The sequence below is a fragment of the Girardinichthys multiradiatus genome, chromosome 20 (assembly GCF_021462225.1).
Source record: "Girardinichthys multiradiatus isolate DD_20200921_A chromosome 20, DD_fGirMul_XY1, whole genome shotgun sequence".
NCBI lineage: Eukaryota > Metazoa > Chordata > Actinopteri > Cyprinodontiformes > Goodeidae > Girardinichthys > Girardinichthys multiradiatus.
Window position 1 is genome coordinate 12,291,245 of NC_061812.1, and position 60,948 is coordinate 12,352,192.

Sequence of the window (60,948 nt, forward strand, 5' to 3'; positions counted from 1 at the left end):
GACATAGTTGGGATTTATCAATCATCCTAATAATAGATCATAGGGTTTTATACAACTTGACTGGAAATGAAATGAAGAAACTGAAAATCTTTGGTTATGAAATCTATTGATTCCAATCTTCCCTCTTCTTCACAAACAAATTCCATGAATTTTATGTGGCCAATTTTTTCTAGTTTTCAATATGCCTCAAATGTTTTGCTGCAACAGAATCAAACTTAAAAGCTTTGAAGGAGTTTGACTAAACGATGTAGATTAGGAGGGGAAACAAATAAGAAAAACACAACCGGACATATATTCAAAATAACTCTGATCTGTTGCCCTAAATCTTATGTGATGACACTAGAGGCACGTGTGCTTGAAAACGTTAACCGACTTAGCATAAACACCTACGTAGTAGCTTTAAACGTCAACAAAATGCTCTGTGGAAACAGTTCAAGATAAGAGGTGGCCAATATAATTGGGGAAGAAACATCTATATCAATACAGTCAATGTTTAGTGAAAAACAGCAAAAGTATCATCTAACACACTGCTGACCAAATTTCTTGCCAAGCAGTAAAAACCTCAAGCTAAAATTTCTCGTAGGGCAAAAAAAAGTAATACATTTTTTATATGATCAAAAATAAACATTTTGTGAAATATCTATAGGTCCTTCTCAAAATATTAGCATATTGTGATAAAGTTCATTATTTTCCATAATGTAATGATGAAAATTTAACATTCATATATTTTAGATTCATTGCACACTAACTGAAATATTTCAGGTCTTTTATTGTCTTAATACGGATGATTTTGGCATACAGCTCATGAAAACCCAAAATTCCTATCTCACAAAATTAGCATATTTCATCCGACCAATGAAAGAAAAGTGTTTTTAATACAAAAAACATCAACTTTCAAATAATCATGTACAGTCATGCACTCAATACTTGGTCGGGAATCCTTTGGCAGAAATGACTGCTTCAATGCGGCGTGGCATGGAGGCAATCAGCCTGTGGCACTGCTGAGGTCTCTGTAGCCTAGGTCAGGCGCTTCTGCTGCTGTTTCTGGTTCAAAAGTGGCTTGACCTGGGGAATGCGGCACCTGTAGCCCATTTCCTGCACACGCCTGTGCACGGTGGCTCTGGATGTTTCTACTCCAGACTCAGTCCACTGCTTCCGCAGGTCCCCCAAGGTCTGGAATCGGCCCTTCTCCACAATCTTCCTCAGGGTCCGGTCACCTCTTCTCGTTGTGCAGCGTTTTCTGCCACACGTTTTCCTTCCCACAGACTTCCCACTGAGGTGCCTTGATACAGCACTCTGGGAACAGCCTATTCGTTCAGAAATTTCTTTCTGTGTCTTACCCTCTTGCTTGAGGGTGTCAATAGTGGCCTTCTGGACAGCAGTCAGGTCGGCAGTCTTACCCATGATTGGGGTTTTGAGTGATGAACCAGGCTGGGAGTTTTAAAGGCCTCAGGAATCTTTTGCAGGTGTTTAGAGTTAACTCGTTGATTCAGATGATTAGGTTCATAGCTCGTTTAGAGACCCTTTTAATGATATGCTAATTTTGTGAGATAGGAATTTTGGGTTTTCATGAGCTGTATGCCAAAATCATCCGTATTAAGACAATAAAAGACCTGAAATATTTCAGTTGGTGTGCAATGAATCTAAAATATATGAATGTTAAATTTTCATCATGACATTATGGAAAATAATGAACTTTATCACAATATGCTAATATTTTGAGAAGGACCTGTATTTTCATCAACTCAACAATAATCCAAACGTGTTGATTTAATGAAACAAAGTAAGAAGACTTTAGAAGAAAAGGAATCTGTAAATACTTTAGATTTTAAACGTAAAATGGGGCGCGCCTGTTCGGCTTCTTAAAAGAAAGACATACAATGTCCTAATTTTCTTGGTGTGGAATTTTGTCTGCTCTAAGCAACAAGAACAGGATATGGGTCACTCTTTCTTTGAGTGAATCATCCATCGTTCTTGAAATGCGGTCAGGGGCAAAATCATCCCTGGGATGATTTTGCCCACTGGGCATGCTTTGGATACCCCTGACCTGACAAAAACAAATTCAAGTGACAAAGTTATTAATCTGTTAAAAGTCTATTTGTGAATAAATTCCTAATTCCCATGAAAAAGCAAAAAATTAAACATTACTTATAAATAATCTAATTGTTTCTAACTTGAATGATGAACCACATTAGCCTCCTGAATCTGAAACAAATGTTCTTTTGTATGTTTTAAGCTGCTCACTTGCACCATGTCTTGAAAGATTTGCAACATTAATTACATTGGGATATAACAGAACAGTGTAGAGTTGATGTCTTGGCTTTTTTAGAGTCATCAGATGTCTTTTCCTTGGAGATCTATATACAAATGCACTGATTCAGGGCAGAACTGTTTATGTCCAAATTAATCTAAAATATACAAGTAATGTAACAGTGAGATCTTAACAAGGGCAGACAGTCTGTAAGCAGATGTCACAAAAAAACAATTGGGCATATCTAGGTACTGGTGCAGTGCATTCTGGTAGTCAGAAAGATAAGTGTAAGGAGAAGAAGGAGGACCCCCTGCTGAGCCCGCTCATGCAGTATCAGCTCAGAGCTCCGCAGCAGGCGCCAAGCATCCCATACCACGGTGTCGAGCTTTGATTCTGCCAGGGGCACGTTCGCTTTTTAATAAGGGGGCAGCTCTTCCCATTTCTCTGCACAGCAGAAAACTCCCCAGACAAATCCACAAATAGACACACAGGAACATGGAAAAAAAAAAAACCTGCAAAAATAAAGGTTTTCACAATTTATTTAAAACAGATTGTCAGAAGAATAATACACAAAATCTGTGCTTTGTGTGGCTAAGTGAAAAGATGCAGTTGAATTTTATATAATATGGATATATTTACACACACGCACTTGTATATCACATATGTACAAAAGTAACGCATCGAAACATGACTCCAAATGTCCAGGAGCGGTTTCGTGGAGATATTTCAACACCAAGGCTTTTCTAATCTATTTACACCCTCAATCAGATATTTTTAAATGAAGTTGTGCAAAGACTAACTTTAATATGACAATATCGACCAAGTGCTGCTGTATTATTGCTTAAAACACTGTTTATTTTTTTCTGAAGAATGGAATACAGTGTGCATTTGAGCATGCCAGTGACCTGCTGTAAATAATTGGCCTTATCTCACCATTGTAATGCTCACAGGACGTTTGACCTGAATTATGTAGTGTTAATTCTGACACCAAGCAGCGTGGGAAGGATTTGATCAAGTTAAATAAAATCTACACAGTAGAATACTGCCACCCAGTGGAGGAAAATCTACTCACACTTTTAAATACTGTGATAAAGTGCTGTTTCCCAGCCTCTGATCAAACTTCTTCCCTTACTATACTGCTAGTGACAGAGACAAAACTCAAACTTCTATTTATTTGCCGGCAGTCGTGAAATAGTGATTTTTTTTTTTTATGTGCAACAAAGGTGAGGTGGAACAAAGCAGATGAGCTTGCAATGAAAAAGCAGCCCGGGTAAAAGATGCTTGTATACCGTCAAGCTTAAGGCACGTCAAATACACTAATTGGTATCAGTTAAGTGTGCTATATGTATAAGCAATGTTAATGATCCACCTGCAACTTTCCATAGCAATTCACACAACCAGAGGCTTCTACGTTTTTAAAACAGAAGTTTCAGAATGAATTTTTTACTTCTGCGACAGTTTTCTAAACACAGGCAGTGTTCACTTGTCAGGTGATGAATGAGATCCAACGTCATTGATGACCGAACACGTAGCTAGGCAGAAACATGGGGAAAAAATGGCCCTTGGAGTTTATTATATAGTAAAATCAGTAATGTGGAAAAAAGAAAAACAATGTAAAATTCTTCTATAAGTTATCACCCATAAAAACAGTCATACATTCACCCAATTACAATTTACAATCCCAGTCATTACATTCAGAGCTCCACTCAAGCTGTTCTAGTTGATCAACTACTGTTTTTGTTTGAGACTTCTTCCTTTATGATGTCAAAGCTGCAGCGTCCTAATGGGGTTTTCCAGCCGGAACCTCGTACTTAAAGACCACGCTGAAGAGCTTTCCTCCCAGTCGGTCTGCCAACCATGAGTTCTTGATGACAGCCATCTTGAGACTCTCGCAGCTGAGCATGGCATAGTAGTTGGTGTGGATAGCCCGGCCCATTCCCTCAATGATCACCAGGTCGGTCTGCCGCTCCCTCACCACCATCGCCAGCACCTTGTCCAGGCGGCTGAACAACCACAGCGAAACACATTTTGCATTTCTATTTTTATGATTGACCTGAATTTGGGCAGCATAAATACCAACCACCCACCTCAGGTCCAAACAGGGAGAACTGGAACCACTCTGGATTAATGTCAGACTGTCCTCCCTCAGGGCAGACCTACACAGCAACAACCAAACCATAACTCATTGTTTTTTAGCAGTGTTTTGAATAAACACATTTAAAAACCCTAAAACGGAATACATTTAATTTTCTATACAATTAAGCGGAGAATAATTACTGCTGTGAAATTTAGACGGGTTAAATCCTGAAATCAAACTTACTCAATCACAGGATCCATAGCTGCGATTCTTTCTGTCAGAATCTGGAGTTCACTGTTTGTTACGTCATTTAAAGCTGGACCGGAATTGCTGGCTAACACAATCTGTATTATTACCAAACACATTCAAGTTTTAAGACATGTTTTAAAAAAAAAATGTAACATTTCTGTCATTACATCTACAGTTCCTCACCTCTGTTCCTCGAGACAGAAGCTCTCTAACAAAGGGCATCACCCCTAAAATGATGTCCACTCCACTATTATCTACAAAAAACAAGGCACACCTATGTGGAGGACCCTGCAACAGAGAACCAGGATGAACTGCATTAAAGCACTAATTATTAGGGCACGAAACACAAAAGCAACATTTGTCAAGCAGGAGTGTGGTAACATTTGCTGGGTTTCCAGGAGGGGAAGTTCAAATGAAGTTTATTATAACTAGTAGGCAGTAAAAAAAGTCTAACCTTTAATCTCTCAAGCCACTGATCAAAAGAATCAATGAGCCATGGCCGCTCTGAGGAGAAAATCAGAATAAAAGTCAGAGCACAAAAACATTTTTGATTAGGCATTTCTCCCTGCAGTTTATTCAATAAAAGAAACATAATAGTCTGATCTAAATGACAAAGGTAGTGGATAAAAAACACAAATTTAGAAGGATACAAGAATTATTTTGAAAGCTCGTTGCATCAGATAAATATAGTCTTTTATTTTAGGTTTACGTAGGTTAGAAGGCCTTAGTTTGGATATTTGTGTGAGGTAGGAAACGCTAAACAAATTCATACTTTGCATTATTAGTACCACTTGAACCTGTTTACATTTTGTCAACAATAAAGTATATTTTAATGGGATTTTTTTGTGATTGACCATGTTTTTTTTTCAACCACTTCAACCAGTTACTTTCAGAAGTCACATAATTAGTAAACAGTCCACCTGAGTGCAATTTAATCTCAGTTTAAACGCTGATGTTCTTTGAAGACCTCCAAGGTTTGTTAGAGAACAAACAGCATCGTGAAAATCAAGTAACACGCCAAAGAGGTGAGAGGTAAAGTTGAGAGGCTTAATACAGAGACATGGCTGTAAAGCTGCACCAACAGGCCAGGCTGGGGGAACGATATTTAGAGAAGCGGACAATAGGTTCACTCTGGAGGAGCTGCAGAGATTCACAGATCATATAGAAGGATCTATCGATAGGACGACTGCACGACACAAATCTGGCAAGATTGTAGGAGACACTTCATGCACATATGTTTGTGGTTGTTTAGTGACAAAAGGTTAAAAAGTTAAAGAGGTGTTCATAATTTTGAGAGGTGCTGTAGCAAACCGAACACTAAGTGATGTATTTTTCCCTTCTGCTTGTTCAACTTAGAAGCACACCAAGTAATGTCTACTCCAGAGAAGAAACTATCACACAGACTGCATTCACACTGAACAGAGAAATGCAAGCTCAAGGACAAATTTTATGCATGTTAAATATCTTTTCGATTCAGACATGAACGGTGCAACTGTGGCTCTGGTAACATTTTGCTTACTTTGTCTCTGCTGAGCAGACACCGTTAAAAAGAAACATTTGGATACCTTCTAACCGCCGTTTAGCTTCTTCAAATCCAAACTCAGGGTTAGATTCCAGGACCCTGCAGGGAGACAAAGAAGGAACAAAACAAGTTTAATATGAGCAATGGTGTTCTTCTAGTGGGTCACAGTGTGCCAATGAAAAAAATGCAAAGTTCCTAACAAAATAAAAAAGATCACGACTAAAACAGTGTTCTGAGTCTTAACAGTGTCGATTGCAACACCAATTGTTGTTTCCTTCATGGTCATAGAGTAACACTAATTCTCTAGGTTCAATCCATATTTCAAAATACTTGGAGGTTCACAACGACAGAATAGATTGAAGCTACACGATTTTCTGCACAATTTGTAAACATAATTTTGCTAGGACAAAAATCGGTTACTGTGAGAGGACGCAAAGAATGAATGCTGCAAGCGTGTGAGGGGAACTGACCCAACCCAATCTCGGTCACAGTCAATCAAACGTTTCCATTTCTTGAGTAGCATCTGGATGCAGTCAGGTAGTGTGAACTGATTCCCAACCCAACTTCTTAAATCTCTTAAATCAAAAATGTTTTAGCCATTTATAAAATGGTAACAGATAATTTTGCCTGTTCTTTCGACTGGGTTTAGCTGTAAAAGAATAAGCATTTATTTTTAAATAACTGCGTAGATTTATGTTTATGTAATCCCGTCCAAATAATGTTGCCTGTTAAGACGGATATATTTTAACACTGAAAAGTCATTTAATCTGATATGAGATATTCACCTACTGAATAACTTATTTTACAATTTTTAAACCCCAGCGTTTTCAGCATAGTTCAATGTATTCAGTTTAGTCGCTTTGACAGATCATGTAATCTGTGATCCCTCAGCTGGTGCAGTTATGTATGTGATCCTCAATCTTTCAGTAGCGAAACAAAAATCTGTCAGAATGAACTCCTCTTTTCAAAATCGTTGTGCTAAATGTCTCCAGATCCCACAAATCTGTTGCATGAAATGAATGGATTAAAAAGAGCAACAGTGTCAGTATCTGTACAGGTTTTAGAGGCCTACGCACTCTGATACGGCCTTGGCTCCCCAGTCAAAAACATTTCCAGCCAAGACGCCCCTAACCAGTGCAAACTGTCTGTCCTCCCAGGTCAGCTCCTCCAAGGACTTCACTGCTTTCTGGTAGTACTTGAGAGCGATGTCGTTCTCCCTCTCTTTAATCTGAAACAGAATAAAACATGATATCACAAATGGCGCAAACTAAAACGAACAGCGGCCTTAGTAAGTCACAACAGTGTTCTGTTTAATTTTAACATATGGAAATCGTTTGTGTCACTGTGAGACTATGGGAGACAAAATGAGTGACAGGATGGACCACTGAGGGCCAAACTAGTGTAGAGCACAAACATAACAAGGAGAACAACAGATTTGACAGATTTCACTCAGACCTTAGAGTAGGGATCAGGAAAGTTGAACTCGTTTAAACAGTGTTCCCTCGTGTCTAACAGACTTCTGACAGTGAGGGATCCATAAGCACTAGGTGAGAAGAGAAGCACTCTAAATTAGCCAAAGAAAAACATAAGAAGACAACAGCGCTGGGATGGGAGCAATTTTTCTCACAAATTGATATTGTTCGCGACAAACTCAGAGTTTGATATCTAAGATTTTTTCCCCCAATCATATACCCAGATATTACATATAAAAGAACTGGATCACAAATAACACACATTTACTTACACACCCTACTCCTAAAACTGTAACAGTAAATAGAATCAGCATTAACATTTCCTTTGAAATGAGGAGGCATACAGGCAGGTCCCAGCAAGTATAAAGACATGAAGCTAATGCAGACAATGAAGATAGGGCTTTTAGTTGGATAAAAAAGCAGCATCTGGGTTAAACCAAAGCTGACACGACAAACAAGAATCCTTACAATGGCTGATGGCGGAGGGTTTGAAGCTTGTGTCTGTACTTCTGGCGAAACTTCTCGGCTCGCTCGGCTGCTTCCGGGATGTCCGGCTGGCTCGCTACAGCTCTCTTTACCACCTGCTCCAAGACAGAAGAGCAGCCGTCAGCCCTGCTCACAACCTGCCTTATTTGGAAAACTGTTGTCACATCATCATCCCTCCACCACCATGCTTAACAGTTGGCATGCAGTGTTTGTGTTATTGTGGTTAGTTTGGTAGCGTGCAAAACGGTCAAACGTCACTGCTTTGGTCTCACCTAAACAACTCGTTTATGTTCAGTCTTTTTCTATAATCCCTGTTATGAACGTTACCCTTTAACACATGCACTGAGGTCTGTAGAGTCTGACATGTTGTTCTTGATCTACTGACAACTTATTTGATCATTGGAGTTTGGCCTTGGGGTAAATTTGCTGAACTTGAATTCCTGGGAAGATATACAGACATGCTGCAGCATGTTTGCTGCATTCACGCCTAAAATCAGTTAATGATCAATGACTCCTCTCTTTTTCTTGTTACTGTGAACACATACGAAGTGCCAGTTATCGCTTCATTTAATTGTATATTTCCACTTGGCTGATTTCTTTAGTGTATTTAAATGCCAACGTCAGGATGGGTGGCTGGGTTAAATGTTGTGATGCAAACAAAAATACAAAATTTCTGTGTCTGAGTTTCTGAGGTCTTTCCTTCTTGACATTGTGTTATCACACAAGACCTGCTCTAGGACTGAAAAAAGCCCAAACTCCCGCTTTTAAACACATGGACACTTTTATGAACAGTTAATCAATGCTTTTGTTTGGTAAAACATGGTTGCTGCTTGCTCTCTTCAAACCTATGAAAATAGCAGGGGAGTAATTAGTTTTTTCCCCAAACACAAACCAACCGACTTTTGTTCTGAAAAGTATGACCCTAAAATTAAAAAAGTTGCACTTTTTTACCTGAACTGTAAATGCAAAATGTTTAATTAGACTCCAGTGCCTCAGAAAAGATGCAGCAAATAAAAAAAATCTAGCTGGGCATCTTTAGCAGATAAGATGTGATTATGACTGCGACAGTTCCTCGTGTATTTTTTATTTATTTGATTTTACAAGTACTTTATTTACAGTAACAGTTTACAACTTTGTCTGAATTAACATTAGTCTCCTTACCCCATCTAAGGCTTCTTCAAAGCAGTATAGCCAATATTCCCGGGCCTGAGCGTCCTCTATGAGGTCAACTGTGTCAGGGATGTAAGAAGAAGGATCTTGGAGTAGAGGCAGATTCACCAGCTGCCGCTCCAGACGATCCATCTCCAACATGTCAAACTGGAAACAACAGAGTGACAGAAATGAACAGTGTTTGGACAAGTTCTGTTCATAAAAAAACTAAAAAGTTTAGATACCATTTACAGCTCTTTTAGAAACAACTTCCTAGTACTTCTTGCTGTCTTTGCAACACTAGCAGCTTTTACTTATTTTTGTAACTTTACTCAAATTTGACACAAATAAAGTTGGGAACAACAAGTAAAGATGCAGGACAGAAAGTTACAGCAGGATTTAAACCTAAAAGCCACCAACAAGACAATAATTTGTTATTGGACAACAGCTCCTACAACAGAACATGACCTCGTCTGAACACGACCATGTGCCTTGCAAAAATATTCAAGAGAACATTTTCACATTTTGTTACATACCAATAACGATTGGAATTTTACTTGACTGACAAAGAGTACAGCACAATTTCAAAGAGGCAGCAAAAAATATACTTTTTCTCCTTTTGAAGAATATGCTTTGCTAATATGCTTAGATATTTTTTTCTGGATTGGCCTGTAATTAGCTCCATTCAGCTTAGTCAACTCTGATCAGCTGCCCTGCCCCTGCTTAAAAAACAGTATTAATACTGCTGCCACTATCTTTCACAGTGGGGATGGTGTTTTCAGTTCAGTCACACTTTCTTCCATCTTTACTGCATCCCCTGTATGACTTGTGGTAAACTGCAAATGGGACTTTGTCTGACTTTCTGTCAACAATAGATTGTTTTTATTTATTTATTAAAAGGCCAGATTTGTGGGGTTAACAACAGTCATCCTGTGGACAGATTCTCCCACCTGAGCCGTGGATCTCTGAGCCTCTTTAATTATTAATGCTCTCCTTGCAGGCCAGTCAGGCTAAGGAAAATGCCAAGTCTGTGGGTTTACAGTAGTGCAGTACTCCTTATATTTTCAGATGATTGACAGAACAGTGCTCTGTGAGATGTTCAAAGCTTAGGATATTTTTTCCAAGCTCAACTCTGCTTTAAAATTTGGGGGCTAAATACAAATGCAAGCCACACACTGAGCTCCACTCCACAATTATTACTTTGTGTTGCTCTATCACGTAAAATCTCAATAAAACACATTGAAGTTTGGGGTTATAAAGTGGCAAAATGTGAAAAGGTTCAAGACGTATGAATACTTTTGCAAGGTTCTGTATACAAGATTTCTTGGACAGCAAGAAAAACAAATGATCTAGTATATCATCTGTGATTGAATTATCTAGTGCTGCTTATTGCCAATAAATTAATGCAGAACCACTCCTGGGGGCAGCGAAGAACAAGTTTCTAATTTCTACAGAAGCCTACAGATTCGAAGCATCACATCAGGAGATAAAATGCACAGTACACACATTTATTGACCACTGAAAACAACAAACAGAAGTCATTTTAAATAATTTAATAAGTGAATAATTTGGTTAGAAGCAAGTCAGAAGCAGGTAATTAAGAGCTAAGTTGCCTTAGGTCCAACAGAGCAAACAAGGGTTTTGTCATGGCTTCAGGTTTCAGTTTCGAGATGTGCAACAAGGTGCTGTGAGCAGAGGCGGTGTGTCATTAAAGGAAGGAACACACGCGAAACAAGTGGAGATACTTACAGGAAACTGAAGGAGAGTTAGGTGGACAGAAGAACGTGTGGAAAGGAAATGAATCATCGTCAGACGACAAACATGGCTTTGTATGATTACGATGATTTTGATTTTAAATAAAGAATTTAAAAAATTGTCAAAATAATATTAAAACAAATAAGAATGAACCTTCTGCAGAAAGAAAACAGGCCATGATAAATCAGATGCCTTTGTGTGCTATATAGGCCAGCATCAGGTCCAAATATCACAGAACTTACTGTTCCACTGCGAGCACGCTGCATTGGATTCATGTCAGGAGAGACACTCATCAGACCTGAGCTTCCTGCATAATTTTCACCCCAACTGTACTGGTTTGGATCTAAAGAGGAGAAACGAACTTAAAACTATTTTCTGGTAGAATGACATTTGCTATGCTTAATTTTATAATGACATGTATATTGTCACTGTATTTCAGACATAATCATGTCTGTAACATTGTAATAACATAATTATGCATCATGTTACATTTCTTTTTAATCTGACACAACAAAAACGGTTGAAAACATTAGTATTCAGCCGTTTCAGTGGTGAGGCCTTCTCTCCTCAGATTTTGATGCATTCATTTAAACTGGAATTTAAGACTGCTTGCAGCAGCACTAGCAGGACTTGTAAAAACATGTTATTTTATTATTTTCTACATTGTGTATTGCTACTTATGTTGGCTAAACTAAGCAAGCTACAAAGTAGCAGGATTCAGTGCAGTTTTGCTCATTACCTGCAGCCCCACGATCCTGTACAGAGATCCTGTTAGCTTTTTTTTTTGTGTCACGCCCTAAAAGAATATAAACCAGATTAATTTATCCTTACTGTCTTCCTCTGCTCCTTTGAGGAAAGCTCCAATGGCTCCAAGATAGCCTTCATGTCTCAGAAACAAAGCCTGAACTTCACCCTGAAACAACAGAATGAAGGGCCAACATATTGTATAAGCGACACAGAGCAAAGCAAATGACAGAAGTTCTTTATCATATAAGTGAAAAAAGGAAACCAATATATACAGACTTCTTTATGCAGACGGTAAGGGCTTACCTTGGTAAAGAAATTGATGCTGTAAGTTATTGTGTGCATGGTGACAGGGTGCCCTCTGATAAAGAAGCCTCCGAAGTATACTCGGGACAGGTTGTGGAGTTTGGCGTACAGACAGGCTAGCTGTCCGATGTCGTTGCTGATCATATGGAGTAAACTCTTGGCCATGTCTTCTTTCGAGAACTCTGAAATTCAAAAGCAAATTTATATGAGAATAACAGTCTTCAACAAGTCTTCATCATATTGAAAATCCCTTGAATGTTTTCACGTTGTTGTGTTACAACCACAAGGTTTTGATGCAGTGTGCTCCATGAGATGTTCAAAGCTTGAGATATTGTTGAATAACCCAACCCTGTTTTAAACTTCTCCACAACTTTATCCCTGATCTGTTTGATGTGTTCCTTCATCTTCATGATGCTGATTGTTTGTTGTTGTTCGCTAACAAATCGCTGAGGCCTTCAAGGAAAAGCTGTATTTATACTGAGATTAAACTAACCACAGGTCGACTGTATTCACAAACTAGTTGACTTCGGATTTTATTTAGGGGTATCAGACTAAAGTGGGCTGAACACAAATGGATACCACATTTGTGGTGCGCATAAATGTGTTTCCTAAATGTTATTCAGGAAACACATTTAAAACCATGTATAATTTCCTTTCCACTATACAATTATGTATTACTCTGTGTTGATTAATTACAATACTGGGGAAAAAGCAGCATCTTTAAAGATTATTTTTTATTTGGTCAGAGGTAAATGTTTTAGATCAAACAAATTGTAAAATTAGACAAAGACAACCTCAGGCTATCCAAACCAACTTGCCCATATCTGAATAAGCAACCCTCCCACCCCCTGTTAAATGATAATAATGTAATGTAATCAATCTCAATTGCTTAACTTTTTAACATAAACCCCAGCAAAAAAACTAAATTCATCAAGTTTGTCATTGTAGCCAAAATGTGATAAAAATGTGATAAAGTTAACAAAGACTTTTAAAAGAGGTTTGTATGTAGAATTATTTTGGGTTTTTCAGACTAAAAGATGAATAAACTACACCAGCAGTTGCTCAACAGTAGCAATGAGTCAGGCTTCACTCCCTTACTCTGTTCTGTGAAGCAGAGACACGCCTTCATTTCCTAACATCTGCAATGTCAGCACTGGGCAAACCTTTTTTTTTCTGCCTCAATAAATCCTCCCTTAATAAAATAAAATAAAATAATGTATTTACATTACATGATTTGGTGTATTGTAACAGCAGTAGACATCAATGTGTTTGACAAGGATGTAGCTACTTACTTTCCCTAATGGTGGTTAAAATTGAGTTTGGTTGGCCATGTACTGAAATCTAATATCCATGGATGGTGGAAACCAAACAGAAACCAAAGTCTAGCTTTTCACAAAAACATTTTTATATTAACATTTTTTAAATGGCTACTACACAAAAACATTAACTGCTCTTTCTAGTCAAAGCTATCTCCAGCCGGTGTTAATTAGGATTTACACCAGTTTGCAAAGTATATGGCTTTGTAATATCAATAAGCTGCATATCCCAGACAAAACATTCTTGCAGTAATCAGGGAAACGACCTTTGCTCAAAACATAACTCAACATGAAATCCATTTGTCTGTGCATCACCTTTGTCAGCTGTTGCAGACTTTCCAAAACTACTTGCAATAAGATCTCCAGTCAAACCCAAATATCCGTAAGATCCTCCATAAATGTCTTTGACGAGCATATCGACACTTGAATGCTGCCCTTTAGAGGCCAGCTGTAGTAACTCATCAAATCTCTGCAAAAGAGAAAAAGAAATGTAGTTTAGAAGGCTCAAGGAAACTATGGGATGGCAGCACAATTAATGAATTAAATTTGTAACAAAAGAAGAGGTACCTTTGTTTTAGTGAGCAATGCTCCAAGGCCCCAGAATGTCCCTCCGCCTATCGAGCTTCCACCTATACGCTCAAATTTGTCTTCTGATTCAACCTGCAAAACATTTAAAAAAAAATGGGATAAAGGGTTCAATATACGAATATGAGCGACATTTCAGATTTCCGTGTAGTTTTAAGCACCTGAAATCTCAGGGAGGAAACAAAACTTTTAATTATAATAATATATTTTTATTTGTTAATGTCATTTAAAACTATTAAATCATGGGGATTAATTAAATATTGATTGGTGACAAGAACTGGAACATATATTAGGTGAAGTAGATGTTTTTTCAAGGCTGTGATCTGTGAGCAGCGTGGACTCTGTACACACTCACCGCGGACGTTTGAGATTTCATAGTCGAGCGTACCAATTTCCTATACTTGTCAAGACAGATTCCTACACTTCATACACCTTCTGCCATGGCGTCTGCATTTTAGCCAAAGATGGAGGAAATATCCCAGACTGCAGCTGGAGATGTGGGTATGTTGCAGGAAACCCATAGGAATGCAGGCACAAGAGGCGATTGGGTCATTGATTCTGTTATCCCCAGAGGAACGTAAAAGTCTCAATGATTATGGCAATGAGCAATGTGAAGCCAGGATTCAGGAGTTGCTCCAAGTCATTAAGAACCCACTATAAGACAGACAGGTGGCTGATGTGTTAGGACAGCTCACTCTTTTTTATCAGCGAAGTGTACTTTTGGAAAGAGACCAGTGTGTCAATCTGCAGTCTATGCTGAATAATACTTTGCAGACAGCAAAGGCAACTAGGTGTGAACTGTTAGAAGTGGAAGAGAAGTTGAGAGCCAGAAGGTTGGAGGTAGCTGAGCGTAGCCACGACACACCCCCATCCCCAGAGAACTGGGGGGTGGAGATAAATCCTGTCTCACAGGTTGAAACCTCTGAAGTTGAGTCACACGTGCAAAACCCTGAGAGAACCTGCCACTCAGAGCTGGAAAACGTAGAAGCTGCTCTCCAGAGATTTCCTTCCCAAGCTTGTAGTTTTCCCCACACAACCAGAGTCCAGAACAGGTATGAGTAGGCAGATTAGATTCAGTAATGCGGTGTCCCACCCCAATGTAGAAGACAGCCATGAACAATACCTGGCGGTGGACTCAATAGGAGTAAATGGTTCAAGTTGTAGGGGCGAGCAGCCTTCACACCTGACTTGCAGTACCCTGCTGTACAATGCCTCACCTCCGCCAAGGCGACAGGAGAGCCGTCTCAGGGACTCAGGTGGTTCATACCGCCCTTAACCGCTGCCCATAACCTGATTCCATGGAGCACAGGGCCATCCGTTGTACCATGAGCAGCCTCCAGTGCCTTCCCCAAGGATAAAGCGTAATGCCCTGACGCACGAGGGATTCAGCAGGAGTGAACCTTCAGATGATGACTCAGATGGGCCAGCACCAATCCCTGAGAGTGGATCGTGCTCACGCCAACTTGAGTCTCTTGCCCAAGGCATAGAACGTTTTGACCCTAATAATGAGGAATCAAACATTGATGATTATCTTAGGGAAGTTGAACGGTGCCTTCCCTCTAGAGTCCGAGACCCTTATTATTATTCAACCCTCTGCGAAGCTTTAAGGGAAAAATATTCTGTCTACACGGACCGGGCCTCCGCTACACTTGGTGCTTTCGCAATCCAGCAAAATAAAAGCGAAGCACACAGAGAGTATGACCAGAGCCTGAGGGCTGCTTACTTCCAAGGACGTAATGCTCCTAGCATAGAGGAGGAACATGCTTTTAAATCTCTGTTCCTCCACAACCTTCATGAAAGTGTGCGATACGACGTTACTATGTACAGTAAAACAAAAACCCTTACCATGCAAGAGATCCGTAAATACGCCCAGATGGCGTGGGAAACAGGTGCAAGCCCTACTAATGGATCAGAAGGTGAGGCTAGAGTTTTACAGGTGCACACAGAGGAAGACAGTCTTGTGTTAAAAGGCAGAGAAATGCCTTCAAACAAAACCCATGTTGAGAACAATTTAAGGGAACAACGTATGTCAGCTGGACCGGGGGGGGTGGTACTGAGCACCAACCACAGTCAAAGTTGCCGGACCACTTCCGTGAGGCCCAAAGGTAAGCCTGATGGTAAAGGGTGGAAGAATGATGGAGGATGCCTTCCCCAAGTTTCTGACAGAAGCAGTGCCCCAAGTATGTGCCCAACCTCACCATCAGAGGCAGCTGACTATTTGGTGAAACCGGACCCAAAACCCCCGCCAGCACGACTAGGCGTGGACCCAGTCTGCACAGCCATCGGAGTCTACCTGATCAGATCGGGAGACAAACCTGGGAAACTCCAAGTACCCCTTGGGAAATCTCCAGGAGAAACACCACAAACCATCTTTCCAAGGTTCTCACTGAACCAAAATAGACGTACATGTTGTCTATACTGTCTGATCATGATAGGAGGACGTTTCCAACTGAGTTTCTATTTTAAAAAGGGATCAGAGATCAGCCTGATGTGCTCAATCATGTTTGAGGAGGTGAGTAGAGCCATGCTCTCCCTCAATGAACCATCTCAGGCCGAAGCTTGTGATGTAAGCATCATCAGCCGCACCCAAAACCGATCATGCATCATTAGTTGGGTGGAGCTGGACATCACACTCGAAGACATGACTCTGGTGCACCCCATCTATATGTGCACATTAAACAAAGAGCTCTTCCTTGGTGGCCAGGACCTGCTGGACAGGCTGGCCCCACTCATTGTCTGCCACCAGGACCAACTCTGGGTCAAGGTGGAGGTGCCAAACCCACTGGGTGCAAGCAGCGAACAATCCGTTGTGACCAACCAGGTCACCAGCTTAGAGGAGCCCAAAGAGCCTCTCAGGCCCTCGTCAGAGCCGGTCATGGGCACCTCTGGGACACAGCTGCACCCAGCAACCCAGAAAACTCCTCCCAGATGCAGTCATGCATCATTTCTTTGCTCTTTAAAGAACCCAGGTGTGAAAACTTACAACCCCAAAGTGTTGGAAGGTGTACACCTGGAAACCATGTTCATACCAGAAATGCTTCTAGCATTCTGGCTGGAAAATTCATCAACCAGTAGAGAGCTGTATGACCACTTGCACCAAAAAGATCCCCTCTTAACTGAGGCACAACACAGCCACACACTCCCTTTAGCAGCTCCGTCCTCTCCTTAAGATAGCCAGAGTGTGCACCTCCAGTGTGCAGATTGGCATCAAACAGCTCTCCCATGCTTTGAACATTGTTCAGACAGACCAAAGGGGGGTCACATTAACCTACGCCCATTACTCTCCTGTAGGAGGCCATAGGAGCTATAAAACACCCTCCCTGTAGAGGGCGCCGCTCACAGAACCAGAACCCTTTGTAACTCTGAAAATAAAAGAAATCATCCACACCCTCCAACAGATGGCGTACTGGGCTCCAACGTCTCACGACACTCAGGTCTACATCCAAGGATGCTTAACTGGCTGCCAGTTTCAGCCATCCCAGCCAATCAGTCAACCTCCGCTTCAGCGAAGGGGGGTTACATTACTTTGGTTCCACCTTCAGACCAACTGGGTCGAACCAGCTCCAAAATTAGCAGGAGGTAACAAATTCCTCCTAACTGTGACATGCAGCTTCATTAAGTGGGTCGGATGCATGTCAGAAAAGATTGACACCATCATCCCAGCTGCTGCTCTTTTCCTGAACCAGATGAAGTTCTACATCGAAGTCTCCTCCCCAAGAACAGAGCTTGTCTCCATGTCCAGGAAAGGAGAGACGAGTGCGTAGGACTAGGTTAAACAGGTGCATGTTTCATGAACTCACACTAACATGCACTAATCACTAACAACTTTCTTCAACAGAAACAGTTAAAAATATAACTACCTTCTAGGACACAGTATTAAACAGTAAGTTGGCACGATAATTTTCCATAACACTCTGCATGCACAGCAGACTTCACAAAAGTGATTAAGAATGATGTAATGGACACACACATTGCCAGAGATTTCATGCAAAATCTTATTAAAAGACGTCGGTTCATCTGTAGACTGCCCACCAAGGCACAAATACCTACTGGCCTAGTTCTGCTGAACATAGTAGAGAAAATTCTAAGTCCACCACAGCAGACACCTTGCAACCTCCACAAACACACCTGGCTTATAGCCTAGGTACTGCAATTCAATTATTCTTTTTGCTCTCTTTTCGTGTCTAGATAGTTTAAAGACAGGAGTTATATTAAACCCCATCATCATTTGGAAGAGCTAATGGTTTAACCCTTAACCGGTGTAAACGTTGGTTTTGTTAAAGATAACACACCGCATACAGGCAGGTTAAGCGTTTACAGGCCAGGATTGATTCCCTCACATTCATTCCCCCACGGTTCATAGCAAGCTGATGACCAAAAGAATGTAATGATAATATGAATGTACTGTTTTTGTATTTTCTCATTGAACAACATAGAAAGGTATGAGTTAGTCAGAGTTTAGCCCTGCCCAGGCTAACCTCTATCCTGCCCAATCATAGGCTTTTGAGGAACGAACTGAATGGTGAACCTCCGTTCCTGCCAACAGGAACACAGAGACAGTTTCCTGTTGTTTTGCTTCGCCACGGATCACTTCAGCTAAAAACAGAATGGTCCCAGTAGCTTCAAAGATTGCGATTCATCTCACCCTTTGAACATAGGGGGAATGTTGGACCACTTGTTTGCTGAAGATTGGAACATTTGCACGTTGCTGGACGCCACTATGCCTTTCCAACGTCATCGGCCATTTTGTACCGCAGGATAGTCTGTTCCTACGAATCCCAGCGGGCACCACGGCTGATAGGACGGGGGTGTCGCAGCCCTGAGGCCACCGTCAACTATATAACAGAGTATGAGACGGTCCACCATGCTTTCAGCTTGGGACCAAAACGCGGTTACCACGCAACTGAAGCAGCATTCTGGAGAAGAGGTCCCAAGTGGATTTCATCCATTCTCCTTCATTGGCCAACGAGAAAACTAAGCGAATTAAGCTTACAGGAATAAGAAGGCTTGTAAGTTTTCAACTTTACCGATCGAAGACGTGAGTTTAACACGTAACCAAAAAAAAAACACGGAGTTTTCAAGGAGACGCAATTCTTCCTCCTTGTTTTTGTACCAGTTGACTAGTGACGGTCCGTCATAATTTTTCTACCTTTCTGCCACGGAGGCCACCAAGGAAGAAAACAGACAGCTTTGCTGAGTATCCGCGGACGGGTGGAACTCGTCACCCCCCTCTCTCCCTCTGCTCAGAGGAAACAACAAGAAGTAAAATCCACCTTTTATTTTTATTTCTTTATTAGGAATAGCGTGGGCAGGGTAGAGGAGGTTTTAGTGCGATGTAGAATCGCCACTTATAGTCTAATGTGTTCTGGATTGTATGTGCATGCAACCTTTTATTGAAACTTTGATGTGCTGTGTTGGATATCTGGAAGTCGCTGTGCTACCCAGCTGTGTGTGTTTTGCCGTATTGTTGTAACACCTGAGAGCAAGCTCAGGGCACATTTAAAACTGAACTGTATAATAACCTTATGGTGAAAATCAACCATTTTCTTTGTCTTCAACTTAGGGTTTTATTAGTTGCCACCAAAAGCTTTACAACCCTTTGTGTTCTCGAACATCCCCAGCGGTGGGGGAAGTTTTATGGCTCAATGCAACTAAGCTACACTTTCTGGCGGGCCGCTTCCCAAAACTCCGTTCAACACCATATTCCTTTGTCATATTATCACCTTTGCCATAATTGCTGGTTTGATTCCATACACACCCACTGCTGTTTTGTTTTATTTTGTTTAGTTAGATATTTTTTTTACCCTTCTGTGTAGAACTTTGCATGTTTGATTAGGTGAAGATTATTGAATCGGAATAGCGGATTGTATCAGGCTGTTGATTTAATAAATATTCACGTAGATAAAGACAAGTCGTTTGTGTTTATTTTGTGCAAGATTGATTTGTCAGTCAAAATAAGGTTAAAGTTCCCCACGTTTCGGCAGAAACGGTTGATTAAACAGTGACATCTAGTAATAGTTATTAATTATTACTGAGTATTTAACGGTTGTAATTATCAAAAGGCGTGGAGCCACAATTACAACACTAGAAGACATCTCCGGTTTCGATTCATAAATGAGGATTTTTGGTTAAGAAATTGATTTTCTCAAATTATGATTTTTAATTATAATTCTTGATGAATATTAATTAATCAATAATCATAATCCTAACACGTCATCAGAAGACGAGGAAGACCTAATCTGAAGAGTGATTTCCTCCCATGTAGTTTTCGTCCTCATATTCTCTCAATGGCTTATCATAAAAGCGTATTTTCTAATCTCTTCCCTCACACACTCTTCAAAACTTGACTTTATATTGACCACAAGATAGTAAAAGTATGCCCGATTCTGTGGGAGTCTTCACACTATCAACGCATATCTTTATATAAATTCATTTCAGCGCAATAAGCACACAGTTGTGATAGTTGTGATGTAGAAATAGTTATATTGGATAGAAGCAGCTCCAAGTGAAAGCTGCAGTGCTATTAAAAACTAGGAAAGTTCTTTATTTCCAATAGTCAATCAAAAAACTAATTACATTGTAATAAAACAAAACATTGATGAAAGGAAACAATAAAAAATCTTGAAACCCCAAAAAATAATGAAAAATCTGCCAATTCGGGGGCTTTATGTCAAAGTTTTCTCTATTTAGTTCAGATGCTCAAGATACAGTATTTACAGGGCTTCAGCAGAAACAGGGAAACATTTGGACAGCAGTATTATTTATTTAGGATGGAAGCTGTACATGTCCACTGTCTGACAGGGTTTTACCAACTACAACATGTCCTAGTCTGATTTTATTTTGTGCCAGAGTAATTTGTCTACTGCTTCTTAACAACCGAGATAAATCATCCACAATATACTGCTTTACAACAAGATGTGAACACACTGGTTTGTTTATAATGTATAACTGAATAACAACATATGGATCACAGGACACCACTGAACTTTAAACCAATAAATTTGTGCCACTATTTAGTTTTTTTAACATCACTACTATTTTCAAGTCTTAATTTTCAAATTTCATTCCCTAATTTTACTGTTTGTTTTTGTATATTTAATACTGTGCATACTGTTTATAACTTTTCCTTTTAAACTGAATTGCCGTTTCTTGCTGTATGCTGCCGGGAGAAAATCATTTCTTCATACTATGAAAGTATCAACCCCTGATTAAAAAGCTTTAGGAAATATTGTTTTCCCAGGACAGCAGCTGACAGGTTAGCATTTACCCATCCATAATAAATTCAATACATGTTGCAGATTCAATTTTTCCCTGTAGATTTAAGTTTTCATTTGTAATAAAGACCTAATCTACAGTTTGCATAACAAAATAATCTCATGTTTTTATAATTTTTGTAACAGAACCTGGTTGAGAAAATCTGAAAAGTCCATAAAAGAGGACATAAGGAACATTGAATTTTACTCTCAGGCAGATGGTCTTTACAAATATAGAATCAAACAGTCCACAAAGTCACATGGAGAGTCATGGATGGAAGAGTATTCATAACCTTTGAAACGTGTTTTTTTTTTTTTTTTGGGGGGGGGGGGGGTTATTGTGAAAGAACACAAAGTATTGTCTAATTTTAAAATTAGGGGAAAATTACATATAGTTGTTTATTTTTTGTTGTTTTTGTGAAGCACATTTCTGTTCCTCTTCCTTTAGTTGTATACCCCTAAATAAAATCCAGTGCAGCCAACTGCCTTCAGAAATCATCTAATTAATAAAGAAATTTGAGTGTAATTCAATCTCAGTATAGATAAAACTGTTCTTTAACATTAAAGATGAGAGCATAAAGAGCATCATGAAGACCATGGGACACAGCAGCAAGTTGCAAAGTTGTTACAGCGTAGGTAGATTACTAAACAATATCCCAAGCTTTGAACATCTCATGGAGCACAATTTAATCCGTCATGGGAAAACGTAGAGTATGGAACAACTCCAAACCTACCAAATCATGGACATCCACACACTGGGCAAGGACAGCATTAATCACAGAAGCTATTGAGACACCTATGTTACTCTGGATGAGGTGTAGGAATCCACAGTTTAAGTGGTGGAATATATCAACTGGACAACTAGTCCATGAATGTGGGCTTAATGGAGGAATGGCTAGAAGAAAGGAAGCCATAAGTCTGTTTAAAGTCAAGTCATATCGGGGTACAGAGGAAACGTGGAAAACGTGGGCTGGTCTGATGGGACCAACATTGAACTTTTTGAGCTTCATGCAGCATACTATGCGTAAAAAAAATAACAAACAACAAAAAACAACACTGCAAAACACCTTGAAAACACCATCCCTATAGGTAAACATGGTGGCAGCAGTATCATGCTGTTAGAAAATATTTTTATTCTTTTTCCAGGAGGGACAGGGAGGCTTGGAAGATGGATAAAGCTAAATCAATTCACCTTGCAGCAGCACCACAACCCTAAAAATACAGCCAAGGCTACAGCGAAATGGATGAGATCAAACCGTACTAATGTAACAGGACCAGGCAAGGTCAAGACCAAAATATAAATGAGAAGCACTAAAAATCAATGTTCACAGACTCTTCCCAACCAGTCTGAATATGTGTAAGCAATTTAAAAAAACTGGCAAACCTCCAGTCTCTCGATGTCCAAAGCTGGAAGACATACAAACAAAGACTTGCACCTTTAACTGCAGCAAAAGGTGGTTCTGCAAATTATTAACTTAGAGGGCTGAATACAAATGAATGCCACACTTTTCAGCTTTTTATTTGTAAAAACCCTGAACAACATTTATCATTTCTCCCACTTCACAATTCTGCACTACTTAGTGTTGGTCAAGTAAATAAAATCTACTGACGTTAATGGTTGGAAGGGAATGGGAAAAAGTTTAAAAGGTGAAAAAATGTTTGCATGTCGCTTTATTATCAGAGGTAAATATCTTGACCTCATAAAATAAGTCATTATTTGTACTATTCTATTAACACTTTGGATTACAAATTGTTCAAAAACAACAATAAAAGTAAGGCCAAAGGCAGAGTATGCTGCAAATTAAATTACCTCATAAATTATGTTTTACAAAGTTTTATAACGAAAGTTAGACTTTCTTTAACATAAAACTGTAAGCGACATCTTGCAATACAATATCTACTAAACTTCCAATCATTTCAAGGCTTATATTTGTGTTTACACAGAAACATGTGAAACAGCCAATCAATGTATAGCTTCTGTAAATATCAGTGAATTAGAAAGAATCTCAGTTGTGTTTTCAAAAATAAACCCAAACAAATTATTATAAAAATGAGAAAAAATATATATAGATATATATCTCAATGTCGTTGATAGGGGCCAGCAATTAAACAAGTAAGACAAAAAGACAAAACTTTGATTCTCTATGATTACCTTAACTATGGAGACCCCTGAGCCGATGTTTACAAGCAGGTAGGGGAAGATGTCAGGATTAGTGGTCTGAAAGCGGAACTCTGAGTCAGCATGTTTGGCATACACAAAAGCTTCATGGGGGATGTTCTTCAGCACAAAATTACAACCCTTGATGAGACAGGTCATTTCATCCTCTTTGTCCACTCTGCCACGATAAAACACAGAAACAGAATAGCCGTGTGTGAATTTCACCTGTACAGGTGATAAAGTGAAACTAAGATGTATTATCTCATTGCTCTGTTAATTATCACCATAAATCTACAGATTTGTTTTTACAATGCTGCTAAAATGACAAACATTTCAAATGATAAGCAGTTTTACTTTAGGGTTATACAGGCAGATTACAACAACAAATATCATCTGAATGTTTAAACCAGTTCCACTTTTTTGACCTGGCATCCTACAAACTCTTTGAGGAAACTGAAACTTCTGTATAAGCTGTTTCCAGAACAGTCAGGCTTTTCTATTTCATTTGCTTTGTTAGTCAGCAAGTATCAACCTTTCATAACAGGAAATGCTGAAGAGTAGAAAACCCTTCAGAAACTCTCAAACCCCATTTCCTTAAAAAGAAAAACAAAAGACCCATTCCACAGCAGAAGCACATATTACCTGGTCTGCATCAGTTACTGTGAGGACTGTTGTTCATTACAATGTTGTCTTCTGAAATGTGCTTGGAATTAGTTTCTCTTTTACTTTGTACATGTAGACTTTACAGTTCAGCGTTGCACAGATTTAGACCAACAAATCACTGACTAAGAATGCTTATTTGTAGTAGTATTACTATCAGCAAGTCTGCAGATGCCATTTGTTCTCCAATCACTTGATGATTTCACTCTATTTGCACTACTAGCTTATCCATCTTGTCAGAATGAGCTTTTTATTTGGTATTTTAGACACTGGTGAGTTGGAGTGTCTAAAATAGTCATTGATACCATAAAATAAACATATGCCAAATAATATCCAATGTCTATTTTTTTTCCATTCTTGTTAACAATATGGTCAGGGTTTATTGCTAAAGATTCAATTTGACAAAACCATGATTTATTTACTTGAAGATGAGCAGATTATTTTGAATCAACGAGTCTAAACGTTTATGCTTTTAAGGATGTATTTTCCACAAATCTACTGATTTGATCAGGAGCAACTCGTAATTAGCACACACTAGGTCAGAACTCCATCAAAAAAAACTGGAAATGATTTTAATTTCAATTTAGCTCCACTCAGCTTTGCTCTCCTCGCTACGGTACCAGTTGTGTTTCCACTGACAGCTGGAGCAATGGCGGCTGAAGCCCCGACTCCAACAATCAGTGTAGTGCACTGTGGCGATAATAACATTACTATTAAGTTACTAGTTTGGGAGCTTATGGTTGCTCACCGTACAATGACTTGGTGAGTAAAGGAAGATGGCTTTGTCAAAACTACATAAAGTGGACTATGAAAATCGCACATTTAAAGATGAGTGGACAGAAGCATATGCTTTACTTTAACTTTCATAGGGTGTAAGACCAGTCTGCCTTAAATGTTCTGAAACATTTGGACTTATCAACAGCGGGCACCACGGATGATAAGACGGGGGTATCCCAGTTCCGATGTCACAGTAACTATATAACGGACTATGAGACTCCCCACCCTTGCTTTTCAGTTTGGGACCTACACACGGTTACCGGCATCTGAAGCAGCATTCTGGAGAAGAAGACCCACGTGGATTTTCATTCATTCTCCTCGTTGGCCAACGAGAAAACTAAGCGAATTAAGCTTACAGGAATAAGAAGTCATGTAAGTTTTCCCCTTTATCGATTGAAGACTTGGGTTTAACAGGTAACCAAAAAACCACGGAGTTTCAAGGAGACGGATTGCCACCCTTGTTTTTGCTCCAGTCGACTGCTGACGGTCAGATCTTATTTTTGGCTTTTGCCAAGGAGGCCAGAGGACGAAGATTGACCGCTCTTCTTGGAGTTAACTACGGATGCGCAGCAACTCCCCCTTCCTCTCTCCCTCTGCTCAGAGAACACTTCAACAAGTAAAATCCACCCTTTTATTTTTTATTTCTATATTAGGAATAGCGTGGGCAGGGTAGAGGAGGTTTTAGTGCGATTTAGAATCGACACTTATAGTCTAATGTGTTCTAAACTGTATGTGCAAGCAACCTTTTATTGAAACTTTGATTTTCTGTGAACATCTGAAAGCCGCTGTGCTCCCCAGCTGTGTGTTTTGCTGTGTTGTTGTAATACCTGAGAGCATGCGCAGGTGCGCTGTTAAACTGGACTGTTATAATAACATCATGGTGAAATTCACCATTTTCTTTGTCTTCAACTTTACTGGTTTCATTAGTTGCCGCCAAAAGCTTTACAACCCTTTGTGTGCTCGGACCCTCCAGCTGTGGGGGATGTTTTATGGCTTACAGTAACTAAGATACACTCTCTGGCGGGCCGCTCCCCAAACTCCACTCAGCGTCAAATTATCATTTGTTTGCCATAACTGCTGGTTTGATCCCATACACACCCACTGCTGTTTTGTTTTATTCGTTTTGTTAGATATTTTACCCCCTTTTGTGTAGAACTTTGCATGTTTGATTAGGTGAAGTTTATTGAATCGGAGAGCAGATTGTATCAGGGCTGTGATTTAATAAATATTCACGTGGATAAAGAGAAGGCGTTTGTGTTTATTTTGTGTAAGAGTGATTTGTCAGTCAAAATAAGGTTAAAGTTCCAAGGTTTGGCAGAAACGGTTGATTAAACAGTGACCTAGTATTAGTTATCAATTATTACTTTGTATTTAATGGTTATAATTATCAAGGGCTTTAGGCTACAATTACAACACCAGAGGACATCTCTGGCTTCGATTCATAAATAAGGATTTTTGGTTAAGAAATTAATTTTGTCAAGTTATGGTTTTCAATTATAATTATTGATAAATATTAATTAATCAATAATCATAATCCCAAGGAAAACACAAAAAGCACTTTCTCTGACTGGGAAATGAGAGAAGAGTCCATGGAAGCTGTGGCAGAAACACGTTTAAATGGAAAAGAGGGACAACAACTAAAGGAAAAAGTTAAGGAAATTGCCAAGCCTGCCACCAGCACAACAAGGACAGCAGAATTGTTACACCAAGATGTACAGACCCAGCTCGACTGTATCATTCAAAGTGCATTTAATATTGGTACTTAAATTGGGTTGCACTTTTCTGTTCAGCAGTTGATTTCATGGGTCTATGAATAGTTAATCAGTAGTTAAAAAAACCCCAACTAGTGTTAATTAAATGTTGAATAAAAATGAAAGAAATATTTTAGTCAGTTGATGTAAAATGTTCAGACCACAAAGTGTTCGAATGTTGGAGGCGGTTAATGTCAATTAACTGAAATCTATTCAAACGACTGAAAAAGGCAGAAAATTCACTGAAGACCAATTATTAAATGTTTCGTGGCAATGTGTGAAAAAAAAAGTAAAATATTTGGTCATTTGGAGTCGCAACTTTTCACAGGTTTCAATTTATATTAAAGACAAAAATAAATGAATCCAGACTTTCAGCTTTTAAAATACATTAGCTGTCATTACGTCTAACCTTCACGTATGATCTTGGCGTCATGTATGTGGTGTGAAAATCTACCCACACTTCAAGGCATGTTCGTATACTCACTTGAGTCCCAGTTTCCTTTCTATCAGCTCTTTAAACTTGTGCGCCCCTCCACCTGTGGCTTTAATGACTTTGGTCTCGGTGTTGACCAGGTGGTCTTTAATAAAATCCAAGCACGTCTCGATGTAGGCGTTTTCAAACTTGATGAAGTGCAGGCGAGCTGTGACCTCTTCCTGAACTGCTATCTCATACAGCTTGTCACTGGCTGCTTCCTGCGATCAGAGAAAGGGAGATAAATATTGAGAACATGAAACAACCCAGGGGCCCCAAACAGAAATGAGTTGACTTATTTACAGCTGTACCTTTGTGCTGTGGTCGAAGGATCGTACTTTGGCCACTTTGTGTTGAACGGTTGAGTAGTAAGCAAGCTTAGTCAGAGATCCACCTGTTAAAATAAAAACAAAAGCAGTAAAACAGCAAAAGCTGGCGCTAACGTGAAACTGACCAAACTAGTAACAGTTCGCCAAGTTGTGGTGGATTAACATCCGTTTCGCAAAAAAGCATCATCTAAAAAGCCCTCCAACACCTTCTTCTCCAGAGAAATCACGTATACCGAGACAAATAAACATTAAAGCGTCTTTCAAGAAGCTGAAAATCTACTTGTTTTGTTTACTTTCATCTAAAAGTCATGTGTTGCAGCAGCGTTGCCCTACAAATGTGAGGATTAGCAACATCCCTGCAAAAGTTCTTTATGTCTCCAGAATGTCTCCAAAATGTCCGGTTACCTATGTCTATAGCGAAGCGCTTTGCGTTCTCCAGGTTGCGGAATATTTCATCCGGTGGAAGAATAATGCTTTTATCCATGGTGTGACTACTTGTGCTCCTGACAACTCGACCACATTCCGCCATGGTCGGCTATGGTATGACGCTGCGTGCGTAACGTACGCACACGCCTCACAGCAACCAATCAGATTGTACGCAAAGTGAAAAAGGCGTGCGCGTAGTGGGTTTACGTTACATTAAGACCCTGAAAAGTGTGCTTGCAGTTATTTATTTATTTTTTTTACAAAACATAGTTAACATAGACTAGACTGGCATATTTGTATCTTTTGATATTTTTGATATTGCAACATTATATTTTATGTCTTCACTTGTTATTCAGTGAGCACCTTTTTGATTAGTTTCCAGAGCTAGTTTTTTTTTCCAAAATAAAAAAACAATTAAATTCTTCCCTGCTTACCATTCTAAGTTTGAAAGTATTACTTTGATTCTTTTGGACAAATTCTTCATACCCAAATAATACATAAAAACAACATAAAATATTTATGTATCATAAAACTAAATAATGCTTAAAAATGTAGTAATCAAGAGCAAAGCTTGTATACGATTATATCAAAAACCAATTGCTTGCCTCTTTTGCTTTTATTTATTATTGTTTTTTTATTTTGTTCTATGACATTTTACACTTTTGTTTGGCATTGTGTTTCCTTTCTAAGTTTATTACCTCCACTGTTTCATACCTCAAATAGTTACTGCACAGTTGTACAAAAATCTATGTATATTGATGTTTTATAACATTTTCCCATTTGGATTTAAAACAGACTTTTTCATCAAAAAGATGGAAATGATCTGTTTGTTATTATTTCTGTGCTTTGTCTCTTTGTCCAGTATCTTGGTAGCCTTTGGTTGTTTGAGATTAACTTTATAAAAACATTAAATTAAATTTATTTGATGTAGATTATTGATGTTAACTTCTGCTATATGTTGGACAGACTTTTAGTTGTTTAAAGGATTTGAATAGCAAGAATTAAAATGATTATCTCTAAAAAAATAACTTGTTTGTTTATTGGCCTCTTGCACAGCAATTTAGCAACTGTTAAGTTTCTGTCCTCAGAGGGAGAAACAGATTGATTAAAACCACATCAAACAGACTGAAATACATCTTCTATTCATACATTGTGAGATGCACAACCCCACCTTCTACATTTTCTGGCCACTGCCTCCTAGTGTCATGATGTGCTGTTTGTGGTAGGACCAAAGTGCAGAGAAGGTTCCAGGAGCCAGCAGAATGAAGGTAATTAGAGTTTTAATTATCCTTATTCACACGACAAGGTAGGCAACAAGGAGTATGACATGCTTCAACCAAACCAGGGTACAGAATTCCAGACATCAGGGTATGTTGCAGTTATTGAACCAGACATGAATGACATGGAAGACTACACAAGGAACCAATGGGGAACAATGGAAACTGAAGAGCTTAAATACAAGAGAATACAGGGAGTACGTGAGAGTACAGGGAGAACCAGATAATTAGGGGAAACTCAGGACAGGTGTGTAACCGACTGCCAGCAGAATGACACTAATTAACATTATAACACAGAACAGAAGGTAAACACCGACTAAACCGAGTTTGAAATAAATAAAACACAAACTAATACACAGACAGATCCTGACACCTTGTAATAATATAGTCAAAATAATAATAATTTCTACAAAAGTATTTTGACAAACATGTACAATCTGTGTACAATCTCCTCTAGATGTTTTAACGCAATACGGTAAATTGTTCAAACTTTTTAAAATCCAAGATTTTTATATTTCTATACAAACAAAACCACTATGGCCATGTCTGAGCTGCTGATGTCAGATATTATAACGTTTGTCACAGTAATGAAAATAGCAGCTAATAATTAGTTTAGGTTGTTGTTTTTATTCACACAGGATAACTGCTTCAGATAAATAATGACGATACATCATAGGTAAACATTATAACAATGTGCTCAAATAAATCGAGTCATCTTTGTGAAAGACAAACTTTCATTATGGGGAAAAATGCTCCTTCATACATGTGTAAACAAAACATGATCTTCATAGAGACCAACCACTGGTCACTAACTGTTCACAACTTAGAACAACACCCACAAGTACTTTAGAAAAGATGAAAAAAACAACCCAAAGTAGCGACATTGTCCAAATTGACATAATTTATCTGCAGTTGAAAGATTTCTTAGAATTAATCTTCAAATTAATATCTTAGTGATAAATCAATGAAGGAAAACATGGTATTCATAGGAAACAATTATGGTTTTCCCATTTTGTTTGGTTCATGTATTCTATGGGTATTAACCAAGACCGCCAGAGGGCGCTCTTGTTTTTATTGTCATTGGTCTGAACTGTGGCACTCAGAGGGGAAACCCCTGTCAGGTTCATATTAGAGGAAACCTGCAACTTCTTGAAGTGGTTCAGCAGTCTTCTCTGGCATTGTGGTTTTAGATCTTCTTTTAACAGGAGGCAGCTGAATGATGCTGCTGCTGCAGTCGCCTCAGGAAGCAAACTGTGATCTCCAGAATGTCTACTTTCTCTAGCTAGGAGACTGGCTTCTTTTTGGGGGACACTGGACCCAGGAGAGACTTTAGCTGCTTAATGTTGCTTTTGATGCACTTTCTGTGTAACTTCTCCACCACAGTCTTCTGAGCTGCAGAAACAATAAATGAATATGTCGTTAGAAACCACATCTGAAGGAGAATAATTGCCTTTCTACTAATGTTATAGTTACCTCTTTGTTTAGAGTTGGATCCTCCTGAGAGCTGGTCACTCTTGGAGTGATTGTTGGTGCTGAGATCCATTGGATGTCTGTGCTGTGCACGTTTCTGTAAAGTGGAGCTGATGAATGTCTCTTCCATCCCTCCTATTTATAGTCACACATCTCCATTTGAAATTGAAAGTCTTAATCTCTCCAATGATTGTTACAGTTTCAGCCTATCAGAGAGCTTTGTGAGACAATAGGTAGTAACTGCCTATGTGCTGTTATTCTGCTTGATGGGACAGTGGTTGGGTCTCAGGCGAACAGGTGGGTGACTGAGGGGGGAAGAGTAAAGTCTTTTAAAGAGCTCTGTGTGAATGTGGGAAACTGATGACCCTGGTGAATGAGCAGGGTCTGTTGCTGCCTGTTGCTGTGATCAATCACTTTGTGCACACAGTCACTGGTCCATATGAAAAGATAAACTTCACAATGAGAAGCCTGTGGCATTGAATTGGACTATGAACTATTAGTTTATGATCAAAATATATAAACAAGAATATGTATTCTCTGACCACTTCATTAAATACACCTTGCTAGTGCTTAGTTGGACCCCTTATTGCCTTCAGAGCTGACTTAATTACTTGCGGTATACAATTTCGAAGGCATCAGAAAAAATTCTCAGAGATTTTGGTCCATATCGTGATGGCATCTGGCAGTTGCTGCAAATGTCTTAGCTGGACAGCCACAATACCAATTTCTTGTTCCACCACATCACAAAGGCGCTCTATTAGACTGAGATCTGAGTAATATGGAGATCCTAATAATATAATGGGAAATTAATTGTCATGTTCAAGAAACCAGTTTGAGATGATTGGAGGTTTGTGATATGGGGCATTATCCTGCTGGAAGTACCCATCAGAAGACAGGTACACTGTGATAATAGAAGGATATATTCATTTATGTTATTTGCACCAATGTCTAACACTACCATTTGATTCTTGAAACCGGAAATGAAGTCTTATTGCACCAGTTTTTCCAGTTATTGCATCTGTGTGAATTGTAGGCTCAGTTTCCTGTTCTTTTCTGAAAGAAGTGGCATCCTGTGTGGTTTTCTGCTGCTGTAGCCCATCTGCTTCAAGACTCAATTTTTTGTGCTTTCAGCAATGGCTATTCTTGAAAACCAAGGCTATTCTGCCTTGGTTGTCACAAGTGGTTATTTGAGCTACAGTTTCCTTTCTGTCATCTCACACTGTTTTGCCCATTCTCCTCTGACCTATGACACCAACAAGACATTTTCATTCGTAGAACCGGATATATGGTCTTCTTTGGATTATTCTATGAAAATTGCAGCAATTGTTGTGCATAAATATCCCAGTAGATCAGCAGTTTCTGAAATACCTTCTGGGGCTAACAACTATGCCACGTTCAAAGTCCCTTAAATCCCCATTCTTTCCTATTCTGATCTTTGGTTTGAACTTCAGCAAGTAACCTTCATCATATCTAGATGCTTAAATGCATTGAGGCGCTGCAATGTGACTGGCTATTTTTTGTGTCACTGAGATAGCAAAGGAGATGTTGTGTGTAACTCAACCATAATAACAGACATCATTATTAAAATAGCCCTTTTTTATGTATGCTTTATATTAAAATGAAATATATTTTTTCTGTGGTTGAATTCAAAGAAATGTTGCAACCCAGAAGATGAATTAACTTGTTTAGGTGAAATAAACAAAACGTCCAAACCATCTGGAGAAGAAGAAAATGGCTCAATGCAATTTAAAGTATTTACACACTGGCCTATACAGAAGTAGGCTTTTGTCAAAATGTTGGGCATGTTTTTACAAACCATGTTGTAAGGGTTGCACAACCTTGAAATGTTGTCATTCATCAGTGAAAATATAAAAAACAGAACTATTTTGCAGATCAATAATGACCCTTCGACCGAGTGGAAATGAAGTTGGCAGCAATGAAGGAGAAAAAAGAAATAAATAAAGAAAATAGAAACAGCGATGAAAGAAACTTTCCCCTGAAGTGTGCCAACTCCCTTCTGAGAATAGTAAGGTTCTGGTGGGGCTGAGGATTCTAACTGTGACTCTGCTCCTCACAGTTTTCCCACACTTGCTCCATTCAAGGAGCTCCCACTCAACAATGGACATGTGCCTTGTTAAATGCTAATTCATCCACACACAAGCAGCCCCTGGCTCGTCCCACAGGGTAATGTTTGTTGTTTAGGCTCTCTTTTCAATGAGGACAAGTGAATGACAGATAGGCAAAAATATTTTGACTGGATGTAACAACTAATTTATAAGACAACAAGGAAATATGATAATAAGTTTTATAGTTTTATAAATCTTTTCTTTTTCATTTCATCATTTTTAACAAGATTAGGTCCACATTTATGACCCATTTCTGAACAACATATTTTTCTTCAAGGTAATACAACATTTTTATTATTATTAGTTACAGATGAGTAAAATAAAACTGCTCTTGTGTTTTTATCACCCAAAATATATTTGCATATTTTGTGAATTGCTTCAAAAACCAAGAAATCTCATTTAAAAAAACAATACATAGCACTTTTATGTAATAATATCACTAATTATTGACAGATTTTCCTTTCTATGCAGTTGTTAAGTTACAAAATGTCTTTGCTGTGTTTCTGAGTGTTGTTTAAATGATTAGGACGGGACATTTTCAAACAAACATATGGTTAAATAAAAACATCCTGCAAATTAAAATACAATAAAAAATATTAAGATTAAATAATACATATTTTCAACATCTTCTCCCTTTGGCTAAAATTCTATTTCTGTTCAATTGAATTTCTTTTAAATTCTCTCTTTTGCAATTCACTCTTAATTTTAAATATTCAGGTAGAAAATGCTCCAAATGTGCTGAAAATGTCTGCAGAATGTTGATATCACAAGCCCTAGGTAAGCATATTCCCACCCTCACTGAGTAAAATATGTAACCTTTTACGATTCACCAGTAAAGAATACATCCCCCCCTTCACAGACATCTTTGTCTAGTTGGCATCTATTGTCCCACAGGGGCTCTGTGAGTGAGTTTTCTCTGGTTTCCCACACTCTGTCCATTTACTGCTCCCAAGTACAAAAGAAGTGTGTCTGGTTGCGCATCACATTAATTATGGAGTCAGTTTACGAGTTTTGTCCTGCCGCCTCTGAATGGAAATTCTTGTCATCTAGACTTGTCATTACCAGGCTTTTGTAAAATGTCTGTGAGGAATGCAGACATCCAAAGGATTAATGAACATTCAAAAGCTTCTTTCCCTCTTTTTTAGGTTGAGATTGTTCTTGCTGAATTCCTGGGAGTTATTTTGATGGAAGGATAAAAGGGAACTGTTGCTGGACTGACTATAAGGAGAAATGTTAATAGTAAGTTAAGCTAAAAAAAAACAACAACTCAGTAATAATTTCTCATTTCAAGAATGAGAAAGTGATAGCTCCCTATATTTTTGCTATAAGATATTTATTAAAAATGTGATTATTCTTGGACAAATTTCTGTTCAGAGGAAATACAGAATATTATCAATAAAACGTAATCTTTCCTTGTCAGTTTCTGATGAGTTTGATGGACGTGTGATAAACGTGTGCTCAGTCAAAGTCATTGATCCCAGCAACAAGCAGCAGCTCCGCTCACACTCCTGGGGTCACCACTTTCCCAGATTCAAACAGCGCTCTGTACGTCTTCCCCCTTCAGTGCTCCTGCCTCTCCCCTGAGATCAAACCATTATCCTCAAGGCAATAATACCATTCAGCGTTTTGCATCCTCTATTGTCTCATTGGTCTCTTTGATTGGTCAAGACTGTGAGAAACTCTAGGCAAAGCAAGACCCACACATTCATATGTAGATGTGGGGCTATATAAAGCAGGGCTGCAGCCAGCAAATATCAGATTCTCTCTAAAGAGACCTCTACAGCACAGAGATCCAACAATGGCACCTACAATCTCTGCAGCAATAACCAACTCTCAGGAGCACCTGGCTCTGAACCACAAGGTAAATATGACATTTATGCAAAAATAGTTATCCTTTAGTGTTTGTGATAATGTATGCCAATGCTGCACTGCGGATTACATTTGCTAATAAGTTTGTTCTTGTTTCTGCAGCTCAGAAAGCCACTGGTGGAAAAGTTACGAAGAGAGCGAATCAACAGCAGCATCGAACAGCTCAAGTCTCTCCTGGGTCCAGAGTTCCTCAAACAGCAGCCCGACTCCAAGCTGGAGAAGGCAGACATCCTGGAGATGACAGTTTGCTTCCTGAAACGACTGCAGCAGCATCCAGCTGTGGACTCAGTAGCTGTTGATCAGGGCTACTCCAGATGTGTTCAAGAGGTGGTGCATTTCCTGTCCAAAGACGATCTGAAGACACAGTCCCAAAAAAGACTGCTGAACCACTTCAACAAGCTGCGGTCTTCCTCTGAGAGACACCAGAAAGACATTTCTCCTTTGAGCTCCACAGTCCAAGCTGCCATTAAAAAAGAAAAGAGTTCAGGCAACAGCTCCCTCTGGAGGCCGTGGTAAAAATTAAGAACTTTGCCATGGAATACAAAGTTTCTGTATCTATGCTCAGACATATGCTTCTCTTATATCTAAGAGTTAGTGCCTGTATCACGGCTTTTATTTGAGTTGCCTTTTGTAAAGGCCTAACCATGTTCTTCTTCAAAAAGAAATTCTATTATTTGGTCACAAATACTTAACTTTATATTTCTGTGTTGTAAACAATATTATTCTTAATGTGAATACCCATTTAATGATGGCAGTGCTGACAACAATGTTTGTGTGCATGTTTTGTTCCATTTTGGGAACAGTTTGGTTTTCATGGTTAAACATGTTTCAGATTTATATGTGTTTTCCACATTTTGTTCTGTTTGATTTGGCCTCTTTGATAAAAAAAAATAAATCTTAATTTCATGTTTTTCTGTTAAGCAGATGAGATTCCAGACAAATGTGCTGCTTTATAACTCAGTGAGTGACAGCACCCATACCTTCAATGAGGGAATCATTATTTGTAAAATGTCTTACAATGAATGTATCTCTTTAAACCAAGTGATGCGCAATAAAACAATCAGAAAAACAGCATTTGTTCCGCTTTATTTTAACAGCTGCTTAATATTGTTTAAAAACAAGAATATTTCAGCTTTAAAATCTTTGCTTTATAAAAGAAGAGGGGTAAAATCTTTGTAGGTCAAATGTCTCAATAATAATACCACTGATAAAAGATTGGCTGTTGCAGGAAATAGTTATGATGAATAAAAATATGAAGAATGATGAACCAGGCAGCAGAGATGTTTCAGCTGTAAGAGACAGAAAATACAAAAATACATTTGCTCAAATACAGTAATTAATAGACTTCGGTTGGATGTAAAATATTTATATCATGCTTTGCAGTATTAGTTAATTTTATGGTCAATGTTTTTAACTGCTGATTACTAATTATAATTTATAACCTGAGTAGACAGCTACTCTGTTGTGAAACAAAATAAGGAAATTTGCACTTCCATAATCTGCCTTTCTTTTTTCTTTTGAATATAAAAAATTGGCTTTTTCCTTTATTGTATTTTCTCTAAAGTTTATATCTTTATACTTGTTGTCTGTACGCATGAGTGCTTAAAACCAAGGTCAGATTCCTTGCTTGTGGACACAATCTTGGCCAAGAAAGCCGATTCTGATTCACAAGTGTTTTGGCTTCAGACTGTTTACAGAAAGTAGTAGAAAGTTTTGTCAGATGAGTTATTTAAGAGTTATTCAAAATGATCAATTGCTTCAATATATTCCATTAAAATGTTCTTATTCAAAATTAATTAATTGTTTCATGCAGATCAAGAACTGTTTGCATATTTAATAGCCTCAGGCATATGTTATAAATAAGCAAAGAAAAAAAATGAAACAAAAAACTAAAACTAAAACAAATATTTATCGGTTAACATCCATTTTCAAATATTTGAAAAAACCTTTATGCATTTTTTGTTTAACTTTTAAAAGTTAGAAAATCTCATTTAACAGTAAAATATGTTTTGCTGCAATTAGCAGAAAACAAATAAAGAAGAGTGATTACTTTATATAATGTATAAATTGCTAAGATGACTGAGTGTGTGGCTATAAAATCTGCTTGTATTCATACCTGTTCAGTCTTGTGAATGTGGTTTGATTAAGATGATACTGTGACCACAACTTAATTTAATTCAGCTTATTTATACTGTGCCATTCCACAACAAAGGGGATCTTAAGGCACCACAAATACCCAGTTATATAAAGCTAATCCAAAAAGTAAGGACAGAAAGTTTGGTCAGTTATTTATTTTGTTGTACCAATGCCTTTTGGCAATAAATCAAATACTATTAGAAATCTGCTTATTTTCCTTTAAATGGTGGCGCATTTGTAAGGAAACATTGTTTCTGTGCCCATGAAAACTTGCCAAATCCTCTCCGCCATTGCCAAACAGCTTTTGGCAAAGAAAGTGTGCAGGTTTAGGATGGCATCTTTGTTAACGGAAAAACAAGATTGTTCATCATTGGAGGTAATTTCAATGCAGAAGATATCAAGATAAGATATTCCTCCCCTCCCAGGGACCAACCTTTATTCTCCAAGATGTCAGTGCCAAACAGAGCAGAGTTTATCAGACTACCAAATAATGTTGGAGATGAGATGATGGAATGGCCAGTCTGCAGTCCTGACCTCAAACCCAATAAACACTCGTGGGATTAACCTGGGCATGTTCTTCGTACTTGAATGATAAGAACTCTAGCTGATTTGCAGCAAATGCTGGTTGAGGAATGCGATGTTATCTCACAGCAGTGTGTAACCAACCTTTTAACAGAATGAAAGCTCCAGCAGAACCGATCAAGCTGACGGTTTGCCTTTAAGGAATAATTCATGTTTTTTTATTCACTGTATATCTTTACAATTTATATATTTTTCTATTCAATATGTAGCTTGTTAATATTTGGTGGTCAATGACTGCACACAGCTTTTGCTCATACTAGATATGACTGTTTGTGGTGTTTAAAAGATAATTAGTGAAATGTGACATCAATGATATCTTAAAAAAAGTGTAACATCTAAAACAAAATGGGCTGATTGAAAATATGTCACAAAAACATGACTTTAACCTTTAGGCATTTATTTTCTCGAAATATGCAACAACACAAAAACAACTTAAAATCCACTTTGGATGAATAAAAACAAATATGAGTAAAATAAAAACAATATGCATACACAGCATACAAGGAAATATTACATCCCTTTTCAGAAGAAAGGTTGGCTTTTAAGGATATCACGAACACACACACACACACACACACACGCACACACACACACACACACACACACACACAATACCTTGAAACAAGGCAGAAATACACATGCAGTGTGTAATAACAAAGTGTTCGACTACTCAGTATTTTTGCAGAAATCAGACAGTTAAAATGGCACCTTTTGGCAGTGTTACAATTAACTGAAGTTGAATAGGTAAAATCATTCTGATGAATTAAAAATGCTACTAATCAGACAAAAAGAAACTACTCTTTGCATAGACAGGAGACCGGATGTCTCTAATAAATCTCAAATAGCAGCACAGCATTAGTAAATTATAGCATTTTACACCATTTATAATCTCTTAACTGTGACCTTAAATCCAAAAATCTTATTCTGGCCACCGTTTAAAATAGAATGTCATCCAATAATAAAAGGTGAAGCAGTTGTTTTTTTTATTTTTATGAACATCTTAAACTGTTCTGCAAAATGTCTGAAATGTGCATACAAGGAGAAACTTTCCTTGTCATAATGCAAGTGACGCACATGGGTCTCCCGTGAAACCTTGACATTGCTGTTTAGGAAAGTGAAGCAGCTTCAATTCAGTTTTGTTAGTTTTTTGTTGTCCGTAGTTGTTAAAAGCACAGCGGCGTCACATCATCCTCTACATCGGGAAACAGACGTAAAATGTCCCTGGAATATTTGGAGTAGCCATTGTGTGACAGCAGGACTTTCCTCAAGGTGAGGAAGGACTTTGTTTTCTCCAAGATGTCTGAAACAGGGAAGCCGTTCTGCAGGTGGGCCTCTATCAGAGCCTTCAGCTTCTCCACTCCTGTGCAGCATTTCCTCTCCAATGAGTGAAGTTTGCATCTAAAAGAGAAACAAGTCACATTTTATTAGTATTTTCAGTAGTCTAGGAAAATTATGTTTACAAAATAAAGACTAAAAACACATTTTAATTGTGCATTCGCAGGTTAGAGGAAATATAGGGTTGTCTCACCTGAAGAGTTCCTCCTTCATGGTGTCCTGGAGAGCAAGGTCGGTGTAAAGAGCCATTTCCGAGGTTTGTTGGTTCTGCTGGGAAGATCTTTAGTTGCCTCCAAAGGTTCAGATGATGGCTGTGATTTCCTCTGTGTCTCTGCTCAGCATTTATGCTGTCGATCTGACACGTTCTCTGCTGTTTGGCCAATCAGGAGCTTTAAAGCTCCAGACAATGGGCTGAATTTAATGGCTGTCATGGAGAACAGGTGGGATGCTTTATCTGGATGCCACTCATCAGAAAGGTCGGTGGGAAAGTGTTTTCCATGAGGGCGACACGGGAAAATGTAGTTTCCTTTAGTGATTCTTATACGTGGACTTTGACCTCTAAATAAACACACATACTCAAAAATAACAAGCTAAAAATATTATATAATTAAAATTATGTAAAGATAACAGAATAAACCTGGCAAACATGTGAACTGCAGCAGCATAACTGTGAGGAAGGAAATATATTGAGAAAAAAATCTCTTTGAATCATCTACTGTTACTAAAGTAATGCGTACATTTTTTTCAAACCTTCTTTGTTTAATGAAAAACCATAGACCACATATTGCTGAGTAACAGTTAAACTTTTTATTTATTATTATCCCTTTGTGCTTCTCAGCAGTGAACTGCAGCCGAAGCAGATGGCATGTCCGTGGAGTGGCCTCTTGTGTGCTTCTTGCCTGAGAACAGCTCCTGAGGCTTTGTTGGGACCAGACACACTTCCATTGTGTACGTGGCTGAGTGGGCTGCATACAGAAGTGTGGGAAGCCGTGTGTCGCAACAGCTCCCAGCAGCAGTGAAAGAGGAGGGCGTGTGACAGGGGCAAAGCCAGTCTTGTGCAGGCAGCCGTGCTGGCTTAGACAAGGGGAAATGGGAAACCTGAGTGAACCTTTGTGTAGATAGCACAGCAACACACAAACAGATGGAAAGGAGATTATCAGGAAAGTAAACCCATCTTAAACTAGTTAGCATGGCAATTTCAAATGATTTTGTGTGAAAATCATAAAGGTAAATAACAAACAGAAAAAGATAGAAGAGAGGTCAGTTGTCAGATTCACTTTATTCTCCCCAAAGGGAAATATGCCTTCTGTTCCAACATTTAAAAGAACATACAGTACAGACCAAAAGTTTGGACACACCTTCTCCTTGAAAGAGTTTCTTTATTTTTATGACTATGAATATTGTAGCTTCACACTGAAGGCATCAAAACTATGAATTAACTCATGTGGAATTATATACTGAACAAGAAAGTGTGAAACAACTGAAAATATGTCTTATATTCTAGGTTCTTCAAAGTAGCCACCTTTTGCTTTGATTACTGCTCCGCACACTCTTGGCATTCTGTTGATGAGCTTCAAGAGGTAGTAGTCACCTGAAATGGTTTTCACTTCACAGGTGTTGTCAGTCAGGTTTAATAAGTGGGATTTCAAGCCTTATAAATGGGGTTGGGACTATCAGTTGTGTTGTGCAGGAGGTGGATACAGTACACAGCTGATAGTCCTACTGAATAGACTGTTAGAATTTGTATTATGGCAAGAAAAAAGCAGCCAAGTAAAGAAAAACGAGTGGCCATCATTACTTTAAGAAATGAAGGTCAGTCAATCCGAACAATTGAAAAAACTTTGAAAGTGTCTCCAAGTGCAGTCACAAAAACCATCAAGCGCTACAAATAAACTGGCTCACATGAGGACCGCCCCAGGAAAGAAAGACCAAGAGTCACCTTTGCTGCGGACGATAGGTTCATCCGAGTCACCAGCCTCAGAAATTGCAGGTTAACAGCGGCTCAGATTAGAGAACAGGTCAATGCCATACAGAGTTCTAGCAGCAGACACATCTCTAGAACAACTGTTAAGAGGAGACTGTGTGAATCAGGCCTTCATGGTAAAATAGCTGCTAGGAAACCACTGCTGAGGACAGGCAACAAGCAGAAGAGACTTGTTTGGGCTAAAGAACACAAGGAATGGACAATAGACCAGTGGAAATCTGTGCTTTGGTCTGATGAGTCCAAGTTTGAGATCTTTGGTTCCAACCACCGTGTCTTTGTGCGGCGCAGAAGAGGTGAACAGATGGACTCTACATGCCTGGTTCCCACCGTGAAGTATGGAGGAGGTGTGATGGTGTGGGGGTGCTTTGCTGGTGACACTGTTGGGGATTTATTCAAAATTGAAGGCATACTGAACCAGCATGGCTACCACAGCATCTTGCAGCGGCATGCTATTCCATCTGGTTTGTGTTTAGTTGGACCATCATTTATTTTTCAACAGGACAATGACCCCAAACACATCTCCAGGCTGTGTAAGGGCTATTTGACCAAGAAGGAGAGTGATGGGGTGCTGCGCCAGATGACCTGGCCTCCACAGTCACCGTACCTGAACCCAATCGAGATGGTTTGGGGTGAGCTGGACCGCAGAGTGAAGGCAAAAGGGCCAACAAGTGCTAAGCATCTCTGGGAACTCCTTCAAGACTGTTGGAAAACCATTTCAGGTGACTACCTCTTGAAGCTCATCAACAGACTGCCAAGAGTGTGTGGAGCAGTAATCAAAGCAAAAGGTGGCTACTTTGAAGAACCTAGAATATAAGACATATTTTCAGTTGTTTCACACTTTTTTGTTCAGTATATAATTCCACATGTGTTAATTCATAGTTTTGATGCCTTCAGTGTGAAGCTACAATATTCATAGTCATAAAAATAAAGAAACTCTTTGAATGAGAAGGTGTGTCCAAACTTTTGGTCTGTACTGTACATTAATCAGAAACACACAGAACACAAAAACACACAGTAAAGTTAAAGGGAGGATATGACAAGTATTTTAACAAAACATTAATATGTTGGTAATTGCTAAGATAAGTTTCAAGACATTGTTATTAATGTCTGTCGAGAGTATTGAGGGCTGTGACTGCAGAGGGGACAAAACTTTTTCCAAGGCGAGATGTTTTAACTGATATCTGCCATGAAGAGGATGATCACAGTTGTAAATAACCAACAGGGCTTTGTGGATGATGGCAGTGTTAACAAGGACTGGCAGACTGGGAGTAGAAAAACCGATAATTTTGGAACAAATATGTGTGATTTTCAATATTTTGTTTTTATTGTTGAAAGGGAGCAACATGAAATAGCAAGTGGCACAATAGAGCAGGATGGACTCTATATGGCTATGGTGTGGAAGAAGCAGGAGGGGTGGCTTGATGGAGAGGGATCTGGGCTTGGGGATGACATGGGTTCTCTGCTGGCAGTCCTTTTTTCTGTCCATGGGTTGATGATTTGAGTTCAGTTTATTGTCAAGAGTGATTTAAATGTATTTGAAGTGATCCACAATCTCAACTGAATGATTGTCGATGTATATGGAATAATGTGGGTGGTGTGTTTATAGTAATCTATTATGAGTTCTTTGGTTTTAGTGACATTGGGGAGAAGATAGTTGTTATTGCACCACTGGGTAAAGTGAGCAACTTTCTAGATTGTGACTGAGTCCTGGTCTGACAGCAGAACAAGTATGGCAGTGTCATCTGAACATTTGAAGAACCTGGTGATGGGAGATATGCAGAGGCAGTTGTTCATATGGAGAGTGTACAGAAAGGGACTCAGAACACAGCCTTGTGGTGCACCTGTATTGATGAAGATAAAAGGAGATGTGGTGGAGTCAAATCTGATAGCCTGAGGCCTGTTGCTGAGAAGGTTGTGTATGAAGTGGATGAGAGGAGATGAGATATGGAGTTTGTGAAGTTACTGGTTACCATGTTCATCACAGTGTTTAAATTTCAAGCAAGACAAAATATTTACAAAATTATTGTTATGTATCATTATTATTGTTTTTGTTTGTCTTTATGAACACGTGACATATTTTTATGCACCAAGAGTTTTTGTACCTTAATATTTAAATTATTTAAATGACTAGTTAAAAGGCCACAATAGCTGTATCTATACCTAAACACTAATTAGAAAAATTGGACGAAATTCAAAATATTTTGAATATTTTCAAAGGAAAAAACTACTCTTTTCCTTGAATGTATGATAGATCGATCTCTAAACAGCTGGTGTGAACCAAAGGAATGTTTACGACAAGAAAACACCAGGTTATTGTTGGTGTGTTTAGTTACAGGAAAACTTGGATCTTTTTAAAATGTCTTAGGTCTAGAGGGTACTTATTCATAAATAGGTACAATTTAATCACATTATACTAATTACAATCAGTTTATCAGTCATTTATTCACAACAAGTATAATCTCAAACCACTTTACAAGACAAAGAGATCCATATTATACACGAAAATATAAAACCAAATCAATCCAATCATAGACAGATTTCAATTTAATTACATGCATTTAAATTCATTCCTAGTTATAATACAATGGAGACAAGTTCAGTTAATTATAGCAATTAATAAAAGGTTTACCAACTAAGGAAACTCTGCTGAGTGCATAAGGGTTGCAATCCCTTCACCAGAGCGAACAGGTGAAGACATTGGACAGTTGATAGTATTGAGTCATTAACTTTGCAGCAATCCCTTATACTGAGCATACACAATTAGAAACCGAGAACTGCTACTGTTTATATTGTGTAATCATCACTTATTAGCTTTTTTTAAGACTATACATAGGTAACACACTTAGTTATTCATACTTTTTTAAACTGTTTTACTTGGGTAAAGTATTTTAAGCTAACATTGTTTAAGTTACTTAAAAAAAGAGTACCCAAAAGCTTGCAATATTCCATGTTTATTATGTGTAAAGGTATTCAATTCAATTCAAATTCAATTCAAAAATACTTTATTAATCCCAAAGGGAAATTAAATGTTGTTATAGCTCATATTATGAAGGTTTCTTCAAAGAGCCGTTGTAGATGCTAATGGCTGTAGGCAGGAAGGATCTCCTGTAGCGCTCCGTCTTACAGCAGATCTGAAGAAGCCTCTGACTGAAGACACTCTGTTATTGTAGGACAGTCTCATGAAGAGGATGCTCAGGGTTCTCCATAATGTTCTTCATTTTATGAAGAATCCGTCTTTCCACAATGATCTCCAGAGGTTCCAGAGGAGTCCCCAGAACAGAGCCAGCCTTCTTTATCAGCTTGTTGAGCTTTTTTAAGTCCCTGGCTCTGATGCTGCTTCCCCAGCAGATGATTCCTAATGCAGTAATGCTGTTCATGTTTGTCTGACTCTACTGTAGGATAATTCATTAATGTATACTGTAGGGGACCCCATGGCCTGACTGTTGAGTAATAGAAACAGTAGCTCATAGATCTGGCATAAGCACAATCCACTGCAACGTACTTTGTTTTTATCAGGAAACAAAATGTATGACGTTTAACATAAATGAAATTAGTTTCATGTCAGGACTCTTTGTTGCAAGCGGTGGTGTCTATATTAACTGATATAATGACTTTTTTAGGGCTAGATGCTTGTCTTTATTGTCCCTGGTCAGAATTGTGAAGGTCAGAGAAGAAAAGTCAGCATTTTCTCAGGTTATTTTCAAAGGAACACTACAGTTTGTTTGTAGAGCTGAGAACCAACATCTTCATGATGTCTACTTTTTCCAACTTGAACTTTGGCAGCTGTTTGAGCAGCTCTGCAACCATGACTTTATCTGCTCAGTGCTGCTCTTGATTTACTTCTCCGCCAGACACTTTCTGAGTTGCAGAACACAGAATGCAGTTGTTATTAAGGATGTGTGCAATGCTATCAAATAGCCAGAATAAATAAATGAACAACTCCCCACATAATTTCAATTAAGCTTTTGGTTCAGAGCTAGATGCTTTTGAAAATTGCTGTAGTGATTTTATTTGTCATATTAGATCTGTGCTACAGAGGTGTCTATAAAGAGCTTCTGATCCCTTCTGAGTTCATTCCTCCACCTTACAGTGTAACATTTTATTTAGACATGTGGGTCTTGGTTTGGCTGAAGTTTCCCACAGTTTCAGCCAATCAGCGAGCTAAATGAGACAATACGGCATGTGTGGCAGCAACACGCTGTCATCTTTGCACAGGGCTTTATGTTTAGATCCCAGGGGAGCAGATGGAGCCAACACACAAAGTCCCGCATGTGGGAAGGTGGTGACCCTGTAGAGAGAGCTTATCTGCTAGCTAATGCTGGGATCAATTACTTCAACTGAGCACACGCCCTTCATCCCAGCACGCACGTGGTGGGATAACGTTAATCATCAAGTTCTTCGGTTAAATTCAAAATAAATACTTACTTATATTTAGATGGGCTGGTACAATTTTATTTAAGTGTACTTATTGAAATGAATGAAAAAATGTAACAAGAAATATAATTTGGTTGTAATTGTAAGTTATTTAATGGTTTTACTTCATAATGTACCTTTTTTTGTACTCTCAAAACAAAGCGGTTTTACACAATGTTTACTTTAAAAGTTTTGTATTTTTTCAGATTTTTAGGGCTGTATTAATCCTGGTATCTAAATAATGCTGGTATCTTAAGGCATGTGCCCTCTTTTCCATGTGAGTAACAAGCTGATCTCAGATTCCCACACTAACCGCCTGCTCTATGGTCATTAAACTGCAAAGGGACAGCTTGTGACAGATGCTGGCTCTGTTTTCCTGGAGAAACACAGGATCACATTACCAATCATATAGGAGGGAAGTGAGGTCATTGGCTGGCTCAGAAATGGAGCAAGATTTGAAATGGTAAAACAAAATATGACAAAAGTGGAAATTGCTACCCCAGATCTATGTAATACCACATCTAAAGCAGCTTCCTTTTCCTCGTGTTTGAATATTTTAAGTTTGTTCTTTATTAGTCATTCTTTAAATCCTTAAATGGATGCTACCTTCCATTGTGTTTGTTTATAATATTAAAACAAAGTCAGATAATTCCCAACAGTAAAACCTCAGGCCAAGGTTGACTAAACACAAAATATTGTCATTATAGGCATTAAACTCTACAGTGGAACTGGCACCTTATACCTTAAACCATTTTTTTTGTATCTGATGTGGAATGCATTTTTAATGGTGGCTGCCTAAAGTGCGTCCTGTTCTGACTGGTTTATCAGCACCTCGTGATGAATGCTTCTGTAACTGAGTTCTAAGGGTCAGACGGAGAGAAACAGAACCCACAAGATGCTTTGTTCTGGCAGGACACAAACAATTTTTCCACAAACTAGTTTGGTATAAAACTGTTTTTTGTTTTGCTTTTTTCTGTATGTCTTTGAACTCCTGAGAGGGCTGTGAACTTTTGATTAAATCTAGAATTAATATTCTGGATGTTGGAATTGATGTTCTGAATAAAAACTCCATAGTTGTTTTTACAACAGAATTAGCTCAGAATCTTTGTTTTTATAGTTTTTGTGTGTTTTCTTTTACTCAATTAAAGCATTATGAAATAGACCTTTGTGTACAAAATAATAAATACAATCCTTAAATAAATGATAAATGCTATAAATAAATCTTTTAAGCGAGAAATTTACTGAATCTCATTGCTTCTTTGAATCATGGGAGGAGAGGAATATGCCCTTCACACAGTTCTTTGCTGATGATGTAGATTATGAGAATGATCGATTTGTGTACATTAAAATAGTTTACAGTAGCTTATTAATGGTATTTAGTAGAAAAATTAACAACAAAAGAAACTGTATCCTTATCAGCATTTTTAGGTTCTTAGGTGTAAGTCAGTAAGGCACACAGAGAAATGACAAAAGATGTCAGATGCCAAGATCCTCAACTATTATGCACTGGACCGCAACAATTCAATTACTTGAAGATATAAATATAAATTATCATTCCTCTAATCCAAACATTTTATTTTATAAGTGTGCCACTTGGCACAATACTTTTTGCTGCCCAGATAAGACAAAACAAAAAGTTCGCGAGATATTGGACCCCAGAAGGCAGACGAGCAGGCATCGTGATGGTAAGTGAAAAAAGGTTTAATTATGAAAACTCACACTCAGCAGGAGGCAGGAACAAAACTAACAGGCAGGCAAGACAGGCATGGCATGATCAAAAAGACAAGACTTGGTTTGGGAACAAGACATGAGCATGAGAACTAGACATGAGAAATGTTTCTGCGACGACTAACTGGAACAGGTGTGTATATATGGAGTGAAAACCAGGTGGAGCAAGGAGACAGATTAACAGATTATTAGAGACTCTAATATACAAACAAAACCAAACTTGACAAAACATGAACAAGACGACAAAACTAAAGCATGACCAGGAAAATAACAAAAGCATGATTCAAAATCTAAGAAGAATAATAACAAAAGAACGAGTCAAAACCTTAACTGTGAAAAACATAAGAAAAACCAGAAACCAAAAACCAAACAACCCCAAATCATAACAAACAGTAAGTCTAAATGTAAGGAAATCCACCAAAACATTTATGACAGCAGTGATGTATCAAAAGTGACTTTAAATTATCTAGTTTCCAATTCATACAATGTCATAAAACTATAACATGCGTTGCCATTTATTGTACTTCTTCATGTGTTTATTTCCTCTGTTTCTCAATTAACTCTTTGGGAGTAGGATATTAGAAATTGTACAAAATCCTAGTAAATTCTGGTTTCTTTAATGGAATTATAAGAATGAGCAGATAAAAGACCTAAAAAATTGAAACATATGTATATAATTATCATAAAATAAGAAGAAAACATTTTATCTGGTAGTATTTGTTTATTCAACAAGGCACAGTGAGCAATTTAATTTGTTAAAGCTCCAACTAGTGATGATACATCAACAACAACATTCAGACTTTTACAAGACATAATGTACTCAGAGAAATTAAAAGAACAGCTGTCTTTATAAAAGACAAAGTACATTGTTTCAGAGGAAACTCGCTCCTTTTATGGAGCAAAAAGTGTTGATTTAATCAACATAATAGAGATTACAGCAAACGCTGACCTTAAAACAGATCACATCCATTATAATTACAACTAAATAAAGTTGTTTTTCTTCACGTAAATACCGTCACAAATAAACTGTGACTGTCAAACAAAACTTTTGTAAAAAAAATAGTAATAATACATTTTTAGAAGATCATTTCTTTTTACAAATTACATAAAAAGAGGTAGATTTATAGAAAATGCATAACCAACTAGATCAAAGTGATCAATATGTTTCCCAATAGTAACAAATACTATTGTTGAAAATTAAACTTACAAAACAAAGAATACTGGAAAAACCTTTTTAAAATAAAAGTGTACATTTTTCAGTCTTATAACAAATAGTTAAGACTGAATATGGTTAGACTCCTTCAAATTAATTGGTCCATAAAAAGGATATTTAAACTTGAGTATATGATTACAAATAATCAAAACATAATGGCTGTTACCAGCATTCCTATTCCTACAGTATCGCTAGTGTACTTATAGAAAATTCATACAAAATGCATGAGAATATGTTTATCTTTTTAAAACTAAAGACAATTCTGCTGCCATTTTTACTGGAAATGTAATCTTGAAAAATACACACATATACAAAATGTATAACATCTTCTGTTCAAACAGAAAAAAAATTATCCTTAAAAAATAACAGTCCAGTAGTTTTTCACCAAATGGTCAAGTTTCTCTTGTGGGACCATATGTCTGTAGCGCTCTACCACGGCCTCCAGGGGGCGCTGCGGACTGGATTATCGTCTTTGCTGATGTTGCTTTGTCCTGTTGAGCTCAGAGGAGAGAAGTCCACTTCTCTCAAGTTTTTCTCAGAGAAAGACTGCATCATGCTGATGTGGTTCAGCAGTCTTCTTTGGGACTGTGCCTTCACTTCATCGTTGGACAGGAAATCCACCACCTCTTCAGCGCATTTGGAGTAGCCCTGATCAACAGTTGCTGAGTCCACATCTGGCTGCTGCTGCTGCTGCAGTTGTCTCAGGAAGCAAACTGTCATCTCCAGGATGTCTGCCTTCTCCAGCTTGGAGTCTGGCTGTTGTTTGAGGAACTCTGGACCCAGGAGAGACTTTAGCTGCTCAATGCTGCTGTTAATTCGCTCTCTGCGTAATTTCTCCACCAGAGGCTTTCTGAGCTGCAGGAACAAAAACAAAGTTATGTTATTAAACTTGTTCAGCTGTGTAGCATTGATTTAAAAATGTACAAACTCCAATGAAAGATTAATAATTTTCTATGAACTTCATATTCACCTTGTGGTTCAGAGTCAGATGCTCCTGAGGGATGGTTACTGCTGTTGTGATTGTAGGTGCCATGGTTGGATCTCTGTGCTGTAAAGGTCTCTGTAGAGAGAAGCTGATCTCTGATGGCTTCATCCTTCCTATTTATAGTCCCACATCTCCATTTGAAAGTGTGGGTCTTGGTTTGGCTGTAGTTTCCCACAGTCAGAACCAATCACAGACCTCTGAAGGACAATAAGGCATGTGGGGCAGCAACATGCACCCATTATTGCTTGAGGGATAATGATTCGATTTCAGAGGGAGCAGGTGGAGCACACTCAAAGAGCTCATGCTGAATGTGGGAAAGTGGTGACCCTGCGGAGGGAGCAGCGGGGCTCCCTGATCCTGAGATCAATATCTTTGACTGAGCACACGCTCATCAACCCAGCATGCATCTGGATGAATAACATTTTTATATAATGTATACTTTAAACATTATTAGTTTTAAAATAATTTCATAATATAATTGTTTGTCATTAATTACATTCAGGAAAAATAGCTAAAAATGAAATATTTGAGTCAGTTCAGATTGAACTGATTTTAAACCTGAAATTGCACAGTCATTTCAAAAGAAATAAAAAAAGAAATAATTAAATTCCAAAATTCCAAAATACTTTATTAATCCCAATGGGAAATTAAATTTAGATGTTTTATTAGTAACAGTGATACCATTTTCAGAAATGAAAGTGAGTTTGAAACATTGCCATGAAGTAGAATACATAAAATAGAGTACTGATATAGAAACTTTTTTTCCTCATCTGTTTAATTCACCAGCGATGGACTGGCGACCTGTCCAGGGTGTACCCCGTTTCTCGCCCATAGACTGCTGGAGATAGGCACCAGCTTCCCCCACGACCCAGTATTGAGGAAGTGGGTATAGAAAATGGATGGATTGATAGATGGATGGATATTTTAATTTACAGAACTTTAAATAATCTGTGAATACGATTCTTTTTCCCAAAAAAAAAAGGAAGTTAATTGAAAAGACATTCTACAGATTGTGGACAAAGATGCTAATGTCCAGTCGCAGACAGTTTAGTTGGCACGTGCCTAGCAGGCAGTGTGAGGAGCAAATTGATGTGAGATTCCCACACTGACTCCCCTTGCCGTGGTCAGTGCAGCACAGAGGAATGTTTCAGACAGATGCTGGTTGTGTGTTGCTGTAGCAACAGTGTTACATCACCAACCATCTGGAGGGAAAGATCACCATTGGTTGGCTCTAGAATTGTGTAAACTACTTTGGAAACGTTTACACTCAACAATTAAAAGTGCATTTGATATGAATTTTTGTAGATTATGACAGTTAAGTACTCACTGCCATCACAGCAATCTCTCAAACTGAGAGAAGGCGGAAATGAAAACTCACCTTTAACAGGAAGACAGCTCCTGGCTCATTGTGAGAGGCCATCTACCACAAACACGAAAACTTCACATTTGTTGTGCTGAATAATTAATGTATCCAGATCTTCATGTTTTTTCATAATTAACTGTATTGCAAACATGAAGAAAACATATTTTACTGTCTGCAAAGGCTTATCAAAGTTATCTGTTTTTACATGGATAAAGTGCTAAAAGGTGGTGACAGTAATTGTGACATTAAATGTGTCCCTTACTTGCATAAGGGACGCGTTTTCATTTAACTACCATCTTTTCAGGGCAAAGGTCAAGATCTATTATCCCTCAGAGGCTCTGTGAGTACGTTTATTCTGGTTTCCCACACTCTGTCCTTTCACTATTTCCACCAGAAGAACAATACAAGTGTGTCCAACCAAGACATGACATCATTAACCTCCTTTTGTCAAAAATGGTAAGTGATGTTGCTGTGCTCTGGTTAACTTGCTCCATGTTTGTAATTTATTCATACAAAAATCTATTTTAAGCAAATTAAATAAAATAGAAGTCTTTGCAACATGAAATTAATGTATATGAAAACTATCTAAATTCATGAATTTATTAAATTTTTTAAAAAGGAACAATACCACATAAATATGTTGAGCTCCAACCAAATTATAAGTGATGATATATCAAACAACAGCCTGTAGGTTGTCACAAGACACATTGTACTCAAAGAAAATAAAGAAAGAGGAGCTTTATAAAAGACCAACAACATTTCTGGCAAACAGTTGCAGAAATAGAAGTAAAAACAATTACCTGTCTGACCTTAAAACAGATAATTTAAAGGCATTCAATACAAAGATCACACTGTGAGATTGTAGGTGTACAGATCATGTTTATTCATCACTAAAAGTCACCGTTGCAACTTGTTGCAAAAAATAACTTTTATAATTTAGATAAAGATAATCTAAATTAAGTAAATAAAGAACAGGTGGTCTTTTTTACCCCAGAGTGAGTCATCAAATCATCAGTATTGTGATACAAAATGAATCTTTTAGGATAAATTAAAAATGTGTTGAAATCTTAGAACAGATCATTTGAGAGTATTGAGAGACAGAAAGTCAATTAAATGACTCTTACAACCACTTATGCATGAAAATAACCTTTATTAATAAAATGGAAACTAAATGGAAAATAATGTTTCCATAATTTAATTAACAATATTGGCTGATGCATTAATATAACAATTTTTGAAAAATGCAGAAAAGAAAACACTCAAACTGTTGATACAAAGCAACAAGTCCATAAAAGTTCCACAAATTTAGTTCAGGAAAATTGAATCAATATGGTTTTCTCCGTTTGTCAGTCATCCGCCTGCAGTTGTCTACCGCAGCTTCCAGAGGACAATGTTAAATTGATGTTCATCTTTGGTGATGCTGGTCAGGACTGTCAAGCTCACAGAAAAGAGGTCAGCTTATGACTTCTCTGATGAAGATTGTAGCTGGTTGACATTCTTCAAAAGTTCTGAGTGCTGCTGCCCTCTCATTATGCAACTTAATCCACATTGTAGCATTTGTGTCAACAATTCCAAACCCCCAAAAAAGATAATTAACCTTCCATGAATTTCATATTTACCTCAGAGTTAGTAATTAATACAGTGATTGTCTGTGCCATGATTGGATCTCTGTGGTTCTCTGCTGGCTTCATCCCCCTATTTATGGTCTCACATCTTCACATTAATATGAGGATCTCGGTCTGGATGAAGTTTCTGATTAGTTAGTCTGAATTAATCAGATGGCTCTCTATGACAATGAAGCATATGAAGCAGCAGCACATCATTCAGTAAGGATGATAGATAGGTCTCAAGGGAACGAATAAAGATCTAACAGGAGATAAAGAAAAACTCGTAGAGCTCCATTAATCTGAAAAAATTGGGAAGCTACAGAGAGTGAACATATGCAACTTGAAAAATGGAATCATTGACTTTTACAGACAATTTATCATATTAACCTCATATGGAAAAACCGTTACTATATATATTTTCACAACAAACTGTTCAGTATTATTCTTTTTTTCTGCTAAACGTCAATAGGTTTAGAAGATATTTCTTTTGTAAAACATAAAATGGTAGTTTATGAAGCCAGGTTAAAGAAAATTATGTCTTCTGCATCAATTTAATTGTATTTGAAAAACTTTTGAAAGATTATACACACTACTACAGATATTCAGATGCAGACAAGGTGGCATGTGCCTTGCAGGCAGCGTGAGGAGTAGATAGATTGGAGTTTCCCACACTGACTCCCTGTGCTGTGGTCAATGGAGCACAAAGAGATTTCCAAGACAGATGCTGGCTGGGTGTTGCTATAGAAACAGAGAGTTACATCACCAACCATCAGGAGGGAAAGAAACCCACTGTTTGGCTCAATAATAGTAAGTTAAATTTAAAATTCAGCAGAGAAATCTTTTTTTTTCACAATAAAAAACAACAATTTTAATAATAATTATTTTTTGATATATAATAGTTATGAACTGTAATGATCAAGAATTATTTCTGATAAATTATACATGAGCCATAGTCTTCTAGTGGGGGTATGTGTTGAGTGTAGTGCTGTTGCACAAGTCTGACTGGATGAGGATAAGTTTGTATGTGCATAGCCACTTTCATCAAGAAGAACTGTGCTGTCTTTCTTTAAACCCAGCACATAATAAACAGATCTGGGAAGTCCTGAAATCGGAATTTGAACCTCTGTCACATGCAAGTGCATGGCAAGTGGGAACAAGCTTTACTTTTATTGACAGCCAGTTTTTACAATTCTTGTACAGCTAGCTATCTTGTGCAGAAAGAAACTTAATGGTATATGGCATCCTAGGAAGGTTCCATAATAGCTGAAATGTAGCTGAAAGGGGGCCTGATCAGCAGGGTCAGACGTAAGACGTAATCCATTCCCACCTCGGCCTGCACATCAACTTGCTCCGATCTTCACAAGGATCTTCAACAAGTCACTGGAGAAATGTGAGGTCCCCTCCTGCCTCAAACGATCCACCATCATCCTGGTTCCCAAGAAACCCACAATCGTAGAATTAAATGACTACAGGCCTGTAGCCCTGACGTCTGTGGTCATGAAATCCTTTGAGCGGCTGGTGCTGAAGCACCTGAAAGACATCACAGGCCCCCTGCTGGCCCCCCTGCAATTTGCTTACTGAGCAAACAGGTCGGCAGATGATACTGTTAACTTAGGTCTACACTTCATCCTGCAACACCTCAACCACCCAGGGACATACACCAGGATCCTGTTTGTAGACGTCAGCTCGGCCTTCAACACTATCATACCAGACATCCTCCACCAGAAGCTCACACAGCTCAACGTCCCAGCCTCCACCTGTCAGTGGATCAACAGCTTCTTGACAGACCGACAGCAGCAGGTGAGACTGGGGAGCATCTTCTCCCGAACCAGATCAATAAGTACTGGTGGCCCCCAGGGGTGTGTTCTATCCCCACTCCTATTTTCTCTGTACACAAATGACTGCACCTCATCGGACTCGTCCGTGAAACTCCTTAAGTTTGCAGACGACACCACTGTTATTGGACTGATCCAGGATGGTGATGAGTCTGCATACAGACAGCAGGTGGATCGGCTGGTACACTGGTGCGGTCAGAACTACCTTGAACTGAACCCACTCAAGACTGTGGAAATGGTGGTGGACCTTCGGAGAACACCACCCCATACACCCCCCTCACCATCCTCAACAACACTGTATCGGCCGTGGACCACTTCAGGTTCTTAGGAACCACCATCTATGAGGACCTGAGATGGTCTTCACACATAGACACTGTTCAAAAGAAGGCCCAGCAGAGACTGTACTTCCTGAGGCAACTCAAGAAGTTCAACCTTCCACAGGAGCTGTTGGTCATCTTCTACACTGCCATCATTCAGTCTGTTCTGTCTTCATCCATCTCAGTGTGGTTTGGCTCATCCACAAAACAGGACAGGTGCAGACTGCAACGAATAATCAGGACTGCAGAGAGAATAATCAGGGCTGACCTTCCCTCCATCCAGGACTTATACAGGTCAAGGGTCAAGAAAAGAACTGCTAAAATCTCTGCAGACCCCACACACCCTGCACATAAACTGTTTAGAGTTTTACCTTCAGGCCGCCGCTACAGAGCACTGTTTACTAAAACCAGCCGCCACAGAGACAGTTTCTTCCCCCAGGTTGTTTCTCTGATGAACATTCAATAGAGTACAGAACAACAGCATACAGATGTTGCAAATGCACCTTTTCTGTTAGATATGTGTATATTTTACATTGTAAATTGTAAATTTGTATATTCTGTAATGCAGAATATTGCATTGTACATTGTATATTGTACATTGTAAATTGTAAATTTGCATATTCTGTAATGCAAAAACAGAACAGAAGAGCAAAGTGTACCGGAGTCAAATTCCTTGTTTGTATGCACGAACTTGGCAATAATGCTGATTCTGATTCTGATTCTGATTCTCACATATTGCATTGTAGAATTTATGCATTGTTTTTTCATTCAGCTAGTTTTTGCAGTCTGAGAGATTTTTCTTTTCTGGTGTTGGTAATAATGGTCTTTTATGTTCATTGATATAACTGGAATAATTCATTTTCCCATCCACCGTGTATGGAATAATCTTTAATCTAAAGTTTGCCCTGGCTCTGGCTAAGTTCTTCACTGGACCTGGATTAGCTCAAGACGTTTGTCAAGAAATGAGATTCTTAGACTCTAGATGAGAAAAAGTCTAACTTAACCAGTAGATGTGGTAAATTCAAATTTCAAAATAAATCTAATGAAACATCAAACAACAACTTGTAGATTTCCACAAGACAAAGTGTACTCAGAAAGAGGACGGAGCTTTATATCTTTATAAAAAAATAACTTACAGAACTCCCCGTCCTTTGACATTTTGGAAAACATGAAAAAAACATTACACTTTTTAAAAAAGATAACGAACCTCATTCATCTGACCCTAAAACAGACCACATCATTTTTTACAACCAGTGAATTTAATTTAGTGGTTCAGTGATGTGAACACTGTCAAAACAAAACTTAATATTCAACATGAAACAAACAGTTTGACAAAAGATCAAAATTATTGAATTCTCATCTGTTTCAACCACAAAAAAGTAGGTACACTTATTAAAATCAAGTGTTAGTGTCATTAAACCTCTATAAATTAAAGGATTAACATCTAGAGTTTAGGATATCAGTTTGGAATAATCCATCAAATTAAAAGTCAATTAATGAAACTTATAATTCAAAGGCACTTTACATTTCTGATAACAGGGATAAATAGTAATCAAAATATTGCAAGTGCTACCATAGCATTACTATAGCATTACTATACTTATATACTATACTTATAGTACAGCCAGACAAGCCTTCAAACATAGAAACAATACAGAAGCTTAAGTCCGCAAAATTTCCTCACGAACCATCTGGAGGGAAAGGACCCTATTGGTTGTCTCTAGGAATTTTTGTAATTTCAAATTCTATGAAAGAATATGACTTTCATCGGAATCCAAATAGTTTGTTTTAATCTGTTATATTCATTGATCGTAATACTTAAGAATCACCACTGATAACGGAGCATTCTGTTGTTGCAGTTTCCCAGATTAGACAGCTGCGTATTTTCTGGATGCATTTAATAGAGCTTGATGTTTAATTTTCATGATAAACTCAATCATTATGAACCTAATTGTGTGTCTGCATTTTTGAAACAAATGCCAACATCATTATCTCTGTGAAAAGGATGACATCTATTCCCTCACTGTAAACCTTTTCTTATTTCAAAATTTACTTCAAACCCTAAAATACCTTTACCATAACTTTGCATAAAATATACAGTTTTTACCAGTCAAATGTTCTTGTTATTTGATAAAACAAGATGGCCATAAACTGTGGTGATAACAGAAAAATCTAAGCTGCTTTGACCAGTGATTTCATTTCACACATGTTTAAAGGAACTCATTTCTGCAGAACCTCAGTCCCTTCAGGCTGAAATATGGATCAACTGTCCCTCAGCATCTCTGTCACTGTATTTGTTCTGGTTTCCCACATTCTGTCAGTGCACTGGTTTTACTGGGGGAACAATAGTAATGCTTCACCCTGTTAACATCACTTGATCAAACTTTTAAATTGAAGTGTGTCTTTTTCAGTTCAATTCAATTCAAATTCAGCTGAATTTAATTAAATTCAATCATATTCAATAATGCTTCATTCACCCCAAAGGAAATTAAATAAATTAAATCCATGACATGTTTATAAACATTTACAATATTCAGAATGGTCCTTTTTCTAATTTAACAAAACTTAAGAATAATAATAAAAATTATGAACTACTGAAAAAGGAAAAACAAAAGGAGGCATCTGTCGCTTCTTTACAGAGAAGTATGTCAGACAAACAACAGGAACTCACTTATTGAGAGTTAGGTTGTGTTTATTAACTTAAACACTTTACAGTCATGAAACTCCAAATAAATCTGATGAAACATCAAACAACAATTTGCAGATTTCTACAAGACACAGTGTACTCAGAGAGTAAAGGAACAACATCTTTATAAAAGATAAACAACTTTGAGAACTCACTGTTCTTTGAATTTTTGTAAATCTTGTGTATAATCTTCTTTCTGACCTAAACCGATCACTTAAATCTTTACAAGCACTAAATTTAGTTTAATGAAGTGAATATTATCCACTCAAAACTGTTCAACCTGAAAAACAATTTAACAAGTAAATTGACCTTAGAATATTCATCATCTTTCGGTAATCCCATAAAGTGATGATGACAAAATGTTCAGCAAAAGAACATCTATATTATCTGATCAAAAATGATCAGTGTGCTCTGTGTCAATCACAGAAAAGCAAGTACAATTATTAAAATTGTGTTATCATTAAACCTTTAAGAATTAAAGCATTAACCTAGCCTAATGATCTTAAAAAGATCAGTTTGAAGTAATCAAAGAGATTTAAAGTCCATTAATGAAACTTGTCCTTCATTTCTCATCACGGCAATAAATAGAAATCAAAATGTAGCAAGTGCTACCTTAGCATTACTGTACTTAAAGTACAGCCAGATATTAAAACATTTACTTGACAAAAATAATTGTTCCATGCAACATGCATCAAAACATTTCATGTTATTTCCTGAGAAAATTATATCTTGCACTTAATAACAAGACTTCAAAAATAGAAGCAATTCTTCTGCACAAACAGAAGATCAGGTTCTTAAAATGTCAAAGCATTTAGTTCAGTATCTTTGACCAATATGGTCTTTTTACTGATACAAACATCATACATCTTATCAGTATTATTATTATTTGCCCTGAAGCAAAGTAAAAAGAAATTGCTATTCAATCAGTGAAGTTTCATCCAACATGCAGGATAAGATTATTTTCCATCTTAACACAAAAGATGCTACAGCCATTTCCACTAGGAAATGTAACAAAAAAAACAAAACAACAAAATGTATTTACATCATAATAGCTCTGTTTAAACAGAATAAAAAAGTAATCAGCGTTTCTAAGGATAGACATGTTTTACTAATGTGATCTTCTTATACAGTCTAATAACAGCTTTAGTCCGTAGGTGTCTACCAGGGCCTCCACAGAACTCTAAGGTCTGTGTCCTCGTCTGTGCTGGTCAGAACTGTGGAGCTCAGAGAGATTTCCGCCTCTTTCAGGTTGTCATCCAAAGAAGCCTCAAGATGTTTACGCTGATTCAGCTGACTCCTCTGCTGCTGGTTCTGCTGCAGCTGCTGTGTCAGGAAGCTAACTGTCATCTCCAGGATGTCTGCTTTGTCAAACTTGGAGTCTGGCTGCTGTTTGAGGAACTCTGGACCCAGAAGAGATTTGAGTTGCTCAATGCTGCTGTTAATTCGCTCTCTGCGTAACTTCTCCACCAGAGGCTTTCTGCGCTGCAGAAACAAGAGGAAGGTCATTAGTAAGCCTATTCTGGAATGTACTTGGTTAATAACAGAAAAAAAGCTCAAATTCTGACGGGATTTCTGACAATTTGACTTACCTTGTGCTTCAAAGTCAGATGATCCTCAGAGTTGGTCATTGCTGCCGTGATTGTAGGTGCCATAATTTGGTGTCGATGCTGTGGAGGTCTCTGAAGAGAGAATCTGATATCTGCTGGCTTCATCCCTCCTATTTATAGTCGGAGATCTCCATATCAATGTGTGGTTCTCTCTCTGGCGGAGCTTTCCCACAGTCTGAGCCAATCAGATCTTCTAGAGAGACAATAGCCATGTGGGGCACTAACAGGCTGTCGTTAATGCCTGCAGGGATAATTGTTAGATTTCAGAGGGAGCAGGTGGAGCAGACTCACAGCTCTCTGTGTCAGTGTGGGAAAGTGGTGACCCTGAAAGCTGATATGCTCCCAAAGGTGGAGATCAATGGAGTTAGGATAACTCCACACTTTAAATATAATATAGTGTACAAAATCTAGCTGGAAATAAAAGTTTGCAGACTGAGACAGATGATTTATCTATCGATTTACTAAAAAATGAAAAAAGTAACAAAAGTCTTTCTTCTCACATGCAAAATAATTAAGTTTTGAGTTTTATACAAATTAATGTTTTTGTAGAATTCTATTTTAAGCAATAAGGAAGGATTCTATGAAGCATCACTCTAATAATTTAAGAAGGTAGGACTCTTTAAAAAAACAATTATTGACAATTAACACGCTGATGTCCAGATGCAGCTGATTTTTGGCACGTGCCCTGTTTGCACTTCAGAGTAATTATTAACTCTGACACGTGCCGTGTAGTGAGGGTGAGTAGCACTTCGAGCTGAGTTTCCCACACGGGGTCTCTGCTGTGATTAGTAAACTACAAAAGGCATGTCTGTGACAGGTGGTAGCTCTTAGACACACAGCATTACATCACCAACCATCTGGACAGAGATGATTCCATTGATGGCTTTGAGATTTCGTACAGGAAAAAATCAGGAAGCCTGTCCAACAGTGCACAAAAACTGTTTGGCACATCCAAGTTTGGGACATAATTATCTTAAATTATTACCCCATAATCAAAATTTTAGCGCATCATTACCTTTGGGCCCGTATAGTCTGGTTCCGCTTATAAACAATGACGTATCTTTTGGGGACACCGAGTCTTGAAGTGTGCCAGATGCCTCTGGAGAGCTAATACATAATTTGCTTAGAGTGCATCTCATTAACAAACATTTTTGCTATCCACGGTTTTTTTTTATGTTTGTAACATTTTTCTTTACATTTTATTCAGATTTGTCCCCTATTTGGGCAAATCATAAGCAAAACAGATTTGAGGACTGAGAAATAATTTTTATGATTACACTGTTGATTTTACAGTAGGCCCCTCCTATGACCTGTGGTCATTATATTGCTCTGTGATAAAAATTCATTTGTTCAGGAATAATCTGAAGAAGGCTTCTTCTATTGTTTTCTACACATTTATGTTGTCAAAAACAGTCTGTGCAAATTATGGCACCATAGCAAATAAGCCAAAACATGACCTATACCAGGAAGTGGTAAGATTACTGTGAATAAATCTATTGAAAAAAATGTACCCTGCAAAAACCAGCTGGTGAACAACTTCTGAAACACATTTCTCTAAAAACTTTATAAAAACAAGACAAACCTTCAAAAAAAAAAAAAAACTTTTCAAGGAGTTGATACAGATTTACCTGAAGGAGGTTACAACATTTAAAACCACTATAATGGCTGAAAAGAACTGGTGTCTTTGGAGACGGGACCCTTTTTAACCTGCCCCCCTAAGGGCAAAGGTCTGCATCTATTCTCCCACAGCGACTCTGTGACTGAGCCTTTTCTGTTTTCCCACACTCTGTCCTATCATAGGAGGAACAATAGAAGCGTGCTTCATTATGTAAAGCATAAGGCCATCATGACCTCTTTAAGGAGGGTCATTGTTGTTGGGCATTTCACCTTTAAACAACAGAAAGTAAAGATTCAGCTAAATAAAAACCTTTCAAAATTTAGATGTTTGTAACTTAAGATTTTTTTTAATGAATAGATCAAAATGGCATTACATCTTTACAAACCAGAACAGAATCTTTTCACCAGTATGAGTCCCACTAAATATTCTGAGACAAGGATTCTTCAGATTTTCAAAGAATGATAATCCAGCTGGTTGCCATTAAGCTAAAACATATATCACAATAGATTCATGGTCTTCACCAAAACATCCTATAACTGGAGAACCAAAATTCTGTATTTTTATCAGACAAAGGTACAACTATTCAAACTGGTGGTGACAATAAATGATGATACACTAAAGGGATAGTTGGTATTAACGTGGTTAACGTTTTGTGCCAACAGAGAGAGTAAAAGAACAGTGGCCTATATAGAAGACAAACACATTACTAAATTGAAGAAATGTAAGTTGGCCATTCCAGGACTAATTTTAGGTGGTTGGAGCTTCATGCTTTAGATAAATTTTAACCTCTGATGGCTCCATCCCTCCTATTTATGGATCCACTTCTCCACTTGATTGTGTGGATCTTGGTCTGGATATAATGTCTCAATGCCTGAACCAACGAGAAGCCTTGAAACCTGACCTGCATCTTGCTCAGTGTTTTTATCATTCTGAGACAATACAGAGATCTCAAAGTGAGATCAGAGACACTGATCACAACCATAAAGTCTGACAACAGACAACTGTGGTTGGGATGGAAAACTCCCACATAAAGGATTTAATTCTATGAGCTGCACCTGG

The 60,948-nt window shown here is 38.1% G+C and overlaps 4 protein-coding genes across 6 annotated transcripts; 1 reads left to right on the top strand and 3 right to left on the bottom strand.

Moving 5' to 3' along the window:
* Window positions 1–2,772: 2,772 nt before the first annotated feature.
* Window positions 2,773–27,878, bottom strand: pank4 (pantothenate kinase 4 (inactive)). 2 transcript variants are annotated; one of them, XM_047348725.1, is made up of 20 exons: window positions 27,718–27,878; window positions 27,295–27,377; window positions 26,996–27,204; window positions 23,318–23,501; window positions 13,895–13,987; window positions 13,643–13,796; window positions 12,012–12,193; window positions 11,793–11,874; window positions 11,204–11,304; window positions 10,956–10,961; window positions 9,219–9,374; window positions 8,040–8,152; window positions 7,555–7,642; window positions 7,176–7,327; window positions 6,143–6,198; window positions 5,032–5,081; window positions 4,761–4,865; window positions 4,572–4,672; window positions 4,339–4,407; window positions 2,773–4,254 (listed from the first exon to the last, which is right to left on the bottom strand). In XM_047348725.1, the coding sequence occupies exons 1-20, from the start codon at window positions 27,839–27,841 to the stop codon at window positions 4,032–4,034; spliced, it is 2,331 nt and encodes a 776-aa protein (XP_047204681.1). In that variant the 5' UTR covers window positions 27,842–27,878; the 3' UTR covers window positions 2,773–4,031. The 2 variants fall into 2 exon arrangements, with proteins under 2 accessions (XP_047204681.1, XP_047204682.1); XM_047348726.1 differs by lacking the exon at window positions 10,956–10,961.
* Window positions 27,879–33,833: 5,955 nt separating this feature from the next.
* LOC124857049 (transcription factor HES-5-like) lies at window positions 33,834–35,551 on the top strand. Of its 2 annotated transcripts, XM_047348110.1 has the most exons (3): window positions 33,834–33,850; window positions 34,032–34,472; window positions 34,583–35,551. In XM_047348110.1, the coding sequence occupies exons 2-3, from the start codon at window positions 34,410–34,412 to the stop codon at window positions 34,994–34,996; spliced, it is 477 nt and encodes a 158-aa protein (XP_047204066.1). In that variant the 5' UTR covers window positions 33,834–33,850; window positions 34,032–34,409; the 3' UTR covers window positions 34,997–35,551. The 2 variants fall into 2 exon arrangements, with proteins under 2 accessions (XP_047204066.1, XP_047204065.1); XM_047348109.1 differs by lacking the exon at window positions 33,834–33,850 and having other exon boundaries at window positions 33,962–34,472.
* Window positions 35,552–47,359: 11,808 nt separating this feature from the next.
* Window positions 47,360–48,979, bottom strand: LOC124857182 (transcription factor HES-5-like). Its single transcript, XM_047348336.1, has 2 exons — window positions 48,842–48,979; window positions 47,360–48,726 (listed from the first exon to the last, which is right to left on the bottom strand). The coding sequence occupies exons 1-2, from the start codon at window positions 48,962–48,964 to the stop codon at window positions 48,301–48,303; spliced, it is 549 nt and encodes a 182-aa protein (XP_047204292.1). The 5' UTR covers window positions 48,965–48,979; the 3' UTR covers window positions 47,360–48,300.
* Window positions 48,980–56,652: 7,673 nt separating this feature from the next.
* Window positions 56,653–58,385, bottom strand: LOC124857104 (enhancer of split m7 protein-like). Its single transcript, XM_047348224.1, has 2 exons — window positions 58,254–58,385; window positions 56,653–58,146 (listed from the first exon to the last, which is right to left on the bottom strand). The coding sequence occupies exons 1-2, from the start codon at window positions 58,374–58,376 to the stop codon at window positions 57,823–57,825; spliced, it is 447 nt and encodes a 148-aa protein (XP_047204180.1). The 5' UTR covers window positions 58,377–58,385; the 3' UTR covers window positions 56,653–57,822.
* Between the last annotated feature and the right edge of the window lie 2,563 nt (window positions 58,386–60,948).

Bases quoted from the DNA above. Each gene is read 5' to 3' on its own strand.
- LOC124857049 (XM_047348110.1), top strand. From the start codon at position 34,410: ATGGCACCTACAATCTCTGCAGCAATAACCAACTCTCAGGAGCACCTG. The intron at 34,473-34,582 runs GTAAATATGACA...TTGTTTCTGCAG, and splicing joins ACCTGGCTCTGAACCACAAG to CTCAGAAAGCCACTGGTGGA.
- LOC124857182 (XM_047348336.1), bottom strand. From the start codon at position 48,964: ATGAAGCCATCAGAGATCAGCTTCTCTCTACAGAGACCTTTACAGCAC. The intron at 48,727-48,841 runs GTGAATATGAAG...TTGTTCCTGCAG, and splicing joins ATCTGACTCTGAACCACAAG to CTCAGAAAGCCTCTGGTGGA.
- LOC124857104 (XM_047348224.1), bottom strand. From the start codon at position 58,376: ATGAAGCCAGCAGATATCAGATTCTCTCTTCAGAGACCTCCACAGCAT. The intron at 58,147-58,253 runs GTAAGTCAAATT...TTGTTTCTGCAG, and splicing joins ATCTGACTTTGAAGCACAAG to CGCAGAAAGCCTCTGGTGGA.
- pank4 (XM_047348725.1), bottom strand. From the start codon at position 27,841: ATGGCGGAATGTGGTCGAGTTGTCAGGAGCACAAGTAGTCACACCATG. The intron at 13,988-23,317 runs GTAATCATAGAG...AATGTTTTGCAG, and splicing joins CAGGGGTCTCCATAGTTAAG to GTTGAATCAGAAGACAAATT. The intron at 4,255-4,338 runs GTGGGTGGTTGG...GTGGTTGTTCAG, and splicing joins TCTCCCTGTTTGGACCTGAG to CCGCCTGGACAAGGTGCTGG.